Raw genomic sequence first — 72,089 nt, 5'->3', positions numbered from 1 at the left:
AAAGTTTGTGGATTGCACAGTGAGTCTCTGTTGCCTCACTACTCAGCAGGAGGGCTTGGAATCCCCAACAGGGGACCCGCAACAAAATGTTGCAGTGTAGTGTGTTCCTTTTCAGGATTCCTGGCCACCATACCCTTTCCAAGGATGCTCCATTCCATTCTCCCTCTGCCCCATTTTCTGTTACTCTTCCTCTGTAACACTCAATCACCACATGGCTACTATCCCTGCTCATTCCTCATTGGGCTGTTCTGAGATGTCCCCCCTAAGGGTTTTATGCACTTCTAAAAACCTTTCCCCAAGCCTGCTGATACCTTCCACTTGTGCATGGATAGTGCCATTTTGGCTAGATAAGGAACCACACTTGGTCTTGGAGAATGAATTTGTGAGTACTACATAAGATACATTTAATGGAATGTCTAGGCATTCCTTTCATAAGAACGGCTCTTATGACTCCAGTTCCCAACAGCCCCAGCCAATGTGGTCAATGGTGTGGAATGATGGGATTTGGAGTCCAACAAATCTGTAGGACCACTGGTTCCCCACACTTGCTCTAGGCTATGAAAATATCCACAGCACTTAATTTAGAGCCAGTGGGGTGTAATGGTTAGTGTGTCAGACTGGGACTCAGGAGATCTGGATTCTAGTCCCCATTCAGCCATGAAGCTCACTGAGTGACCTTTGGCCAGTCACCAACTCTCAGCCTAAGCTACCTCACAAGGTTGTTGTGAGGTTAAAGTGGAGAGGAGGGAGCCGCCTTGGGTCCCTTGCAAGAGGAAAGAAGCCAGGATAGAAATGTAATAATAAATGAATGATTTGGTACACATTAAATTCACAAGGCATTAATGTGCAACTAAACTGCTGTTGAGACCAAATAATTATTCATTGGCTTTGTAATAATTGTTTCTTTTAGAGCGATGTAAAAAAGACAACATCCTTTTGCAAATCTTGAGAAATGTACCAATAAATGCAGCAATAAGTAGCTTGGACAGTGGAACTGGGATCACTTACAAACACACTGGGAGGATTATACTTTGAGGAAATCTATCTGATACTCACTGACATCTGGTACATCCCCAAAGGCAACAAGAACTATATTAGAGTTCCAGGGATGCTGCAAAGAGGGGGAGTTTATTAAGATGCAAAAATAGGATGTATTCCAACCCAAGGAAGAAAATCAGCCCCACATTCCTGTCAGATAGATTTGTTGTTGTTCAGTCGTTCAGTCGTTCAGTCGTGTCTGATTCTTCGTGACCCCGTGGACCATAGCACACCAGGCCTTCCTGTTTTCTGCTCTCTCCCAGAGTGTGCTCAAGTCCATATTCATTGCATCAGTGATGCTATCTAGCCATCTCATCCTCTGCTGTCCCCTTCTCTGGTTTTTTTAATGTTGAGTTTCAAACCAGCTTTTTCACTCTCCTCTTTCACCCTCCACAAGAGGCTCTTGAGATCCTCTTCACTTTCTGCCATTAGGGTGTATCATCTGCGTATCTGAGGTTGTTGATAATTCTCCTGGCAATCTTAATTCCGACCTGTGATTCATCCAACCCGGCATTTCTCATGATGTATTCTGCATATAAGTTAAATAAGCAGGGCGACAATATGCAGCCTTGTCGTACTCCTTTCCCAATTTTGAACCAATCGGTTGTTCCATGTCTGGTTCTTACTGTTGCTTCTTGACCCTCGTACAGGTTTCTCAGGAGACAGGTAAGGTGGTCTGGTACCCCCATCTTTTTCAGAATTTGCCACAGTTTGTTGTGATCCACACAATCAAATGCCTTAGCGTAGTCAATGAAGCAGAAATAGACATTTTTCTGGAATTCTCTTGCTTTCTCCATTATCCAGCAAAAGTTGGCGATTTGATCTCTAGTTCCTCTGCCTCTTCGAAACCCAGCTTGTACTTCTGGTAGTTCTCGGTTCGCATACTGCTGAAGCCTAGCTTGTAGGATTTTGAGCATAACCTTGCTGGCATGTGAAATGAGCGCAATTTTACGGTAGTTTGAACACTCTTTGGCATTGTCCTTCTTTGGAAATGGAATGTAAAGTGACCTTTTCCAGTCTTGTGGCTGCTGTTGAGTGTTCCAAATTTGTTGGCATATTGAGTGCAGCACTTTAACAGCATCATCTTTTAGGATTTTAAATAGCTCAGCTGGAATACCGTCATCTCCGCTAGCTTTGTTGTTAGTAATGCTTCCTAAGGCCTGCTTGACTTCACTCTCTAGGATCTCCGGCTCAAGTTCAGTGACAGCACTATCATGGCTATCAGGGACATTCAGATCTTTCCTGTATAGTTCTTCTGTGTATTCTTTCCACCTCTTCTTGATCTCATCTGCTTCTGTTAGGTCCCTGCCTTCTTTGTCCTTTATCATGCCCGTCTTGGCACAAAACGTTCCCTTGAGATCTCCAATTTTCTTGAAGAGATCTCTAGTCTTTCCCATTCTGTTGTTTTCTTCGATTTCTTTGCATTGTTCATTTAAAAAGGCCTTCTTGTCTCTCCTTGCTATTCTCTGGAACTCTGCATTCAGTTGGATATATCTTCCCCTTTCTCCCTTGTTTTTCACTTCCCTTCTTTCCTCAGCTACTTGTAAAGCCTCCTCAGACAGCCACTTTGATTTCTTGCATTTCTTTTTCTTTGGGATGGATTGAGTTGCTGCCTCCTGAACAATGTTACGGACCTCCGTCCATAGTTCCTCAGGCACTCTGTCAGGTCTAATCCCTGAAATCTATTCCTCACCTCCACTGTATATTCATAAGGGATATGATTTAGGTCATACCTGAATGGTTTAGTGGTTTTCCCTACGTTCTTCAATTTAAGCCGAAATTTTGCAACAAGAAGCTCATGATGTGAGCCACAGTCAGCTCCAGGTCTTGTTTTTACTGACTGTATAGAGCTTCTCCATCTTTGGCTGCAAAGGACATAATCAATCTGATTTCGATATTGACCATCTGGTGATGTCCATGTGTAGAGTCGTCTCTTGTGGTGTTGGAAAAGAGTGTTTGCTATGATCAGTGTGTTCTCTTGGCAAAACTCTATTAGCCTTTGTCCTGCTTCATTTTGTACACCAAGGCCATACTTGCCTGTTATCCCTGTGATTTCTTGACTTCCTACTTTAGCATTCCAATCCCCTATGATGAAGAGGACATCTTTTTTTGGTGTTAGTTCTAGAAGGTGTTGTAGATCTTCATAGAACCGATCAACCTCAGCTTCTTCGGCCTCAGTGGTTGGGGCACAGTAACATCAATTACTGTGATGTTGAATGGTTTGCCTTGGATTCGTACTGAGATCATTCTATCATTTTTAAGATTGTACCCCAGTACTGCTTTTCCCACCCTTTTGTTGACTATGAGTGCTACTCCATTTCTTCTAAGGGATTCTTGCCCACAGTAGTAGATATGATGGTCACCTGAATTAAATTTGCCCATGCTTGTCCATTTTAGTTCGCTGATTCCCAAGATGTCAATGTTCAATCTTGCCATCTCATGTTTGACCACCTCCAGCTTACCTTGATTCATTGATCTTACATTCCAGGTTCCTAAACAATATTGTTCTTTACAGCATCGGATTTTCTTTTCACCACCAGACACATCCACAGCTGAGTGTCCTTTCGGCTTTGGCCCAGCCGCTTCACTCTTTCTGGCGCTACTTGGAAATTCCCTCTGCTCTTCCCCAGTAGTATATTGGACACCTTCCGACCTGAGGGGCTCATCTTCCGGCGTCATCACTTTTAGCCTTGTGATATGTTCCATGGGGTTTTCTTGGCAAGAATACTGGAGTGGGTTGCCATTTCCTTCTCCAGTGGACCACATTTTGTCAGAACTCTCTGCCATGACCTGTCCATCTTGGGTGGCGCTGCACAGCATAGCTTATGGCTTCACTGAGTTACGCAAGCCCCTTCGCCACAACAAGGCAGTGATCCATGAAGGTGGTCAGATAGATAGTGGAGCGCTAATGATAAGTTGTCTGGAGGCTGTTCCAGTTCAGGTTTGCAGGTCCCAAGGGATGCTGTAAAATATGCACATGATAATGTAAATGTTTGTGTCTGAAAGGTAAAATGTTATCCAGGTAAGTTAGAGTTAACGTAATGTTGGTGTGTGAGGGATAGGTGGGCAGGGATTGTGAATGAGAGAATTCTAAGGCATTTAAATGGAGAGAACAGACAGTTTAAAGGTTCGATGGGGTTTAGGGATTCAGTGTACGTACATCTAGTGAAGGGTTTAGAAGGGGTAGATAGGTAGGTAGGTTAAGACTAAGTATAGCATGATTAAATAATAACCTATATAACTCTTCTTGCATTTAATAAAACATTAGTTGTTTTATTATATATATAATCCCACATGTTGGTTTGATTTATCAGTGCTACCAAATAGAAAAGTCTATTTTCCTGTTACTACTCCTGTATTGGTTAAAGGAAACCAGTTAACCTATTGGATGTCTCCTTGACACAAAGTAAAAGGGCTGAAGGTTTGGGATTCAGTGAAGACAACTGGCCAAAGCTAAAGCTGAAGCAAACGTCCTGGGGTTGTTGATTTTTTCCCCAGTTTCAACAGGTGGAAACTGAAGGGAGAATAACCTGGAGCAGGAACATCATAGATGCCTTGAACTTCTGTCCTGAAATCACCCCACTAGTTCTTTCCAAATCCTCCAGAAAACCAATCATCAGCCCCTCTTTCCTGCTGCCTACTGTCCTAACCTCAAATGTTCAAATGCATTTGCTAAGAGAATTTCTCCCAATCTTACCCACTGCAGATTGTATATGGTACAATCCTTTGGAAGGACGTCTCCTAAGTGGAAGAGCGAGTATGGCCTTTTGGGACAATTCACACATCGCCTGGGTGTAGAAGTTGCATACTTAGCAAATGTCACAGATGCAAATGTCAGGTTCATGCACCCTCCTATGCTGCAGCTTTAACAAGAACTGGGCATCTGCTTGCACCTTTGGCATGCTCAGCTAGCACATAGGCCCATTTCATTGCTTATAATCATAGGTACTGAGTGAGTATTGAGCTTGGTTTAGATATAAGAATCTAGACCCAGATCGAAAAGCTGTCTCCCTGTGATTTTTTGGGTTTTGTCAATTTGAATAAAAATTGCACACTACATAGATGTCTCCCCTGGAAAGAAACATGCAGATTTTCAGAAGAATGGGTGTAGGGGCTAGGGAATTACGATGCTTGAAATCCAGTTTAAGGATTTTTCATACTGTGTCACGGTGGCATTGGAATAATGTTCATCTCAGTCCCATCCTTGCCCTCTGCCAAAGCACAGTGATTGAAGCCCGTGGCAAAACATGCCCTGGGATTAGAGGGTAGATCTGTCAGTCACTCAACTGCACTCCCTCCCTCCCCCTGCAACATTTAGAGAAACGAAACCAAAAGACACTATTTGAGACATAAAGGCCCTATTCACACATGAAAGGGGGAAGGGTGGTTAGGTAACTACAGAGTGGGGAAGGTTAGGCTAACCACAATGCGCTTGCCAGTCACATGACCAGGAACTGCATGGCCACCATGGGTTACTTACCCATCCCTGCTCTGTGATTTCCACATTGTCCTCTTGCTGCCACCAGTTATCCCAGCAGCCATTGTGCTGGGAAATGGTGCACACCAGCTGCACCGTTTGTCACTATGCGATGACGACCACAGGGTCCAGCTGTGCTGCCAAGAGCATCGCTGGAAATGGCAGCTGCTCTAGGCTGCCATCTCTATGCTCGCCACATTTTCACATGGAACAGCCATTCTTAACCATGGAGATTCTGCCCCACAAAATGGTAAGCCACCCTGGGCCCCCTTAAGCCCACTGCAGAGATTAGGCGGGGTGGTTTCCTAGCCATCACGGTCAAGATTTTGACCCCACACATGACACACCAAGCCACCATGGTTCACTCAAAAATGACACGTGTGAACAGGCACAAAGTCTGGGCAGTTATTGTATCTGAAACACAAGTCGGCAACAAAATCTTGTTGTGGAGTGGCAATCCACTCCCCCCACTGCTCACTCCCATACAAACACATAGCCTTCCCTCTGTCTCTCTCTCTGTCTGTCTGTCTCTCTCTCTCTCTCTCTCTCTCACTCACACACACACCATCTGCCCACACACACCCCTTCACCCCATTGTATGTGTTCCCCTTCCTACTGACCAGCTGATTAGTAGTGGGATCGGGGGGAAGTGCATGATGGGACTGCAGCAATCCCACCATGCACTTCCCCAGCTGCTGATAGGTGCGCTCCACAGATGCTTCCGGGACCAATCCATTGTGGGAGGGGGAGACTAACAGCTGTGGAGCAGGGAGGAGGCCTGCAGGCTACACAGAACTCGGTCAAGGACTGAATGCATACTGTGGGTCACAGGGTGCCCACACATGTCATCAAATGAGAGAAAACAGCAAGAAGATATTGGGTATGACAGCAATTGTAAGATGGGTTCCATGAAAAACATGATAGGTCAGAAGCAGTGGAGGCTGGTGGCTCTCTGGGTTTCAGTCAAAACCAGCCAGAAGTCTAAACTCCAAGCTTCTGAACCTATTTAGGGATAGGGTTCAGTACCTTGGATAGCTCCTTTAGCATTCTGACTGGTTCTAACTAAAACCCAGAATGGATTCACAGCCACACTAACGTCAGAGCCACCAGCCAGCACTGATTACAAATAAACACAAGGACGGGGTTCCTAAATCACGATCGTGTAAAAGAGGGAATTCTGCATGTGCTAAACATTCCCTCTTCTATTCATCTATTAATAGGTAGAAGAATTGCTGTCCTCCTTTAGATGGGCACCTTACCTCTGAAGTATTTCTTGTGTGTGTGGTGTACATAGAATCATAGAATCACAGAATCATAGAATAGTAGGGTTGGAAGGGGCCTACAAGACCGAGTCCAACCCCCTGCTCAGTGCAGGAATCCAAGTCAGAGTATCCCTGATAGATGGCTGTCCAGCCTCATCTTGAATGCCTCCAGTGTGGGAGAGCCCACCACCTCCCCAGGTAATTGGTTCCATTGCCGTATTGTTCTGACAGTCAGGAAGTTTCTCCTGATGTTTAGCCAGGATCTGGCTTCCTATAACGTGAGCCCATTATTCCGTGTCCTGCATTCTGGGATGATCGAGAAGAGATCCTGGCATTCCTCTCTGGGACAACCTTTCAAGTACTTGAAGAGTGCTATCATATCTCCCCTGAGTCTTCCCTTCTCAAGGCTAAACATGCCCAGTTCTTTCAGTCTCTCCTCACAGGGCTTTGTTTCCAGTCCCCTGATCATCTTTGTTGCCCTGCTCTGAACCCTCTCCAGCTTGTCTGCATCCTTCTTAAAGTGTGGTGCCCAGAACTGGACACAGTACTCCAGATGAGGCCTAACTAGTGCTGAGTAGAGGGGAACTAGTACTTCCCAGGATTTGGAAGCTATACTTCTATGAATGCAGCCCAAAATAGCATTCGCCTTTTTTGCAGCCATGCTTAAGTTTTGTAATCAAAATCTTGATGACTTTGGATTTTCCAGAGAAACAGCGGTCTGATCCAGACAATTCCAAACTAACTGGCTACAGAATACACAAGCATAAAAAACAGCTGCTGTGTATCCAAGAGGCAGGAGGATTGCAAGAGAGCAAAGCAGACAGGGAAAAAAAGCCAAGTCTGGCTAGCCTGAAAACAACACAAACACAATAATACTCCATAAGGTAAGTGCCGTCAAAATGTGCCATTAGCAGAAGAAGCAAAATATTGACTCAAGATGGAAAACTATCAGCAGATGCAAACAAGCCAAGGGCTATACATGTATAATTCAGTCCTGTTTGTTCATATGCAGCCTTCTCATCTGCACTTCTACATTTCACATTACAGCTGTCAGTGCTCTACGCAGATTGCTTTGCTTTCAATAGATTTCCTACCTGCCTCCACATATTCACCTTCCTTTTCATATACAGTATCTGCTTTTTTAAAATCCTCATCAGAACTGAGAATGGCTGTTGTTGTTTTCTGTCATTTTTGGGGTCATGTTTATGATGTGATCATTTTTATCCGGCCCGGCGGGAGGTGGGGGATGAAATCTCATGTTTAAAAACAAGTAAAGAAACGATGCTGGCAATTGTAAGATGCATTAGAGCAGGGGAGGGCGAACTCCAGGTCCTGCTGTGACCCAATCCAGCCCACAGAGGGTTGAGCTTTGGGGAATATTGCAACCTTGTCTGCAAGTTACAGGCAAGGGGCAGTGTTGCAGTTAGCTAGTTAATGCATGAGAATGTGGAGCATAACTAGCCTTTGGGTCTCTATAGCCTACAGTGTGATTTACTGCTCCTCCCCTTCCTTCCCCTCGCTCTTACCTCCTCCATCGCTGGATGCAGTTGTGTGTATTTGCGCTCTCTCTTTCTCTCTCTCTCCCTCCCTCCTGCCATTGTTATAGATCACAAAGACATGGACTGAACAAACTTTGCTTGAAACAATAAGCTGTACCTGCATTTTTATGCAAGCAACTGTGAGTAACCCATTTTACTTTTCTTCACCAAAGAAGGGCATGGTCTCCTTTTTTTAGCCTTGTGTGCATGTGGGACTGGTAAGTGCTCAATCCGTTCTGCCTTTTGTTTTGTTTTTCTCTGCTAACTGCCTTTTTAACAGGAGGCAGCAATACCAAATAATTCCTATCATGGGCACCCTCAGCAGGCCTCGCCCCCAATCCAAGCTCCGCCCCCTGGGAAAGAGGAATCCCCATGTTATCCTCAATTGGAGATAACAAGAGAGCCAGTGTGGTGTAGTGGCGAGAGTGTTGGACTAGGAGCTGGGAGATCCGGGTTCTAGTCCCCACTCGGCCATGGAAGCTCATTGGGTGACTTTGGGCCAGTCACAGACTCTCAGCCCAACCTACCTCACAGGGTTGTTGTTGTGAGGATAAAATGGAGAGGAGGAGGATAATGTAAGCCGCCTTGGGTTCCTTGCAAGAGGAAAAAAGGCAGGGTATAAATGCAATAAATAAATAAATAAATAAATATTCCTCTTTAGAGGGTGAATGGTGCAAGGGGGAATCCCTTTGTTATCTCCAATCAGAGACTGGAGATAATATGGAGATTTCCCCATACCATTCAACCAGGGCTTCCAGGAGCCAGTTCTTCCATCCCCAGCTGAGTCCCTTCCCATGCCATTTGCACCCCAATCAGGATATGAGTGGTGTGAGAATGAGCAGTCACCCTGGCCAGGGTCTGCAGGAGAGAGCACCCACAAGTCTCAGCTGAACAGTGTGGGGAAATCCCCATATTATCTCCAAGTCCCTTCCCACACTGCTCCCACCCAGTCTCTCTTACCATTTGAAAGAGATCCCACTGCTTTCAAGAAGATGATGGCCAGATGCAAACAATGGCAGGACTTCTATAGCTTTGTATGAAGGTCTGAGGCCTACAGAGGCAAAGGGGGAAAAGGTCAGGCTTAGAGGCCTGGAGTTTTCTGTTGGGAGGGGGTAAACCTGAGAGGAGTAGTTTCCTTTCTCTGGTAAAGTGTCAGTTTCATTTCTCCACTCAAGTTTGATTTCTTCAGGTTTGAAGCAGTACTTCTGATTATGAGGGAGGAGGGTATATAAAGAAAGCAAGAGAGCCAGTGAGAGCAGAGTGACAGCCAGAGCCTGAAATGAGAGCAGAGTCTGAAGAGTGAGCCGGAAGAAGCAGCCTAGAAAAGTCTAAGAACAGCTAGGGTAAAGGAACTTGCCTTTTGCTACTTTTATTTTCTTTTAATGCCTTTTGTATCACTCAGCTCTATTCTTTAAATACCTTTAGTTGTGATTTGTTTGCTTTAAGTCTACTAGTAAACTGTTGTGGTTAAACCCTGTGTCTAGAGTGTCTGTCACCCCACATCTACAGAAGGCAGAAACAAAATGGAGCATGAATTAACACATGCAAAACTGGCATGGGCCAGAAATACGCTGATCTGTCCATTCCTAATCCAGTTTTAGGGTGCCCAGTCCTTGAACCAAATATGGTAAATATGGTGGGCCAGATGAAGAGTAGCAAATTGAGAAGTTGAAACCAGCAAGACAGACATGACTATGAGTTGTGGTGCCAAAGACTTTGGGATTACCTAGAAATTTATAGGCTCTGCACACCCACCCAGCTTACTACCTGAGTGTCCTCTTGGATTTCATCCTGGCTTTACATGAAGCAGAGGTGCCATCTCTCAACTATTCTAAACAAGAAGGTTGAAGTCTTTAGAGAAGATCTACCAACCAGCATCCATGCCTAGATAACCTTGGCTTGCTCACATGCATGCATATCCATTGATCTACCATCACTGATTATGACAAGGGTTGGCAAATTGTGGCCATCCAGATGTTTTGGCCAAACCATTGTCTCTGTTGGCTAGGGCTGACAGGAGTTGTAGGCCAAAACATTTGGAAAGCCACAAGTTGGACATCCCTGAATTATACAGTATGCGATTACTGTTTCAGCCAACAGTCTGAACTCTTGATTAAAAAGCATCCTACTAGAGCTGATTTGGGGTAATACAGAAGCTCAATGTGATGAGAAGAGATGTCAGAGAAATCCATTTGGGGGATGGAATTCAATTAATTTTCCTAGGTTCAGCCCCCCAGACTTCATTTCAGCTCCCTCTGCAGCACCTGACTCGGGCTGCAGCAAGTCAGGTCAGTTCACATACTTTGCAGGCATTTTGCACATTTTTCCCCCACAGGTTCTGCAATTTGCACAAATTTCTGAGCAATGTGCATGAATTTATAAGCAATTTGTGCAAATTGAGGAACCTAAAAAATATGCAAAAGAAGTTCCCAGAGTTCGGGGGAAAGCCCGTAGGTCAGCCTGCAAATGCAAATTGAGTCGTACATGTCGCAGAACTCTGTTGAGTAAAAAAAAGAACCGGATTTCCCAGTGACAAACATCCCTAGTCAATAGTGATAATTAAACTGAGATGACTCCCCTAACAGAAGCAGAATTTATAAAGCAATTATATAACCACACACACATGGACATGCACACATATTTGCTTGGTGAGCAAAATGTATTCCTGTTGCAGAACTGGGATCTTTGGTGCAAAGTACATCTAGCCCAGAACATACACAGAAGCTGGCCCAGAAAATTACTCTTGTGTTGTGTTCAGCAAAATAATTGCAGCTCATTATAAGACACCCAACATCCTTCCTGCTTTCCTCCTCTCTCCTGCTGGAACAGGGGCTGAGCAGTTCCTTATGAGGAAATTTAATTGTAAACAGCTTCTGCCAAGAAGGCTTTGAAAAATGTTCCCTCATTAGCTGCTTAACCTTCCTGAATAATAGATGCATCGAAATTTCTAAAAGCACTATTCGTCTCTGCTGCTGTGTGTCATAAAAATGTGATGTAACGTAAGCAGAGATCAGTCTTGTTGAACACAGGGAAATCGGTCCTCTTACTCATATTAAGTTGCGATGAAGAATAGAGGTGGAAGGCTATTTTTAATTCAGGATCGGTATTAAAGTCTCCAATAAGGGGATGCAGTTCCCTTTCTTGTAACAGAGCTGCGAAACCGTCAAGGTAGCCCCTTGTTCGCATTTATCTGAGGCATCGAATAATTGCTCTTGAATTATTTAAGGAAGATATTCTTTTCTAGAGCCAAACTGGATGTGACAGCGGGAGATTCCTGCTCAGTTTTTAAAGTGTAACAGCAGCTATCATTGGGGAAGGATTCTGACCAGGATTGCAGTGCAAATGAAATGCTGCTTGTGGAGGTGGGTTGGGGCAAACAGGTAACGCATGCACAGCCTTTATTTGCCTCACATGGAAAAATGTACAGGTGCCCGTCTAGGCAAATGCTAATTCAATATTTTTTTCTCCTCAGCTTATTCAGGAAGACTGACCCCTGTTTTTTTAAATAAAAAAATATTTTTTAAAAAATGTAATATTTTAAAGCAAATCCCACCACCACTGGCTTTTCTCGTGGTTCAAACATTCCAAAGACTCTCCAGTACCTATTATTTATACAGCGCTCCATGGAGTGATGCCATTGTATAACCCCATGGGGCCTCTAGCATTTAACCTGGAAGCTGTTGCCACTGTAGATGCAGCAGTGGAAACAGTATTTATTTTATATATTAGTTATGTTTATATGGGGCCGCGGTGGCTTAGTGGTTACGACGCTGAACTGCAGACCGGAAGGTCGGCAGGACAGCAGTTCGAGACCCAAGTGCCGCGTGACGGAGTGAGCTCCCGTCTTCAGTCCCAGCTCCTGCCAACCTAGCAGTTCGAAAGCAAGAAATTGCAAGTAGATAAATAGGTACCGCTTTGGCGGGAAAGGTAACAGCGTTCCGTGCACCTCGGTGTTCAGTCATGCCGGCCACATGACCACGGAAGTGTCTTCGGACAGTGCTGGCTCTTCGGCTTAGAAATGGAGATGAGCACCACACCCTAGAGTCGGACACGACTGGTTGGGGACACGTTTACCTTTACCTTTTATGTTTATATCCTACCCTTCCTCCTCAGGATGGTGTACATGGATCTATCCCCCCTCCATTTTATACTCACAACAACCCCCTGAGATAGGTTAAGCTGAGAGATACTGGGGCTGTCTGCAAGTAATGACAGTCCGTGGGTTAAGGGCTGGGTTGTTTAGCCCCTAAACAGCCCAGCAATCCAGGTTCAGACATCATGCTCAAGAACCTATGAAGGAGCCAATCATGAGTTGCTGAGTGAAAGCAGATCCATGACAACCCATGAGTTGTTTAACCAACGGGTTGTTGTTACATGCAAACCGGGTCAATGACAGACCCAATCAGCATCATCCACTGATCTCCATTGGTGGGTGATGATGTGAGCCTGAATCTTCCCAATCCTGGTCCAAAACAGTAAACATTACACCACAGTGGCTCTCCAGTTGCAAAATTTGGGGAGAGGCTATAACCCAGTGATAGAGCACATGGTTTGCATGCAGAAGTTCCCAGATTCAATCCCCAGCATCTCCAGGTAGAGCTGGAAAAAGTCCTGCCTGAAACCTGGAGAGCCTGTGCTCGGCACAGCACTGTGTGTCGGCAGTACTGGGCTAGATGGACTAGTGAGTTCCTGTGTTCCTAATCCTAGAGTTAAACCAGAGATTTCTCACTGTACAGCCACTACCCCACACCAGCTTTGGGGGAAAGGGCCATAGCTCCTCGGCAGAGCACCTGCTTTGCATGCAAAAGGACCCAAGCCCAACCCCTGGTAGGGCTTTGGAAGGGTCCCATCTGAAAACCTGAAGAACCACCAGCAGTCAGTGTAGACCAGCCTTCCCCAGTGTGGTGACTTCCTGCCGTGTTGGACTATAACTCCCATCAGCCCCAGACAGCATGGTCAATGGCTAGGAGTGCTGGGAGTTGTAGTCCAAAACATCTGGAGGGTACCAGGTTGGAAAAGGCTTGTGTAGACCATGCTAAGCTAGATGGTCTGACTCTGTATAAGGCAGCTCTGACGTTCCACTCAGGTTTCAGACTTTATGCTTCCACAGAGAAGTGCTGATGGGCTATTGTGCTTAAACTGGCCCTTGGGATCAACTTGCCAAGCAGTCTGAGAAAATGCAGGCCTCTCTTTCAGAGTCCTAATAAACAGGGTTGGCCCTACCATTAGGCAGAGGGAGGCAGCTGCCTCAGGTGGCAGATGCTGGGGACAGGGCAGAAGCTCCCCACCAATTCTCATGAGATTAGCCTAAACTAGCCTGCTCTGCTCCCTCGAAGGTAGCCTGTTGCCCCCAGGTATGGTGGAGGAAGCCATCCCTTCACCAGTGTTGAAGTAAAACTCAGCTGCCAATCTGGAGAATTCTATCCATGGAATGGGTGTGGGCATCATTGTTTCCTTTGCCTCAGGCAGTAAAATGGGCCAATCCTGCTAATAAACCCCTAGTGTTATTGCTATTGTGTTATACCAGGCATGGGGAACCTGTAGCTCTCCAGTTTATGTCCAATTCTAAGTCCCAACAGCCCCAGCCAGCATGGCCAATTGTCAGGGAGGATGGTAGTCAGAGTCCAAGAACATCTGGAAGGTTGCACGTTCCCCACCCCTGTGTTTTATAGATGGCAGTGGTCCTGAAGTAACTCTCCCTTCTGTGTTCTGTCCTTTGCTGCCTCTCATTTGTTACTCCCTGTCCAAAGGTAATGAGTCAAATGTTTTATCTGGTTTCCTCCACTCCCTTCTCTCACTGGCATTGTAAGGCTTGGAACAATAACAGGATGCAGGGATGCAGGATGGGAAAAGGGTAGACACGCAGCTGGGAAACCTTGGAGACTGGGAAGCTGAACACTCCCTGTACTGCTTAATGCAGTGAAGTAACAGATTTCGTTTTCCCCTGTATATTTTGCTTTCTCCAGTTGATGCTTGGAAAGTATTCGCTGCTTACGGTCAACAGAATCGCCTTTATTTCAGGTAACGCCCAAGCCAGGTAAGAAATGCAGCAATTTTCTGGGTGTGGGATTGTTCTTGAGAATCTTAACTCTCTAGTTAACAGCTACTTTGCATGTTTGTCAAAGTATAGTGGGCCAAGTCTCCCTTTAAGACATCCTATGGTCAAGGATGTCTGGTTACAAAGTGGCTTTGTTGATACTGCAGCTTGTGCTCAAATTACATGACTGGAGAGCAGTATCCGAAGTTACCATAACCATCTCAGGATGCTCCCAGATTGCGAAATCTATGAAGACACTGAGGATGTGTGTGTTTTTGTGAACTTTGGGTCACATCCTAAGACAAGATCCCCAACCGTTGCCACCAGCACTTGAAAATGGGAATGGAAGAATGTCTACCATTGTCCAGTCTGTCCCCTGAGAGCTTTAATGAAGAGTTCTTGGTTGAGATAGTGAACTTCACTCTTAGGGACAACGTTGGGCATTGTGTAGCTGATTTTTATTAAACAAATAGCCAGCATGGAGAGCAGGTATGAGATGGATCAAGACCACAGCATGGAGGATCTAATCTTTGGCTCCAGTCGGAATCCCCCCTGTGCCTGCTATTCACAATGGGAGGAAAGTTCCCACTGGCATCAATGGGAGTTTTCTTTCCATTGTGAACAGAAAGTGCAGTGGGGGAGGGCAATTCTGATTGGCACCACAATGGGGGCAAAGGCTTAAAGCCTGCCCCCCTGCTATGCCCCGATTCAGCTCAGGGAGCCCAGAGTGGCTGTTTCACAAAACCAGGGGCAAACTATGGGATGGACATCACATTTAGATTGGCCCTTAGCCACTGCAGAAACATAAGTTTTAGATCTTGCTTCTTTCTAAAATATGCTACATAAAGATTACAGACATCCTAGGCTATCATCTTTCAGTTAAGCACCACCAAGGGATTGTAAGGTAGCTTTGCCATTGGGCAGTATAAGCTCTTTAGCCATTAGCAACCTAAACAGTTGCTAACTGGAAAGTAACTTGGACTCACCACTGGCCAACCCTATTCATTGTTCCTGTGAGAATGTTTTCCCAGATTTAAACATTCTGCCATTTATCCATGGCTCCATAAGATCTTGAATGCATATAGGAAGGTCCTGCAAATTCCTATTCATGTCAGTGGAAGGGAAAAAAGCTCCCTGCATTTAATGGGGTAGATACATGGACCTCTCCGGTCCACGCTTTGCACACATGGAGGGGGCGGTGCTCCTTGAGCACATCTGAACTCCATGAGTTCTCCTGTAGTAGAACGCATTGACCTTGTTTAGGAGCAAGCCCCATTATGTGTGAAGATTGAAGCCTAGACCTTTTCAGCTTGTATAGCACCCATGGAGACATTCCCAAATGTTTCCAGTTTGGGTTTGTAACAGTGCGGTCTTATACATGTCTACTCAGAGGAAGTCCCATTGATTTCAGTGGGGCTTACACCCAGGTAAGCACATAAAAGATTGCAGCCTAATTGTACATTCTGTGTGCAGTCAGTTCATCATTTTCAGATCTCTCTCTCTCTGTGTCTCTCTGTCTCCTCTTCTTTCATAGGGAAAAAGTTTTCCTGGGCTTTTCTATCAACAGAGCTATGTTTGATGTCACAAAAGCTCTCATCTGACTGGTTTATAGAGTTTCCAAAAGATGCAAATGTTTCTAAACCAGAAATGAACCAATGCTTCTAGTTTCCCTTGGAATTATATGCGCCAGTTTGGGGAAGGGACATTATCAATGTTCACAGTACTGCACTGTATTTTGCATTATGATGCACTACTTCTGAATAATTGAAAGAATGCTAGGGGTGGGGGGAGGACTGGAAGAGGCCAAACTCTGGTGAGCAAGCTGAAATTATAGGCATAAATGGGAGCCTTTCTACCTCTCTTTGTAATTGCCAGTTGCAAACGGTAATTGCAAACTGTCCTGATTGGTAAAAGTGTGGCCTATAGCTTTTGGTTGACCATATGAAGTTGCGCAGATCAGAAAAAAAGACATCTAGATTGATAAATGCCAATAGTCCATTGAGAATTAATAAGGAACACAGTTTAGAACAGATATATATCTTTGCCAAAATCCAAATAGCTTCTTTGAAAGCTGGTTTTGGAATCTTTTGGTGGTGTTCTAGGACAAGACGGGGAGCATCCTCTGATTCCTCTCTCAGCCTAACCTATCTCACAGGGTTGTTTTGAGCATACAATTGTGGGGAGAGACTTTGTACATTGTCTTGAGCACCTTCAAGGAAAGGTTAGATACAACTGTAATTACAGCATGGCCACTTACTCATCACCCCAAAAAAGGAAATACATCACCAAAAAGAGGGCACAGAGTTGCATAAAATTTGCATATTCTACTTGATATGTGTAGATGCAAAGTTAGACGACAGGTGTGCCTGGGCTAACCAGTGATGGGCAACTTCAAGGCCACTGTTCTCCCTTCTTAGGGTTCTTTATCTTTAAACCAGGCATGGGCTGAACAACACTTCAACTGGAGGAAGCCTTTAAATACAGAACTGTCCCCTGTAAAGTAGGACACATGACCACCCTATGGATGGTCAGATGCAAAAGAGGGCAGGGGTCCCATACCTTTCAGAGTTGTGTAGAAGAGGATGTTTCTGCAGGTATAGCTGAAGTTCCCTCTTCTACACAACTGTTAAAGGGGCAAGAGTCCTGCCCCCTTCAGCATCAGGCCACAGATAAAATAAAAGCCAAGATCAAGGGAAAAACTTTCACTTAAATAGTTAACGGTGTTGAAGAGATTTGCCAAACTGAATGGCCTTGCCTCATATCCTGCTTTTGTTGAAGCAAAATGGTATAATTGAAAACAGGATATATGTAAAGGGATTTGTATAGTCTTTTAACCTTTACAGGCATTTTTTGATTGGTTTGCCTTTGCTGAGCTAAACTGTAGGAACATGAGATATTATTCAAAGGTGTGGGGGGGGATCTCTTTCTTCTCCCCTCAACAAAAGAGAAGCCCAATTATTTCCAAGCATAGTTGCAACAGTATTGTCCTTCCCTTTCTCAAGGGAAGGGGATATTATTATTTGGGGGGGTTGTTTGCATTTCTAAATTCTTGTTAATGCTTTCTCAAATGTGAAGCACCTGACCTGTGGAGGTTGGAAGGGGAAGCCATGTGGGAAAAATGATTGCCACTTGACTTTTTGCAGCATAGCTGCCTTGGCTAGGAAGTGCATGAATGGCAGCTCAATCTACAGACACAACCCTTTCCTTTTTAACCCAGGCCTTGTCTGAAAGCACATGAAACAGCAACCTTGATGAAGCTAAGCATGTCTGAATCTGGTCAGAGTGAAGGTGGCATTATCTATGCTTTAGGTTAAACACTCAATTCTTTTGTTCCACTATTATATCTGGTAAAACACATTGTACAGGTTTCTGAAGAGTACAAAAACTTGCAGAACCTGTTCAGTGTGCACACTCACCTGACTATTGTCCTAGCCACAGGCAATTATGGCTTCCTCGTATCTCACCTTCAGCTATTCTGAATAAACTATAAGCAATTCTCAGCTGTAGAAAATCAGTTGTCTCTCAGCTAGAGTGCTGCAGCTGGCATATGTGGGTATGGAGGTCAGGTAAAGGCTCCTACATTTCAAGAAAGAGGACTTGAAGGGAGATACCACTTGGGTACTCATAATTGCTCACCTCAATTATGAGCTGAGCAGGGCTAGCATCAGGAGTAGGCATGGTTGGGGCCCCGGACTTGTGCGCGCGCTCTCTCTCTCCTCGTCATTACAACCTGCTTGTTCACCTGCCTCTTGTTCTTGCCCAGACAACAGTGGTTGTGAGAAAGAGATGCCACTGCCTACTTGCTCATTGGCTCTCTACCTGTCAAGCAAGCAATGAGGAGAAAGAGGATGAGGAGGAATAGCAGCTGGTGACAATGGTAGTGAGAAGGCAAACTCACCGAGGGAGGGGGACCATTGAGGGCGTCTTTCCCAAGGGCCCACAAAAACCTGGAGCCAGCTCTGGAGCTGTGCGTTCTTCTCCAGCTCAGATTTTAATCAATCCAAGGGGGCTGGAGGATTGGATGACATTTGTGAATTGGACCATATGACTGCGCCATGATATTGATTGACTTGAATTAAACCAAGGTATTTCCCAATTTGGGGGCAAATTAGTGTGGCTAACTCCAAGCCATTCCAATTTGCACCTGGGGACCTTACACATTATTTTTCTTGGCAAACATCCATTCTAGGACAGCTGTCTCTGGCTGTTTCATTTTTTGGTTCATCTCTTTGGTTTCTTCTTTAAGTGCCTACATTATCGATTGGGGGGGGGGGGTAATTTAGGCAGAATCAAGCCCTAAAGACAAACAAAAGCAAAGAGTAAAGCAAATCAGTTCTTCTACATTGTCGAAAAGATACTGGATGTATTAATGTTACTTGCTGGAAGAGCATGTCCTTGGGGTATTTAAAATGCTTTCGATCCTATAGATGTGTACATTCTTTAAAAAAGAATTTGCTTAGTCCATGCTGTTCAGCCAGCTGTTTAACAAGATTCATTTCACTTCCCCATCAGTAACCGTCACCTGGTAGTTTTAGAAATGTGCCCAGCAAGGAAAGAATGAAATTGAAAAAGAGCAACACTTAATTGGATGCCCGATTTTCAAGTTAATAAGAGTTCATTCCTTCATTCCTTTAGCAACTTGGTAAATCACTTGTGAGGTCAAAAACCTTTCCTTAGTTTAAGCCAAATTGGAAAATTTGTCCTGGTAATGATTCCTCCCCATCAATGAACCCCACAAATGGGGGGGGTACATGGGGAAGTCATTGGGGGTGCAGCTCATTGTGACCCACCCCTCAGCCCCATGTGCAAGTTTGGAGCCTTTGCCAGGTTGTGTGCAGGCCCTATAGCATCTCTGCAATACGCATTTTGTACTGGGCCCAGGCAATGCTGTTTGCAGCCCTGACTATACATTTCAAATTGTTTTAGCATCTGACAGTTTCTTCGGGCAGACAGGGGCTCTTCATGAAGGACTGCCGAGGCCATCTCATGACTGTTTTAGTGCACCCTTCAGATGAGTCACAGAAGTAAAGTGAACATGATTTTATTTGATTTTTTTATCCCACCCTACCTCCAAAGAAGTCAAGGAAGCATATGTAGTTATCCCCTTTTATCTTCTCAACAACCCTATGAGGTAGCTCAGGCTAAAAGATGATGATTTGAACCCCGATGTCCCAAATTCAGGTCCCACGTGCTACCCACCACACCTGGCCTAGCTGAGAGCCAGTTTTGCCTCATCTGTGATAAAGACAGACTAACATCAAAGGGTTGAGCATTTCCATGTGTCTCACCCCACTTCCCACCACCACCATCTTAAAGCCTGATAAAGCCTGCTGCCTGAAGATAAGTGCTGGAACAGGTGTTTGGTGGTGAGAGACAAGGGGCTGGGAATTTCCCCTTGCCTCACCCATCCACCAACCTTAGAGTCGAATAGAGCTTGCTGCCTGCAGATAAGTGCTGGCAGAGGTCCTTGGTGGAGAGAAACGGAGTAATGTCAAAAATGTGGAGTGTATGTGGGGCTTGAAGGAGGACTCTCACTACCACCCCTAGTGAGAGATGTGGACAGGACTGTGAAAGAAAACCCAGGTGAGCACTGGGAGGAAGGTGAGAGGTGTGGTGGCCAACCAGTATTTGTAGGCCAATGTTGCCCCTGTGGAACGGTGGTTTCTTTATCCTTGGGAGTGGTTTTTAAAAAACATTTCTGTGTTACACTTTATTTTCTGTCTAGTGCTACGTTTCTGGATTAGGGTTAGTTTGTTGGTAAGGTTCTATTCTATATTGTATGTATTGATGTTTTTATTATGTATTATCTACCAATACTGGGAGTATTTGTAATTGTTCTCATTGGTTTGGTTTTGAATGCTGTTATATTTACTGCTGTTCATTTGTTATGTTGCAAACCACTTTGGGGACAGGTTTGTGGGAAAGCACCATACAAATAAATGGAGGATGATGATGGAGGATATTACACAATTATTGCAAGAAGTGATAAAACATAGTGTGGTATAAATATGATTAGTGAGTAAAACGTCTTTCCAGCATTCAGCCTTTTGATTATTTTCTAACGCCTTTGTAGCTCTTGAAAACACTTGTACCAGAAAGGAACAAAAAAATATAAAGATCAGAGAGATAATTTCCCTCAAGTCTTTCAACCCCCAAAGGGAAAAACAACTTATTTTTCTGCCCTCATTTTTTTTCCCACAGCACCATTAAATTGGTTAAGAGGGTTGACCCCGAAGAAATCAACCTCTGTAGTTATCACCTTCCAATTCTCTCAGGTTAAATGCACACTGCTTTTTAAGATGGGAATTGTCTTTAATAAATAAATCAGAACTGCAGGGCAGCCTAGATAGTGGTCCCAGAAAACAGACTATATTTGTATGCTTCATCACATGGTAAAACTCTTCCTCGACTGTAGAACTTCCAATTGGAGTCGGACACGACTTAACAACTGAACAACAACAACAACAGGATAGCATATTTGAATGCTCCTTAAGTACAAAAAAAATAGGTTCATAGAATTGGAGGAGGGGTTGTAGAACATCTACTTTAACTTCCTGCTTGATGCAGGAAATCCAAGGCTAAAGCATCCCCATTGATGGCTGTCCAGTTTCTGCTTGAAGACCTGTGGCAAGGCAAGAGCTCACCACCACCCTCAGGTAATTGGTTCCTTTGTCAAACAGCTCCTGCCATCAAGGCATTCCTCCTAATGTTCAACCACAGTCTACCCTCCTCTAACTTAAACCCACTGGATCTAGCCCTGACCTCTGGGACAGCAGAGAAGAAGTCTTTGCCCTCTTCTGTGTGACAGCCTTTCAGTAGCTGACAAGTTCTCTCACGGCCCTCCCCACCTCAGTCTTCCACTCATAGAAAAATTAATATCTCAAAGGAGTAGGCAAGTAGTTTTCTGTGTGCTGGGAGGGGTTTGGGGGGCGGTTATAGGGTGGTCATCTGTTCTACTTTACAGAGGACAGTTCTGTATTTGAAGGCATCCTGTATTTGAAGGGTTTTCCAGTTGAAGTCAAGTTTAAAGGTAAAGAACTGTAAGAAGGGAGAGCAGCAGAAAAGGGCCTTGAAGTTGCCCATCAACTGTTAGCACCTGGTCAGCAGACTGAGTAGGTGCACGGGTCAGCTGCCCAGTAATCATCACTATATGGTGAAATGTATTGCGTCAACTGAAATTATAGTAATGATTTCCAAATTTGCATCTACATATTATAAATTAGTATGTGAGAATTTAATGCAAATCTCCGCCCTTTTTTGTCCTCTTTCGGGGGGGGGGGGGAGATGCATAAGTAGCCAACCTAGCTTTTAATGATGTTTGAAATGGTATCATCCAGAGGCAAATTTTTACTACAGACTCTGTGGCTTATGTAGACTGGGACTAAGAAAATCTTAAAAATAAAGGTCCATTCATGAAAAAGCTGGTAGACACATTAGCATCACCACTAGGGAAGAAGTATATATAAAATTAAGGGCACAATCCTATGCATGTTTAGACCGAAAAAAGTCCTACAACTTTTAGCTGGCTGGGGAACTCTGGGAGTTGCAGGTCTTTTTTCTGTCAAAGCATGCAAAAGACTGTGCCCTAAATGTGCCTTTGCATCAAACCTACAAGTGTTTAAAAAGGCAAATGAAATCAGCTGAAGGGGGGCTGATTATTATTGGGAGCATATCAGGCATGGGGTGGGAATTTAACCCTTTTCCTGCTACAGCCCTGAGGAAAATCCCTCCTCTGAAGCTGTTATTTGTTTGGAGTGGAAGATGCCACATTGGAAGCATATAATCCTGCAACGTGTACAGGATTTTGCTGAGTCTTCCCTCCATAAGTGTTTGTTGTTGTTCAGTCGTTAAGTCCTGTCCAACTCTTCATGACCCCATGGACCATAGCACGCCAGGCCTTCCTGTCCTCCGCTCTCTCTTGGAGTGTGCTCAAATTCATATTCATTGCATCGGTGATGCTATCTAGGCATCTCATCCTCTGCCGTCCCCTTCTCCTTTTGCCTTCAATCTTTCCCAGCATCAGGGCCTTTTCCAGGGAGTTTTCTCTTCGCATTAGGTGGCCAAAATATTTGAGCTTCAGCTTCAGTATCTGTCCTTCCAATGAGCAGTCAGGGTTGATTTCCTTTAGGACTGACTGATTTGACCGCTTTGCAGTCCAGGGGACTTGTAAGAGTCTTCTCCAGCACCATAGTTCGAAGGCATCAATTCTTCGACGCTCAGCCTTCCTTATAGTCCAGCTCTCACAGCCATACATTGCTACTGGGAAAACCATAGCTTTGATTATATGAATCTTTGTCAGCAAGGTGATGTCCCTGCTTCTTACTATGCTGTCTAGGTTTGCCATAGCTTTCCTCCCAAGGAGCAAGCGTCTTTTAATTTCATGGCTGCAGTCACCGTCTGCAGTGATCTTGGAGCCCAAGAAAGTAAAATCTGTCACTGCTTCCATTTCTTCCCCTTCTATATGCCAGGAAGTGATGGGGCCAGATGCCATGATCTTCGGTTTTTTAATGTTGAGTTTCAAACCAGCTTTTGCACTCTCCACTTTCACCCTCAACAAGAGGCTCTTTAGATCCTCTTCGCTTTCTGCCATTAGGGTGGTATCGTCTGCATATCGGAGGTTGCTGATAATTCTCCCGGCAATCTTAATTCCGACCTGTGATTCATCCAACCCGGCGTTCCTCATGATGTACTCTGCATATAAATTAAATAAGCAGGGCGACAATATACAGCCTTGTCATACTCCTTTCCCAATTTTGAACCAATCGGTAGTTCCATGTCTGGTTCTTACTGTTGCTTCTATTCCCTCGTAAAGGTTTCTCAGGAGACAGGTAAAGTAGTCTGGTACTCCCATCTCTTTCAGAATTTGCCACAGTTTGTTGTGATCCACATAATCAAAGGGTTTAGCATAGTCAATGAAGCAGAAATAGACGTTTTTCTGGAATTCTCTTGCTTTCTCCATGATCCAGCGAATGTTGGCGATTTGATCTCTAGTTCCTCTGCCTCTTCGAAACCCAGCTTGTACTTCCGGTAGTTCTCGGTTCACATGCTGCTAAAGCCTAGCTTGTAGGATTTTGAGCATAACCTTGCTGGCATGTGAAATGAGTGCAATTGTATGGTAGTTTGAACACTCTTTGGCATTGCCCTTCTTTGGAATTGGAATGTAAAGTGACCTTTTCCAGTCTTGTGGCCACTGTTGAGTGTTCCAAATTTGTTGGCATATTGAGTGCAGCACTTTAACAGCATCATCTTTTAGGATTTTAAATAGCTCAGCTGGAAGACTGTCATCTCCGCTAGCTTTGTTGTTGGTAATGGTTCCTAAGGCCCACTTGATTTTGCTCTCTAGGATCTCCGGCTCAAGTTCAGTGACAGCACTATCATGGCTATCAGGGACATTCAGATCTTTCCTGTATAGTTCTTCTGTGTATTCTTTCCACCTCTTCTTAATCTCATCTGCTTCTGTTAGGTCCCTGCCTTCTTTGTCCTTTATCATGCCCGTCTTGGCACAAAACATTCCCTTGAGATCCTCTTTGAGATCCTCTTAAAGCCTCATCAGACAGCCACTTGGCTTTCTTGCATTTCTTTTTCTTTGGGATGGATTGAGTTGCTGCCTCCTGAACAGTGTTACGGACCTCTGTCCATAGTTCCTCAGGCACTCTTTCTATCAGGTCTAATCCCTGAAATCTATTCCTCACCTCCACTGTATATTCATAAGGGATATGATTTAGGTCATACCTGAATGGTTTAGTGGTTTTCCCTACGTTCTTCAATTTAAGCTGAAATTTTGCAAGAAGCAGCTCATGATGTGAGCCACAGTCAGCTTCAGGTTTTGTTTTTACTGACTGTATAGAGCTTCTCCATCTTTGGCTGCAAAGGACATAATCAATCTGATTTTAATATTGACCATCTCGTGATGTCCATGCATGGAGTCGCCTTTTGTGCTGTTGGAAAAGAGTGTTTGCTATGATCAGCGTGTTCTCTTGGCAAAACTCTATTAGCCTTTGTCCTGCTTCATTTTGTACACCAAGGCCATGCTTGCCTGTTATCCCGGTGATTTCTTAACTTGCTACTTTAGCATTCCAATCCCCTATGATAAAGAGGACATCTTTTTTTGGTGTTAGTTCTAGAAGGTGTTGTAGGTCTTCATAGAACCAATCAACCTCAGCTTCTTCGGCCTCAGTGGTTGGGGCATAGACTTGAATTACTGTGATGTTGAATGGTTTGCCTTGGATTCGTACTGAGATCATTCTGTCATTTTTGAGATTGTACCCCAGTACTGCTTTTCCCACCCTTTTGTTGACTATGAGTGCTACTCCATTTCTTCTAAGGGATTCTTGCCCACAATAGTAGATGTAATGGTCACCTGAATTAAATTTGCCCATGCTTGTCCATTTTAGTTCGCTGATTCCCAAGATGTTGATGTTCAATCTTGCCATCTCATGTTTGACCACCTCCAGCTTACCTTGATTCATTGATCTGACATTCCAGGTTCCTAAACAATATTGTTCTTTACAGCATCGGACTTTCTTTTCACCACCAGACACATCCACAGCTGAGTGTCCTTTCGGCTTTGGCCCAGTCGCTTCACTCTTTCTGGAGCTACTTGGAAATTCCCTCTGCTCTTCCTCAGTAGTATATTGGACACCTTCCGACCTGAGGGGCTCATCTTCTGGCGTCATATCTTTTAGCCTTGTGATACGTTCCATGGGGTTTTCTTGGCAAGAATACTGGAGTGGGTTGCCATTTCCTTCTCCAGTGGACCACATTTTGTCAGAACTCTCTGCCATGACCTGTCCATCTTGGGTGGCCCTGCACGGCATAGCTTATGGCTTCACTGAGTTACGCAAGCCCCTTCGCCACAACAAGGCAATGATCCATGAAGGGCCCGTAAGTGTTACATAAACATTAAGGTGGGTCAGGGGGAGAAGACAAGTTATTCCCCAAAAGAAGATCTACCAACTATTAGTACTAGTACTTAAATTATATTACAGTATTATTATAGTATTTTGTACTTCCCCCAAGAAAATCATAAACAAAGCAATCTATAACATGAGCTATAAAACATGCACAAAGCAATCTATTTCTTCAGGCCTTCTCTCTTTATTTTCTTATAACAAAACCAAGAAACAGCTGGACAAGTCTTCTCTTTCACATCTTCCCAGTTCAGTTTCTTGAAATGGTAGGAAACACAAAAGATTGTGATGGAAATCAGCCTAGTTTTTGCCTGTTACATTTATCCATTGTCTCTTTTCTTGCACTAGGAAGAAAAGGGCGACCTTTAGATCTCTCACGATATACGTAGGAGTCACTGAGTTTTCTCATTTTTCTGCCATCTGGTCATCTGGTTCTTCTGCCAGCTGCAGGAAGCCAGCCATCTGGTCATCTTCCTATGCTTCCTCACTTCCCAGACAGCTCATGCCATGGAAGCCTTCAAACAGCACGGAGTTTTAATTGAACTCAAGTGCACGTACACATACTTAGGGTCATGGCCTACAATTTCCACACTGTTTCCTCCTGACGAGTCTTTGCAAATCCAAATGGTGCTTCAAACACTACACGATAAGCAACTCTTCATTTCCCTCAATATATCATAGGTTCATAGAGTTGGAAGGTACCTTGGAGATCATCTAGTCCAACCCTCTACTCAATGCAGGCTCTGCACTGCAGTGTGCAACTAGAGCATCACTGAGAGATGACCATCCAGCCTCTGTTTAAATACCTCCCACAAAGGAGAGCCCACCACCTGAGGTAGTCTGTTCCACTGTTGCATGGCTCATACCTACAAGAGGATTCCCCAATGTTTAGATGAAATCTACTTCCTGGTACTCTCCACCCACTGGTTCTAGTCATGCTTTTTATTTTTAAAAAATCTATAAAACAATTATAAAAACTACTCCTACCGTGAACTCTACATTCTGGCCTCAGCACACACAGTACAGGACACAGATCTTTTCGGTGCCAAAGTGAACTCAAAGAGGGTGGAGATGGAAAATAATTTAATCTCAAAAGCAGCCCAAGACTTACAAACCTTTGGCTATAACCCTCAACCGCCTCTGTTCCAAACTGTAAATGTTGTATCTTTTGTGAGATCACAACCAACAGGGCAAGAAATCCTATTAGGCGTCGGTTCTGTTAATTAGCTGAATTTTAAAAACACCTTATTGTTTCCTCTGAAACAAAAAAACTATAAGCAACTGTATATCATAGAAATACTGAAAGCCATGATGATACTTGTTCAGTATACTAGTCTACGGTAACTTTTATGAATATTTCCTTTACTGGGTCTTGCTATTAGTAGTAGTAGTAGTAGTAGTATACCAATTACCATATTTACAGAGTGGTTTACAGAGAGATTAAAATACATTAATATACATCTTAATGTACATTAAAATGCAGCATGCATTATGTATTTTTGCAAGTATATAGGATGTGTATGCCTGGGTTGTTTGCTAGTAGTAAAAGTATAAGCCTTCCACAAAATTCTTGGTTGTTTGTTCAGATCTTCTTTTTCCCTTGAGACCCCTTGATGCAAGAGGCTCAGTTAAGTCAACTTCTTTCCCTAATGCACAGTTCTGAAAACATGAGCATGACAACATTTTCCACCACAAGAAAGATACAGATACATGTTCCAGGAAGGCAAGATTAGCCACAGGTTCCCATGGCATTCAGCACATCTGGCACCATGTAAAAAGCCTTGAAAGCAGGTTTATGGTAGAGATTTAAATGAGGTTACCTTCATTCTCTCCCTGGGAACTGTAGTCCTGCAAGGGCGGTGGTAATCCCTAATGGGATTTTCAGCAACATTCATCAAACTGTAATTCACAGGAATCTTTGGAGGGGATAAATACTTCTAGATCACATTTGGACAAATACTTCTATATAATATTTGGAACTAATACTTTCAATCAATGCCAAAATCATCATCATCATCAGTGGCTGCCCCAAGGCTCTGGAACTCCTTTCCTAGGGAGGGGAGAGTGGCACCCTCCTTTGTATGCTTTGTATGCTTTCGCAGGCATGTAAAAACTTCTTTGTTCTGACAAGCCTTTGGGGATAGCTAGTGTGGACCTGTGAGAATATGACGGAAGGATACTATGGTTATATTTCTTGTTGTCTTTGAACATTTTGATATTTTATACAATTTTAATATTATTATTTAATTATATTTTTAACTTTTATATACTTCTGTTTATAGGTTTTAACTGTACAGGTTTTAATGTTGTAAAGCCACCTTGAGTCCCAGTATTGGAGAAAAGGCGGGATATAAATAAATATATAACTATTATTATTATTATTATTATTATTATTATTATTATTATTTGGTGTTCCACGTACTATACCTGTTGCTTCTCGTCCTGGTTTGTATCATTCCCAAAGTGTCTCTGCAGCCCGTATCATGATAAATAACTTTAGCCTGGAGAAAGGGCAATGGTGCTATTGATTTTGCACCTGCTAGGATACTTGATCTGCATACCGAAAGTGCAAAATGTACGAGGTTCTTCAAACTGTGTCCTCATTATGCAGAGAAATACTAACAGCCCTTTGTGTGCAGTTGTCTCCTGAGACAGAAGGACAGCCAGAAGCTTCATATAATCTGGCAGGCCGGCAGAGATTCTTATTAAGCATAGGCAAAAACCAATTGGAGGAGTTCCGTTTCCTGGTCTTGAGTGGTAAGGCTTCCACAGAAAAGTTGGCAGCTGTATTGCCCCGGCCATGGGCATTGAACTCTTAGGTTAGAGGTGCCAAGACAGTGATAAATCAGATGCAAAGGTTTACTTACAAGGAGACTTTATTGGGTTACTTACAGCACACAGGCGTACCCAATGGTTGGATCAGACCATGTGGATATGAGAGCCAGTGTGGTGTAGTGGCTAGAGTGTTGGACTGGGAGTTGGGAGATCCGGGTTCTAGTCCCCACATGGCCATGGAAGCTCATTGGGTGACTTTGGGCCAGTCACAGACTCTCAGCCCAACCTACCTCACAGGGTTGTTGTTGTGAGGATAAAATGGAGAGAGGGAGGAGGATTATGTATGCCGTCTTGGGCTCCTTAAAGAGTGGGGGGAAGGACATATATTTAAATGTAATAAATAAATAAATAACTATGCTTGGAAGTACAGCTGCCGAAGAGGCTGTTGTGTGTCACTGTTTCTCTCTGCTTTGCCAAGTGACTAGTTATTTAGGGTGCAATCCTATGCATGCTTAGACAGAAAAAAGTCCTACAACTCCCAGCATGCCCCAGCCAGCTAAGCGAAGCTGGCTGGGGCATGCTGGGAGTTGTAGGACTTTTTTCTGTCTAATCATGCATAGGATTGTGCCCTTAGTATATTTATGTCTCTCCATTCTCCCGTCATGGAACTCAGGGCAACATACATGGTGTTCCTATGTGATCTCCCATCTGACAAAATGCACAGCTGCTTTGCTTAGCTGATTGGCAGCATCAAAAATGCTTGGACCATGCCCTGGCTGGGACCTGTAATTATTTGGCCAGCCCATTGCCTTTATCCTCCTACCAGATCCAAGGCACCTGGAGGGCCTCCTTCTCCCATATGAAAATATCTCGATCTGCTTCACAGCCCTTGCTTTGGTCCCTTTACCATTCAGATAGCATGGGACTACCTGGGACAGTGTATTATCCATGGAGCACCCTCCTACAGGAGATGGCTTCTTCTCCCTTGCAGCTAGTTTTACAAGGAGGGGCCATAGTTCAGTGGCAGAGCACGTACCTTGCATGCCGAAGGCTCTCAGTTGAGCTCCCAGCCAGGACAGCTAGCTAAGAAGGATCAGGTGACAAAAGAAAACACTGGAAACACTGGAGAGCTGATGTCAGTCTGAGTAGGCAGAACTAGGCTAGGCCGATGGGCTGACAATGTGAGGCAGCTGCAAAAGACCTCTATTGCAGACAGGACTGGGCCTTCTGAGCTGCTGCATTAGAGGTTGTGTTCTGCTGCCTGTATTTGTTGAAGTGGAGGCTGGTGGCCCTATTTCAGTGGGGCAATAAATCCACTCTGGGTTTCAGTCAGAACTCCAACAGAGCTATCCAAGGTGCTGAAGCTGTTTTGAGGATAGGGTTCAGCACTTCGGATAGCTCTGACTGAAACCCATTCACCACCCCACTGACATAGCAGCCACAAGCCTCCACCGACCACCTGTTATGGCTCCTTTGTTATGCTTTGCCTTTGCACTTTGCAGCGCTCTTTGTCATCAGCTGCCTTGAAGCACATTGGCACAAGAGGCAGAATATAAGGGCAATGCCAAAGAGTGTTCAAACTACCGCACAACTGTGCTCATTTCACATGCCAGCAAGGTGATGCTCAAAATCCTACAAGCTAGGCTTCAGCAGTATGCGAACCGAGAACTACCGGAAGTACAAGCTGGGTTTTGAAGAGGCAGAGGAACTAGAGATCAAATTGCCAACTTTCGCTGGATCATGGAGAAAGCAAGAGAATTCCAGAAAAACGTCTATTTCTGCTTTATTGACTACGCTAAAGCCTTTGATTATGTGGATCACAACAAACTGTGGCAAATTCTGAAAGTGATGGGAGTACCAGACCACCTTACCTGTCTCCTGAGAAACCTGTACGAGGGTCAAGAAGCAACAGTAAGAACCAGACATGAAACAACCGATTGGTTCAAAATTGGGAAAGGAGTACAACAAGGCTGCATATTGTCACCCTGCTTATTTAACTTATATGCAGAGTACATCATGAGAAATGCTGGGTTGGATGAATCACAGGTTGGAATTAAGATTGCCGGGAGAATTATCAACAACCTCCGATATGCAGACGATACCACCCTAATGGCAGAAAGCGAAGAGGATCTAAGGAGCCTCTTGTTGAGGGTGAAAGAGGAGAGTGCAAAAGCTGTTTTGAAACTCAATATTAAAAAAACGAAGATCATGGCATCTGGCCCCATCACTTCCTGGCATATAGAGGGGGAAGAAATGGAAGCTGTGACAGATTTTACTTTCTTGGGCTCCAAGATCACCGCAGACAGTGACTGTAGCCATGAAATTAAAAGACGCTTGCTCCTTGGGAGGAAAGCTATGGCAAACCTAGACAGCATAGTAAGAAGCAGAGACATCACCTTGCCGACAAAGGTCCGTCTAATCAAAGCTATGATTTTCCCAGTAGTAATGCATGGCTGTGAGAGCTGGACTATAAGGAAGGCTGAGCGCTGAAGAATTGATGCTTTCGAACTGTGGTGCTGGAGAAGACTCTTACGAGTCCCCTGGACTGCAAGGAGGTCAAATCAGTCAATCCTAAAGGAAATCAACCCTGACTGCTCATTGGAAGGACAGATACTGAAGCTGAAGCTGAAATATTTTGGCCACCTAATGCGAAGAGAAAACTCTCTGGAAAAGACCCTGATGCTGGGAAAGACTGAAGGCAAAAGGAGAAGGGGACGGCAGAGGATGAGATGGCTAGATAGCATCACTGATGCAATGAATATGGACTTGAGCATGCTCTGGGAGAGAGCGCAGGACAGGAAGGCCTGGTGTGTTATGGTCCATGGGGTCACGAAGAGTTGGACACGACTGAACGACTGAACAACAACAACAACTAAACAAGTAAGTGCTGAGAATGCTTTGCATCATCTTTGTTGCTTTCTTCCTCGCTACCTCACGTTGCCCAACCAGTGGTCTAGCGGAGACAGGGCTCACAGGGATGCAGCTTCAGCATTTCTTTATTAGCAGGGATGTTAACATCATCTGCCACTCGCCTCAGACTTCCCTGTTCCCTCTGAGCTTACTGCAATCCTCACAGTAGCCGGGGGGGGGGATGAATTTTCCCAGCAACAGTATCTTGTTCCTTGATGTAATGTGAAGTATGTTGGGGTGGCCTGGTCTTGAACGGGCAGCTAAGACCCATTAGATTTACAAAAGATCTGCTCCTAGCAATTGAAAACTGCTAGAACCAGTTTGCTGACATGGATCAACACTGCTGCCTGCAATTTTGGACTCTCCTTGGGGGCGTGGCGATGGGACTGTCATGAGGAGCGCCTGCCCTTCCAAATGGATGACTATATCACTGTGCACAGCCAACAGGTGGTGCCCCCAACATGGCAATAGAGTTCGATCCAGCTTTTCCCGACCTGCCGCCCTCCAAGCTATGCTGGCTGGGGCTGATGGAAGTTGTAGTCCAACCCATCTGGAGTGCCCCAGCTTAGGGCTGGCTGGTCTAATCACGCCTAATTGGATGATCTTATAACTAACAGCGCGACAGTGTTCAACTTGAAATCTCAGACTCTGCTTTATTGGAGATGGAGAAAGAATTCACTAGCTTAAGTTTCTCACACAAGGAAAAGAAACAAAGATGTTTGGAACTTTTCTGCATGCTATGAGAATTTCAAAAATGCAGAGTCCAGCATTTTATAGGCTGAACTAAGATGACCACTTCAGCTGTTGATTCAAAGACCAAAAAACACCAAGATCAGATCTGGATATCATTCTCTAGCGAAAGCAGCAGCACAGGTATCACTGTTTCTCAGTTTTATGTATCAATGATATTACCTATTTTAAAATGGCTTACATGGACCACACTGCCTAATGCATGTAATCCTAAGGTAGCTGTTAAGAGGAATGCCATCCTTTGGGATCAAGTGTAGGCATAACCATTTCCAGGATTGGTACAGCTGGAGAAGTTCCTTTAATGGACACTGAGGGATAGGTGATGTCTCATGGATGGTTTTTGATGGCAGGTGGCAACTAGCTAATCAGATATACCTGGCACTGCAAAGTTAAAGTGTTGAGAACCACAAGGAATGCAAACATGAGAGCTAAGCCTGCTGCTACTCAAGATTTCATCAAATTAAGTCTTTCCAAAAAGAATTTTTTCACTGCAAGGAATTTATGTCTCTGTGTGTGCGCGCATGCAGGCGTGCGTATAATCTCTCCTGTAAATACAAGTTAAAAGATCAGTTTCTTCCACTAATAATTATTGTTTTGTACCATTATTGTAATTGGAATTGTTTTTAACAGTGTATTTTAAATATTTTAAAAAATATTTATCTGTGAACCACTTAGGGATTTTATTAAGCAGTATCTAAGTATTATGAATAAATGAAATATCTGTTTATCTTCTGAGTTGCAATAAAAGGCTTTGGCTGTATAAACATAAATATATTGTGTATTCAGCCATAGGTGCCTTGGGAAAAAGAAAGTAACAGATGTAGCTTGTGGTGTTTTTCTGTATATCTTTATTACCATTTTTGGCTTAATATCGTGAGGCTTCCGTTCCTGAAGCTTAGGGTTTTAAGCTATATCAGGGAAAGGCAGACTTCAGGCTTGCAGAATCTAATTTGTGTTTCAGTATAACCCCAAGATCCACCAGCTAGAGCCAGATGCAAAAGAGATACACTTAGGGTGCAATGGCTGGCTGGGGAATGCTGGGAGTTGTAGGCCTTTTCTGTGTCTAAACATGCATAGGATTGCGCCCTTAGAATCAAAGAACATGGGGCCTCTGCGCAGCTGCTGAGACAGGGATTTGCAGTGGAGGCTGCCGGCTCTGATGTCAGTGGGGCAGTGAATCCGCTCTGGGTTTCAGTCAGAACCAGTCAGAACTCTAAAGGAGCTACCCAATGTGCAAAGGGAGAATGTCAGTGGGGTGGTGAATCCGCTCCGGGTTTCAGTTAGAACCGGTCGGAACTCTAAAGGAGCTACCCAATGTGCAAAGGGAGAATGTCAGTGGGGTGGTGAATCCGCTCCGGGTTTCAGTCAGAACCGGTCGGAACTCTAAAGGAGCTACCCAATGTGCAAAGGGAGAATGTCAGTGGGGTGGTGAATCCGCTCCGGGTTTCAGTCAGAACCGGTCGGAACTCTAAAGGAGCTACCCAATGTGCAAAGGGAGAATGTCAGTGGGGTGGTGAATCCGCTCCGGGTTTCAGTCAGAACCAGTCAGAACTCTAAAGGAGCTACCCAATGTGCAAAGGGAGAATGTCAGTGGGGTGGTGAATCCGCTCCGGTTTCAGTTAGAACCGGTCGGAACTCTAAAGGAGCTATCTAAGGTGCGGTGCATCCTGACCATTGAGAAGCACTTGGAGAGCTCCTTTAGTGTTCTGACTGAAACCCGGAGCAGATTCACCACCCCACTGACATCGGACCCACCAGCCTCCACTGGGGATTTGTTTCCAGTTGGGCCATCAGAGTAGGACTTGGGGCAGAAGTCAGCAGAGTGATCAGGAGGGCCCCTAAATATACCGCAGAGCTGGCTTGCCACATTTTGAAGTAAGCAAAGTGACACACATTACCATCTAAAGAGGGGACCATCAAATCCAGATTTTTAAATTAACCATCTGCATTACTGTTTGGTTTGAGTAGCAGAGCTGAGCTGAGCTCACAGTCCTTCCACACAAAAATCCATGCCTGGTTACCCCGAGCTTTCTTCATTTCAGCAGTATAATTGCGGGGGAGGGGGTCATTTTGTTATTGGGAGTTGTAGGCTAAAACATCTGGAGGGCACCAGGTTGGGGAGAGCTGTCTTAACCACTGTGTCACCTCCATGCAAGCATTTTTACCATTGTTGTATGCTGAGTCTCTGACATGTATCTGCCTGCCGCACTTTGATTCACATTAACATGAAGGGCGGCATTAAAAAAAAAAAAGGCAGGCTAGATATGGAGATGTTCAAGCAAACGGTGTCAGGAAAAGCACCTGACAGAAAAGTGTCAAAAGCAGGCAAAGTGTAGTGGTTAGAGCTGGTTAGCCACTGTGTGAACAGAATGCTGTACAAGATGGACCCTTGATCTGATCCAGCAGGGCTCTTCTTATGTCCTTATGTTCTTATTTGTCTGACTAGTATTAGAAAGACAACGCTGACCAAGTAGATCAACAAGAGTGGTTGCATCATGGTAGAGCAGCTGCTTTGCATGCAAAAGGTCCCAAGTTCATTCCCCGGCATCTCCAGGTAGGACTGGGAAAGTCTTCCATGTGAAACCCTCTGGAGAACCACTGCCCATCAGTATAGATCAGCCTCCTCCATCCTGGAGCCCTCCAGTTGCTGTGGACTTCACCTCCCATCAACCCCAGCCAGCTTGGACAAGGGTTAGGAATCCTGGGAGTTGTGGTCCAAAACATCTGGAGGGCAGCTGTTTGGGGAAGTCTGGGGAAGATGGACTAATGGCCTGACACAGTGTAAGGCCATTTCTTGAATTTCTGAGTAGCTGGTAAGAAGGGGCACAGATACTGAGATCAGAGTGAAAATGTGGAAGTCTCAAAACATTTGCTCATCATGCAAAAATATAGTTAAAGAACCTTGTTAGTCTGAAAAAAGGCCGAGGGGCGGGCATGTTAGTTTCAGTGAACAAACTGGCTTGAGCAAAGAGACGATACTTCAGTTCCAGTGTGAGTCAAGAGACAAACGTATTTTATCTGGTGACACAAAGTCTGCTCCAAAAGCTGTCAGAGGAAGTGAAACCACTCATGAGTTTTGGGAACTCGAAAAGAGGGATCTGTAAATCAACCTGAAACACATGAGTGGAACAGATGCACTGCAGCCAGTGTGTGTGATCTTTCTGGCACATGGCTGATAAGTTTTGCTTTGATGCTGTGGGGAGGGATCTATCATCTCAGACAGCCTCAGCATAAACAAGCATGCAGCACATGCAGCACTTTAAGAGGGGTGGCGGAGAGGGTGAAAAACTCTTCCATATACTCTCAGGACTTGGCCCTGTGTCACATGGTCCTCCTTTAGTTATGTCAGTTTAGCACAGCTAAATCCTTTTCTTCAAAGATAGCTCATGAGTACCTCTGAGCATGTTCAGAGCATCTTGCTGGCCCCACCAAGCAACAGCAGCCTGCCGCTCACATTAAGGGCAAAACAGATGTGAAGGTAAATGCATAAATGCATTTGAAGCACAATCCAATGCACAACTATTTAGAAGTTCGTCACATTGAGTTCAGTGGTACTTGCCCCTACGTAAGCATTACACCCCTAATGTGTGTGTTTTGCCATGATGATAGCCAGCACCAGGAGATAAGCAGGATCAGTACCATCAGCATGCAAAGGGGGGGAAGTTCATTCTTCCCCTGCCCTCAAAGATGCCATTAGCAAGCAGGAGGGAAGTTCCCACTGGCATCTCCACTCCACTTTTTAATCATATATTTATATTTGATATATTTAATAATATGTGGTTTAAAATATAATTAATCAAGGGAGTTAATTAATCTGCATTTAATTGCAGTTAATTAATTTAGAGTTAATTGATCTGCAATTATTTAATTAATGAAAAGGTCTTCATTAATTAAAAGTTTTTAAACTTTGAAAAGTTTTGAAAAGATTCTTTTAAAAGTTTAAAGTTTTTTTAAAGTTTTCATTAATAGTTTTTTTAAGTTTTCATTAATTAATAGTTTTTTAAAGATTTTAAGGTTCTTTTAAAAGTTTAAATGATTTTAAAACTTTCTTTAAAACTTTAAAAGATTATAAAAGTTTTCATTAATTAAGGAAAAGTTTCAAGGAATCAATCTGCAGTTAATTCATCTGTAGTTAATCAATCTGCAGTTAACTGCAGCTAAATGCAGTTAATTAATCAAACTTTAATGGTTTAATATATAACAAGTGGTGCCTGCAACAAAATGTTGCAGTATGGGGTGACCACCCGCCCAGCTTTCCATTTCCCCATTCCCAGCAGTCAGTCAGTCAGTCAGTCAACAGCCTATGGCTATTGAACATTTTCAGTCCTCACATGGTTGTTTTTGGGGTTCCCTACTCCTTGGGGGGTTTTGCAAGTATTGGGATTCCCCCCCCCCAAGCATGCTGATACCTCCCTCTTGTGTGTGGAATGGAGCGATTTTGGCTACATAACGATCCATACTCACCTCTGTACTTTGGAAATAGAGGGAATGGCGTTGCGCTAATTATGTCACGTCTTATCTTCTGTCACTAATGATTGCTTCTCTTTCGATGTGCATACGAACAGTAGGCAAAAGCCGATGGCAAGCAAACAATTTAGTTGCTTGCTTGCAATTTGTCATGTCAACCTTTGTTTGAATACTCCCCAGTGTTCCTTTTATGTCCCAAGCAAGAGGGATTTAGCTCGGGTGAAAATTTGGCAGGGTTTCTTCATTGCATAAACCCTTCAATCCGCAAAGGAAGCCAGGTCTAAAAATGTGAGCAAAGAACAAGTATGATTTTGAAACTGGTCTGAGGCACCTACATCTGCAATTCACACATGTGCAACTTCAAAATAAAATGCTTCTGGGGGTCAAGGGATGTAGCAAAGTTTGGCTTTTATACGTTTCCAATTGCCAGGAGCTGAAGCAATATCTCACAATGTCTCTAGCAGTAATAATTCTTACCATTAATTTAGTACATGTTGAGTGTTCAAACAGATTTGTGTATGTTATTTCAGTTATCCTTACAACAGCCCTCTAAGGTAGGGTAGTTTATCTTCATATTACTAAAGGGAAGGGACTTGAGGATGACAGAACAGCAATTTTCCTGAAGCTACCTAATGTATTTATGGCTGAAATTATATTTGAACCGGGGACGTCCTGTGCACAAACATACATACACATTTAGAAAACAAACAAACCTCTTGGGGCCGATCTACATTGCGCCCGCCATCGCAATGAATTTGGTGTCCCATCGGGTTAAACGCTCTCGCATTAAAACATGATTATTCACACTCACCCATTTTCCCCATTGCAGTGCTTCATCGAATGCGTGAGCTTGGTTCACACTCGAGTGCTGTGCTGTTTTCCTACATGCGCTTGTCTTATCTCGGATGCTAAGCAGGGTCAGCCCTGGTCAGTAGTTAGATGGGTGACCGCCTGGGAATCAGGCTTCCTGCAATCTATCCCTTCAAATGAGACTAAGTTTTACCCTCTCCTATCCCCCGCTCCGGATGTTTTTTTAAAAATTAAGGCATTATCCTGGCAGAATCGGGGCTTCTCCGCCATGTTTTTTTTCCTAATTCAGGCATGATCTTCAAAGATTCGAAGTTGTGAAGCTTCAAAAAAAAAACATACAGAGCAGGGGATAGGAGGGGGTAAAACTTAATCTCATTTGAAGAGATAGAACAACCCCCTGCTCAGTGCAGGAAGCCTGATTCCCAGGCGGTCACCCATCCAACTACTGACCGGGGCCGACCCCACTTAGCTTCCGAGATCAGACAAGCACATGCACATCCAGCCCTTTGCTTGTTGCTGAGAAAACGGAGGCTGCTGAGGAAGCTATGCAATCAGTAGCCGGAAGAAGACATGGGGCCATCGAGAGCTGTGATTGGACAGGAGGGAAATACAAACACCACCGTATATGGACAGGCAGGGGAAGGGACTACGATCGGTTATGGTAGCAAAGGCGGAAAACCAGAGCACATTAAGGGGAAATACCAGTATATTAGGGTATTGAAAGCGGGAGCACGGAAGTGGGAAATTCCGGTTGCAATTCGAGGCAGGTACTGCATAGTGTGAAAGGCAGGTGGTGAAACCTCATTGGAAGCAAAAAAGGCACTAAGTGTAGATCCAGCCTTAGATAACTTTACAGAATGCCTTTTTAGAATGTTTTGATTACAATCAATGATTATAAACACTTGCCAGAAATGAAATTGGGGTTCGATCAGTCTGCTGTATATTGCCTTCCCTCATATAATCCTGCCCAAAAACAAAGTTCTTCCACAGGGACCTTTCTTGCTATCCCTTCAGGTATTCAGAAAGTGGCAATGCACAAGAGGGCCTTTTCTGTGGCAACCCCTCACCTTGGTGAGGGAAGCTTGGAAGGTGGCAACAAGGGAGAGGACCTTCTCCGCGATGGCCCCCCAATTCTGGAATTAATTCCCCAGTGGGGCCTTCTTGATGCCAACATCATTATCTTTTTGGCGACAGGTTAAATCTTTCTCCTCTCAGGCATTTGGCAGCACATGATAAAGTTTTTAATCAGGTCATGGAATTTCTTATTGTTGACTGTTAAAAGTGTGTGTGTGCGAGTGTGTGTGTGTGTGTGTGTGTGGTGTGTATTTATATGCTTCTATGTAAACTGCTTTTATATTATGTACAATATTGTATTTTCCATTCATTCATTTATTACATTCCTACACCACCCAATAGCCGAAGCTCTCTGGGCAGTTTACAAAATGCATTATAAAATGTATTTTTAGGTTTTATCCCTGTAAACCACAGAGCTTGGCTGTTGGGCAGTATAGAAATGTAATAAAGGAAATGAAAGGAAAATTTTAAATAGCTCAATACTGGGAGTAAATATTTCTTCAAAACATTTGTGAGTGGATTCCAGTGATTCCAGTGACTTTTCATCAATTGAATGTTCAGCCGCAACACTTGGAAAGCCTGATTTATTTTCGGGGTGAGCCTGTGGAGGCAGATGGTAGAGGGTCTCACACACAGGGATGTACGAATCCCTTACCTTGTTCCATTGTGGGGCTTCCGCGGTGGGGGGGAGGCGCTCCATCCTTCCCCCCGGAATCCTCCCCGGCGCGGAGCCACTGGCCAGGGCTGGCCACAGCCGGACCTCCGGCCACTGCCAGGCTGCTGCGGCCACAAATGGCAGCCACTACGCCGGCTGCCATTTGCATCCCTACCAAGCCGTGATAGGCTACATAAGTATTTACATAGCCTATAATGGCAAAAGGCAGGGACGCAAATGGCAGCCGCTATGCCATTTGCGTCCCTGCCTTTTGCCGTGATAGGCTACGTAAATACTTACGTAGCCTATTATGGCAAAGAGCCATGGCGTAGCGGCTGCCATTTCCACCCATGCTCTTTGCCATGATAGACTACGTAAGTATTTACGTAGTCTATCATGGCCAAATGCAGCCACGCAAATGGCGGCCGCTATGACAGCCGCCATTTGCGGCCGCACCAGCTCAGCAGCGGCCGGAAGAGGAGCTGAAGCCGCCACCGCTGCCGCATCCGCCGCATCTGCCACCAGGTAGGCTTCGTCCCAGGGGGGTTCCGTGGGGAGGCCATTCTGCCACGGACTCCGTGGGGCCAGATTCCAAAGAATCTGGCCTCACTGGAGTCCATGGCGTAATTCTCCTCCATCCCTACTCACACAGCAGAAGTGAGCAATTCACTTCAAAGATCATGCCAAAAAGGTGGGCTTAATCTGCCAGTGGAAGGCAGCAAATGAACCAGGTGGCCAATTGCAGTGCACCGTAAGACTCTCATTTGGAGGCACCCAGCACATCTCTAGTAATAGTTTGTATTACTCTACAGGGCTTCCTAAGGTCACCAGACCCACAGAGATGGCGAGCCACCATTTCTTTCCTCTATTTATCATGACACTGACCCTGGCTTGGGTTCATGGAGAAGATTTCTCAATGTCCGCCGCCAGCAGCAACATCCATAAGCGCATGAAGAGAGAGTGGATCTGGAATAACATGCACATCGAGGAAGAGCTTAACAAGACGTTGCCTCACATTTTTGGGAAGGTAAGGATGGATTTGCATGTTGGAGCAAAATATACCAACTTCAAGTATGAGCTGATGGGATCTGAGCTAGCAGTGACTGACCAAGAAAGAGACCTTGGGGTTGTGGTGGACAGCTTGATGAAAATGTTGACCCCTGTGTGTCTGCTGTGAAAAAGGCAAATTCCATGTTAGGCATTATTAGGAAAGGAATTGGGGGAAAAAACTGCCAAGATCATACTTCTCGTATACAAATCTATGGTGTGACCACACTTAGAATACTGTGTACAGTTCTGGTCAAGGCACCTAAAAAAGAACATTGTACAGTTGGAAAAAGTGAAGAAAGGGGCAACTAAAATGATCAAGTGATTGGAGCAACTCCTCTGTGAGGAAAGGTTACAACAGCTGGGATTGTTTAGCTTGGAAAAAGGGTGAGTAAGGAGAGAGATGATAGAGGTGTGCAAAATTATGCATGGTGTGAAGAAAGTGGATAGGGAGACAATTTTCTTCCTCTCTCCTAATACTAGAGCCCTGGGTCATTCCATGAAGCTGATTGGTGGGAGATTCAGGACAGATAAAAGGAAGTGCTTCTTCACACAGCGCATAGTTAAACTATAGAATTCACCACCACAGGATGTAGTGATCGACACCAATTTGGATGGCTTTAAAAGGGGGTTGGACAAATTCCTGGAGGAAAAGGCTATCAATGGCTACTAGTCCTGATGGCTATATGCTACCTCTGTTATCAGAGGCAGTATGCCTATGTACACCAGTTGCTGGGGAACATGGGCAGGAGGGTGCTGTTGCACTCATGTCCTGCTTGCAAGTTTCCTGTGAGCAGCTGGTTGGCCACTGTGTGAACAGAACACTGAACTAGATGGCCCCTTGGCCTGATCCAGCAGGGCTCTTCTTATGTTCTTATGATTCAGTAACAGTTTGTTACCCATCATTGACCTCGGGGACCAGGGCAGAGCACATGCAGAGTGCATGCAGAAGGGCCCCCCACTCACATAGCAAAGCCTGCCAGGGTGAGGGGATTATTATGGGCCTGGGAGGAGGCATGGCACCCGACTTCCTCATGTGGACGCAGGGGATGACTTCCAAAAGGTGCCTGAGAAGCTTCAGAGTCATCACGAGACATCAAAGGGAAGGTCATGCAATGCCAGGGAAGATTTCTGTGCATCACAAGATTGGAAGGTAATCTTGTGACACCCAGAATTTCCCAGCTATTGTGAGATTTGAGGGTCAACAGGACTTGAAGAAGGTCCTCACCAGTCAACCTCATTATTGGATAGGGAGCAAAATTTTAACCCCAAAGATCAATGTCAGTTTCTTCCCTGCTTATTGGAAAGGCCCAGCTGCAATCTATGATGTCTTCAGTTAAAAGGATGAGGTAGCAGGGGTTGTGAAAGGCCTCTGGCTAAGACTGTGGAAAGTTGCTGCCAGTCAGAGCAGGCAATACTGGGCTCGATAGACAAACAGGGCCAAAACAGTATGAGTTTAAATGTGTGTCTAGCAAGTGCACCTTTTTTTCCCCTTCTTTTTTACTCTTATCAAAATTCTTATCAGAATTTGAAAATGCAAAAAGAATGTTGATAGGAGGCACAGAGGCTCTGATCCAGATTGGAACCCTAGCATCAGGGTGTAGGGGGAGCTTTTTAGATCTGGACTGGGCCTTCTGCTCTTATTCTGGAGTAAAAGTAGAAAGACATTGCTCCTAGACACATATTTTTGGCCCATAGACTGAACTAGTACGAGACAGCTTCCTATGTTTTTAACTACTCCTTTTTGTTTTTTGAGCAAACACAAAGCAGGCAGAGCCTGATGTAGCTGTTCTGAGATAGTATTCGGGCCATGAACCTACAAGAAAAAGTCTCCAAGGCCATGAAAGATACACAGCTACAATTTTTAACATCTCATACTTCTGCCAACACAAAGCACTAGCATTCTAGCCCTGTGGCCTTTCTGTGAAGCATTTGCAGGTCTGAGCTAACGCAAACATTTCAAAAACGAATCCGATATGTGATCCTTTCTTGGAAGACTAAGTGGAAAAACTACAAGTAAAGCACTCTCTTTGGGGACAATTCCTCAGAGAGAGGAAAAGAGCTGGAACTGTGGAACTGGCTCGTGTTAACCAATAGGATTTGTTCTGGCTGCCTGTCAGTCAACAGCACTGATCCAGAAAGGTCTCTTCCTTCACTTTGCGGTAGCAGCCTGACAGATCCCAACTGATGTACAGGAGGAGGAAAATGTACAGCTGCATCTGTCAAGACAAGCATCAAACTCAGTCAAATGATAAACATCAACTGAAAAGCTTTGCCTGGCTGCCATGCAGTTAATGGAGCCATTTCATAATGTCTTTTCCGGTTGTAGATAAGCTTGCAAGTGTTACCATGTGTTAAATGTGTACTCCAACATGCACACCATGTAACTGAGTGACACATGTTAAGTATTTCACATATGCATGAAACCACTGGGTGAGGGTGTCCAGAGTTTGGGGGTTTGGTGGCACCAGTATGCTGACAACACCCAACTCTGTCTCTCCTTTCCATCAAGATCCAATGAGCTGTTCTTGTTCTAAATCAGTGTCTGATGTCAGTCATGGACTGCAAGGGGGCAAAGAAATGGAAGCTTTAATCCAAACATACAAGAGGTACCCCAGGTTAATCGAAAGGCAAATCAAGGAATAGGGAGTCAGCCTGTGCTGGATGGGGTTGCACTCCCCCTGAAGACACAGGCACATGGTTTGGGTGTATTCCTAGATTCAGCCCTGAACCTGGATGCCCAGGGTTCAGCAGTGGCTGGCCGTGCATTTGCACAGCTGAGCCTAGTGCACCAACTGCATCTGTTCCTGGAGATGTTCATGGTGACACATGCTTTAGTGGCATCCCATTTTGACTACTGTAGTGGGCTCTACATGAGGATACCTGGCTGTGGTGACACATGGGTTATTGTAATGGGCTCCACAGGGAGCTGCTTTCAAGAACTGTTCTGAAACATCAGCTGATCCAGAATGCTGTGGATAAACTGCTGACATGGCCAGCATGTACAGAGAGCATGTAACTGCCTTGGATATAGACATAGACCTAGAATCATAGAGTTGGAAGGGGCCTACAAGACCATTGAGTCCAACCTCCTGCTCAGTGCAGGAAGCCTGATTCCCAGGCAGTCTCCCATCCAAGTACTAACCAGGGCTGACCCTGCTTAGCTTCTGAGATCAGACGAGATCAGGCGCATCCAGCCCTTTGCTACAACAGTTTTCACTGGCCACTGGTCTGTTTCTTGGGGAAGTCTCTTCCCTCCCTGAGTTCTCCTCTGAGCCAGAGGGGGGATCAAGGGTGGAGACAGTCAGACTAGGTACTACCACTGCATTCCTAGGACTACATTTTGGTTTTCACCGTGTTGTTCTGTTTTTAGATTTTAATTCTCACTTACAGACCAAATTCTACTTTGTAGATCAAATCAACCATAAAGAATCCCAATGCTATGTACGTTATTGAAGGGGAAGGGGCCGGGACTTTATTCAGAGTTGATGACCGTACTGGAGACGTGGCTGCAAATGAGAGGCTTGACCGAGAAAAGAAATCTCACTATGAGCTGACAGCTCTCATTCTTGATCGTTTCAACAAGAAGCCTTTGGAGGAACCGTCCAAATTTCGTATCGTAGTCCAAGATATTAATGACAATGCCCCAGTATTTGAACAAAAAGTGTTTAACGGGTCTGTTAAAGAAATGTCACCAATAGGTAAGCTCCTGACCTCATTTTTTAATAAAACACAAACAAAGATGCTAGCATGTTTGCATGCAAAAAGGGGGGGGGGAGTCCAAACAAAATGTAAATAACAGGACCATATATCTGTCAGATACAGGGCCAGTGCCAAGAGTAGGCATGGTCAGGTACCTGCCAAGCAACCACACCCTAGCAGGGCCCCACTGACAAGACCCCCTCCCCTGGACTTGCTACTCCTCTTCATCACTGCAACCTCCTTGTTCACTTGCCTCACACAATGGCCCAGATGATGGTGATGGTGAGAAGAAGGAGCAGTACTTGCTGCCTACTCGCTCCCTGTCAAACAAACAAGTGGTAGCAATGACCAGAGAGAGGATGGGGATCAATACTGGCTGGTGATGATAGTGTGAGAGAATAAACTCACTGGAACAGGGGGCCCATTGAGGGGGCCTTGCTGAAGAACCCTCAAAAACCTGGAGCCAACACTGGTCAGATACAATAAGAAAACAACCTGTGCGACATACACTATGGTGGGAGGTGGGAGAGGGCCTTCTCTGGTGTGGCACCCTGGTTGTGGAATGCCCTCCCCTTGGAGGCCCAACTGGCGCAGACGTTGGTTTCATTTCTGTGCCAGATTAAAACATGGCTTTTTACCAAAGCCTTCGGAGGCTACATGCATTCCCTAAAGTAGCACACTGTTTTAACTTTTTATTGTTTCAGATTTGAAGTGGTATTAGCTTGTTTAATGGTTTAATATGTTTTTAGCTGTTTAAATTATTGATTGTTTTATACTGTTCAAATGGATTTTATCTGTACGCCACCCTGAGTTCTCAATGATACAGGGCGGGATACAAATGTTTTAAATAAAATAAATAAATAAATAAATAAATAAATAAATAAATAATCCTCTCTTGCCTTCTTATACCCAACCCTTGCAGAAACAAACTAAAACTCTGATCCACTCTAGTCACATGGAACTAGCTGTGTGCCGTAATGTGCGGCTCTGGATACAGTGGTTCAGTCCAGTCTGCATCAAGAGACATCTAGCCAGCGTAGTGGGGCCCTGGTGAGCACATTGATGGAGCCAAAGATATGCAGCCAGCTGCACTTTCCTATCAGCAGTGTGTCCAGGCCGGGCCAGAGGAAGCACCCAAATCCCTCAGGCGCATGCCAAGAGTCCAGTGCCCCAGTGATTCCACCAGCGCTACTGCTCTTGGCCTGAATTTACTGCGCAGCAGAGGACGGGCATTGGCGTTGACGTTGGCACAAGGCCCCAGAGCAAAGTTATGTCAGTGTATTGTGCAAATGACCAAAAGGAAGGTGGCTCTCAGGTCCCTGGCCACAAAACACTCTGCAGCAGCTACACACTGCAGCTGATCCACCACTAAGGCTACTGGGTAGTGGGAGCATCCTGCTTGGGCGGGTGGGGGTCTCTAACCTAGAACCGGTCCTGTGCAGAGGAGCCGACTTCCACACAGTGGAGGCTGGTGACTCCTATGTCAGAGGGGCGGTCAATCTGCTCTGGGTTTCAATCAGAACCAATCAGAACTCTACAGGAGCTATCCAAGGTGCTAAACCCATTTTGGGGATAGGGTTCAGTACTTCAGATAGATCCTTTGGAGTTCTGACTTGTTCTGGCTGAAACCCAGAGCAGATTCACTCCCACACTGACATAGGAGCCACCAGCCTCCACCGCTTCCAAATGCAAGTGTCACTTGCTGGTTGAGGACCCAAGTCTGTGAAAGCATCACGACATCTAATGAAAGGAGGATGACCTGACACACGGGGGCAGGGAGGCACATAAGAATATCCAGTTTGGTTCCAGAAAGTCAGTTTCTCATATTAGTTTCAACATCGCGATCCCTGTTCTCATTTGCTTTCTGTTACTGGAAGAGAGTCTAAACCAGGGGTGGACAACTTGTGACCCTCCAGATCTTTTAGCCTACAACTCCCATCAGCACTAGGCAGTATAGTCAGTCTGGAGAGCTACAAGTTACCCAGCCCTGGCTAAGCAATAATAATAATAAGTGTATCATTTGGTAACTTTCTCTCTCTCCCCCTCTAGGGACTTCAGTCACCGCAGTGACAGCTGTAGATGCTGATGACCCAACACTTACTGGCCATGCTGACATTTTCTACAAAGTTATTCAGGGAGACAAATACTTCAGCATAAATAATTATGGTAGGTACGGTGTCAAAACTTGATTTATTTATTTTTTTAAGGAGTCCTGTCGGATTCATTTCCTGCTAGTCCAGGGAAATTCATCCTCCATTTTCCTTTCCCTTTAGAAAATATTATGCCAACACCCTCAATATTTTCCATAGATCCTGGAAGCTTCCTTGTTCTCTCAGGACACTGGGTGTACAGATGAATCTAAAGGGAAAAGGAAGTGGACATGACATGCTTCTCTTTTTATTTTTAAGGAAAAATCTACACAGCTGCAGCCAATCTGGACAGAGAACAAAACGCTACGTATACAATTGTGGTCGAAGCGATGGATGGCAAGGGCCTACGCGCACAAGAATCGGGGACAGCTACAGTCCGCATTAGATTGATTGATATCAATGACAACTTCCCAACATTTAGACGACGTGAGTTTTACAAAGTCAAGGGATTAAATTAGAAAGCCATCTATCCCTAACCCTCAGCCAGTTTATGGGAACTAAGTTCAAGCGGAAGCCATGCAAACTTCTCCCTAGTAGATGTTCCTGACATCACAAGCTCCTCCCACCCTGCAGGTGCGCTTGAGCTGCCCACCAAATGGCTGAGGTGACCTTCTGCACCTGAGTTACATGCAGTAGCCCTGTTCAGGCGTTACTTGCATGAAAGAGCCATGTGAACACAAGGGGCTACAGGGCTGGCCTTGCATTTAGAAACCTGGAGACCGTTGCTCTTTCACATGAGTAATGCCTGAACGGGGCTACTATTAGTCACCAAACTATGCTACCGAGATGCCATGGTTGAGAATAATCCCTTTATATTGTGATACTGGGGAAGAAATTAATTTCATTTCTGTCTCACATTCCCGCTAATGAACCCAGAGTGGCGTACATAGTTCTCTTCCGTTCTTCTGTGTTATTCTCACAAGAAGCCTGTGAGGTAGGTTAGGCGAAGAGAGAGAGAGAGATCGCTCAGTGAACTTCACACCTGTGTGGGGATTTGATCCAGTACCACCCCAGTCTAAGACTAACATCTAGTCACTACACAAGTCTGATATGTTTGGGGGAATGTTGGTTTACTATACAGAAGACTTGATTCTTTTTTTCTTTCTTTTAAAATGCTTCTGATAATTTGAAGGCACCATTCAACAAATACAGCACTGGACCTAGAACAGGTTGACTAGAATCCTTGCACAGCAAGCTTATTGTTCCAGTAGGCAACTTCAGTCAGATATCTAATGCTTCAACTTACCTTCTCATGTGTAAAATCAGAATGAGTGACCCCAGGAGCTACAGGTGTGTGTTGTAAAGTCTGGTGTGACTTACAGCAGAGTTGTCTTATATAAAGAAAGTGTGGCAACACAGCATTTGCTACTGGAGGGAATAAATACAGGCTAGAGTCAGTTTGGAAGTTCAAATCAACTTACTTTATTAGTGCTTCTATACACATTGTCAGAGAAGGCTATCTTAATGCCGCTTAACTACAAGCACCCCCTTAAGCTGGGTGCTTGAGTGTAAGTGAGCAAAGGCATGAGATATGGTTACTTGCTTCCTTTCTGGCAGGTGGTGCTTGTTGCAGAGGCAGGAGAAGAAAAAGGAAGAGGAAGGGGGGAGCAAAGGAAAGGAACTGATCAAGTTACAGGACAACAAGAGGGATGAACAAGACAAGCGGCTGTTGATGCAACACATTCTCTGTCACCCCCTAGTGTCTGGAAGCATGCGGAGTTGTTCCTATTATCCAACAATGCTGGCTGGGAATTATGATAGTTGCAGTCCATGGCATCTGGAGGGCATCACCTGGGGAAGGCTGCTCTATATTTGGACCCTGTGTATGAGATTTTTCTTCCATAATATTCTGTTACAGTATTCACCTGTTCATTCGTTTCTCCACATGTTCACTCCATGTGGGCCCCAATGTTGGCAGATCTTTTTGTCCATGTCCCTGATGCATAGCGGGGTCAGGCGTGTTGGATGACAGGAACAACTCCGCATACTTCCAGACACCAGGGGGTGACAGAGAATGTGTTGCATCAACAGCCGCTTGTCTTGTTCATCCCCCTTTGTTGTCTTAGCAGTTCATTTTTTCCTGCTCCCTCCCCTTCCTCTTCCTTCTTTGACCTTCTCCGCTGCAACAAGCAACATCTGGCTCTTTCCCTGAAGGAAGGCTGTAACCACAGTTTATGCCTTCGCTTACTTACACTCAAGCACCCAGCTTTAGGGGATGATTGTAGTTAAACAATGTTAGGTAGCCTTCTCTGACAATGTGTCTAAAAGCACCAATAAAGTTGATTTGGAATTCTTTTAAACTAGCTCTAGCCTGCGTTTTTTTCTCTAATAAATTCTGTGTTGCCACGCTTTCTCCATATAAGGCAATTCTGCTGTAAGTCACACCAGACTTCCCGACATGGTGTGTGCATAATCACTGGGGGCAGGGACAGCATGCTCAGTCCCACTCCTCCCACTCCCCCTACACACAGAGAATGGGGCTATTAAGTAGACTTGCGGCCCCATTTTCCCTTTCCCTGTTCATCCTCTTTCCCATGATGCTCACTTCCCTCAGTGAGACCAGTGAACCATTCCCACTCCTTCCGACTAGCTTTTTTCTCTTACCTGAACAGGTGTGTCCATGATGCACCAAGCAGCTGTATGGACAGACCACACTCAGCAATAGATTTATAAATCCCAGCTGAGTGTTCTGGGCTTCAAGAATTAAGTTACGGGTTGTGGTCCCTGAAGCACTCCTTGAGCTAGATAACACAAAGTGGTACTATATGTGTGTGTATTCTCAAACCATATTAGAGAATAACAAACTTTGCAATGAAGAAACAAGCAAAACACATTATTACATGCAAAGCAATTAGGACTATTAGAAGCATAATAGAAACAGTGGTTAGCATATTTCTTAGTAAAATTCAAGTTCTATTCCTCTCAACCAATAGTCATCATTAAGATCTTATAGATCAGTATCCAGTGTTATCCAGTGAGCAGCATCTAGCCCTATGTAGAGTAGACCCATTGAAATGCATGAGACTTAAGTTAGTCACAATTTACTTAATTCCCATTCATTTCATTGAGACTGCTCTATGTAGAACTAACAGTAGATACTACCCAAAGTTACCTATTTAGCAGGCATGGTTGGCAGAACTTAGGTAATCATGATTGGTAGGCTTCTCATTCTCCCAGGATCTCTCTGGTCAACCATGTCAAAATTGTACCACTAATAACATTCTACCTAGCAATAGCGGTAGTTCCTTTATCTTAAACACACACATTTATGCACCTTGACTTTTTGGACTCTGTCAGAGCTCTTACTCATGGTCTCAGGAGGGCCTCTCCTTAATACAGCCAGGCTTATAGCTAACTTCAGAAGCACCCTTACAAAAGTCCATCTCCTCATGAGGTAATGATCTTTTTTCTTCCAAGAATTAACCACCCCACCTTTGGCAAGCTTCTTTGCCCCAGTTTGAAGAACATATTTTTACACTTAAAGTTAGCTCATAGCTAGGTTGTTTTTAGTTATGTGTTGTTTGTGTATATTGACTATGTGCTTTTATATTTTGTTTAAATGGCTTTTAAACTTTGTGTATTGTATTTTAATGTTTTAACTTCTGTAAACTGCCCAGAGGGCTTTGGCTATGGAGCGGTATAGAAATTTAAATAATAACAACAAATATATATATATATATATATATATATAGCTAATCACTCTATGTTTACAGCTAGCATACGTGCACAGATTATTATGAATCACACTCCTATGAAATGCAATGAATTCTTATCAGCAATACACATTGTATCAGAACCCATCCTTCCCTTGGGCCTCCTGCTTCCTCCTTTTGTTTGGAAGAATGTCTATTCTTCCAGTTCTCCAGATCTTTCTTTTCCAGATAAATTTGACCAATTTGCACAATGGAAAGACAGGAGAATATACAGGTTAACAGATCTATTTGTCAATGGGAAGCCCTTAACCATTGACCAACTTGATAATAAACGAGGGAATTTAGAGGCCTCATGGTACCAAAAATACCAAATTAATTCATTTAATAAAAAAGTTATCAAACTAATTGATCATTAAGGCCCTTGACTATTTGTGAAAACTTTTGTGTCACCACTATTAATGTTACTAGAGGCCAAGTCTTGGGCATATATAATCCATTAATTGAAGCTATTTGGGATACCATGCAGTTCTAAACTTGCATGGGGGGAATCAGATTTAGATATAGACATCCTGGAGGAGAGATGGCACAAGATCTGGACCTCTGTTCTATATAGATCCATATCAGCTTCAACCAAGGAAAATGTAATGAAGGTGACACATGGATGGCATGTATGCCCTGTTCAATTCTCATGCTTCTGTAAAAATATATCCACGATTTGCTGGAGGGGGTGCAGTGAAAGAGGGTCACTTAAACATATTTATTTATTTATTTATTTATTTACAATATTTATATACCGCTCCTCATCAGAAGATTTTGGAGCGGTGAACAACATGATAAAGAATAAAACAATGGTTATAGGAGTTAAAACATTTTTTTAAAAAGACAAATCCCAAGGAAGTGGAGTTCAACAAACCATGGCTGGTCATGCAAGGAAGGCCTCTTGAAAGAACAACATCTTCAGGAGGCGCTGGAAGGAACACGATGTTGGTGCCTGCCTGACCTCTAAAGGCAGGGAATTCCACAGGAAGGGGGCCACCACACTGAAGGCTCTTCCCCTGGTGGACTCCAACCAGAGTGGAACCACCAGGAACATGCCCTCTGATGACCTCAGTGACCAGGCAGGTTGGTAGGGAAGGAGGCGCTCTCTCAGGTATCCTGGTCCCAAGTTGTTTAGGGCTTTGTACACTAGTACTAATACCTTAAACATATGTGGCTAGAATGCCCAATAGTGAAATCCTTTCAGGAACAAGTCATCTTTTTCCTGTCACGAATGACGAATCAGATAATACATTTCCAGGATGAGCTATTATTATTGACCATATTTTCTGGACAAAATGAACAATTAAGACAAGAAGATTTGATTGGATACCTCCTTGCTGTGGCTTGATCTGAAATTGCTCAAAGATGGAAAAATTTAAATGGTTGTACAGAGCATCATTGGTTAAATAGTCTGGACAACAGCTCTGTTAGAAAAACTGACAAGTAAATTCAAATATGTAAGAGGAGAAAGATATATGTATAATTTTGAAGAAACTTGGTTCCCTTTCATTTCATTTATAAATACAGAAAACTTCTTATATAATCCTCCAGAGCATCAACTGAAGTATTGGAAAGACGTATCGACAGATTTGTCATCAAGGAAGTAGCAAATGCAAAATTAATAGATTTTAAGATTTCATATTTTTATTATATAGCCTAACTGGCAATGATTCCTGATGTAACCCATTATTTAATGTTGTAACAGATAGTAAGAAGCATCCTGTTTATATGCTGGGGGGGGGGTTGTTCTCTTCTTTTTTCTTTTCTTTTTTTCCTTTTGTTTCTGTTGTTGTTGTTGTTGTTGTTGTGGGTGTTTGTTGTATGTAATTTGTATCACTGAAATAAAATTTAAAATTTAAAAAAGAATGTGTTCTAATTTTTCTGTTTCAGCTTACTTTGTTGGATTGTTTTTCAGAAACCTTCAGTTTTGAAGTTCCTGAAAACATCGGGGTTGAGGGTGAAGTTGGTAGACTGGAAGTTGAAGATATTGATGAGCCAGAGAACAGAGATACAAAGTACAGTTTGGTCGGTGGAACTTACCTCGATACCTTTAAAATAGAACCAAATCGCTACACAAATGAAGGAATAATTCGACTGAACAAGGTACGAGATCTGAAGATGAATTGGTGCTTCAGTGTTTACATGGAGAGCAAATGATATATGTTTACTTATGTATTTATTTAAATATTTATAAGCCACCTTTCTGGACCAACTCCAAGTGGTAGCAAAGAAAATACAAGCATAAGAATACAATAATAAATCTTTAAAAAAAAATTAAAAAACAGAATATCCCTCCAAACCCCAACAATACATTAAAATGTAATTCAGCCTGTATAAAAACCATTTTCTCACAATGAACAGCCAAGAGCTTTACAAAATTTTGGGCCAGCACTGATCTTTCAGAAGGCTATGAGGGAAGGTGATAAATAAGTGGCCTGAGGGAGAAAGCTCCAGAGCCACCACTAAGAAGGCCATGGCCTGAATTCTCACCTGCACACATTCTCACCACATATATTCTCAGATTGTAGCAGGACACAGAAATTAACAAGTAGGGAGAAACATGTGGGACCAGGTGGTCCTTCAGATATGCCAGACCCAATAACATCAAACTGCTGAAAGGTGCTATCCAAGGTGCTGTACCCAGTTGGGGGAGAGGGTTCAGCACCTTGGCTAGCACCATTAAAGTTTTGGCTGGTGGCAACTAAAACTCTGAATGGAATCCCAGCCCCTCTGGAACTGGAGTCACGAGCCACCACTGTTCCATGCTTTGAATAGCGGGTTACTGTCAACAGCAGCAGTGTCCTCAACTATTCTGAATCATTACTAATCCTGCCAAGCAGGGGTGGGGAACCATTTTCAGTACAAGGGCCACGTTCCGTGTTCGAGAAGCTCTCAGGGGCCCCATTCCATTTGTGGGTGGAGCCAAAGGCAAAAGGGGAAGGGCTAAAAGTACCAGCACATTTTAGCTTAAGGATGCAATCCTATAGGTGTTTAGAAAGGAAAAAGTCCTACAATTCCCAGCATTCCCCAGCCAGCTATGCTTTTTCTGTCTAAACATACAATGGATTTCACCCTAAAGTTCTTAGCGCCATCCGGTAACTAAGCCTTTCAGACATTTTAACCTTTTAGATTGGGGAAAAAATACTGTGTAAAAGCTAGGAAGGCACCAAACAAATAGGGGTGTGTTTGGGGAAAGGGGGTATGGCTGCGGAAATGGGGTGGAGCCCGGGGAGGGGCATGGCCATCTGAGGTTCCCATGAAGGGACAGATTGGGACTGCAGGAGGGCCGGATTTGGTTCCCACCCCTGACTGCTCTAAAGGCACAAAGGAGAGTTCACAAAATTCCAGTTGCATCTACGTTTGTCCCAGTAAGGGCTCTGCAGATCAGAAATGTAAACGTAGCTCTCCCAATATAATTTTTAAATGTTCGTTGCACACAGTGTCCATTGCATACTGAAAATGTCTGTATTTTCATTTAGCCATTGGATTTTGAAAAGACGCCCACCTACCAGTTGACTGTTGAAGCAACTGATGCTACCATTCAGTACGCACATTCTAAACTGAAAGGGTCCAAGAGCATTGCAAGTGTAAACATCAAAGTTCTCGACATCGACGAACCTCCTGTCTTTACACAGCCTTCGTATACATTCAGAGTACAAGAAGAAAGTGATCCCCAAAAGCCCATCGGCTGTGTTTCAGCCATCGATCCTGATAAAGCAAGACGAGAAATCAAGTAATTGCAAAGCTGAACACGTGGGGGGGAGCACTTATGCATCGTTGAAAAAGAGGAAATGCATCACTGAAAAAGAAGATATTGATTTCAATTATATGAGATCATTTTTATGTATACATACATATTTAGAAATAATTTCTAGGATTTAAATAGCAACACAGTCCATCTCATCATAGGGACCTGGTTCTCACATAATGCCAGTTCCTGGGTCAAACAATCTAGGAACTCGTGTGGCTTTGTGGGAGCGATTAAGTGTACTGCTGCTGCCTCCCACCCACTCGCCACTTCCGATTTCAACCAGCTTTCGGAAACAACCCAGGAATGCCCTGTTCTTGGGCTGTTGTTGTGAAATGTGAACCCAGCACTCTGTGTTGTTTAACAAAGCATGGGTTCAAATTCTGGGTTGCTTAACCCTCAACAACGCAGAGTGCTGGGTTCACACATCACAACAACAACCCAGGAACTGGGTTGTTCTGAAAGCAGGAGTGGATGGAAGAACAGCACGCTTGCTCATGTGCTTACTAACAACCCATGGTTTGTTAACCAAGGGTTGTTTGATCGTCCAAACTGGGCCAGTGTGGAAGACTGTGACCTGCGTGCCTTGCTCAGCCTGCTGTCCAGATGCTAACTATGGATGGGCAACTTCAAGGCCCTTGCTTGCCCTTCTTATGGTTCTGTATCCTTAAACCAACCTTGTACCAGACAGTCCCTTAAACAGAGGATGTCTTCAAACAGAGGACTGTCCTTGGTAAAGTAGGACACATGGCCACCCTAAAGCATGGTGACCAAGGGCCAAGCAAGATATAATGTTAAAATGCATATTCGCATTTAACGTGCCAGGTTTTTTTTAATGCAAATAGCAGTTTAGGGATGGAGGAGGTGGCTGATAAATATCTAGATCACAGCAGGCCTGAAGGATGAACTTAACCCTTTCCTCCTTCACTTGGTTCCTGGAAGAAATCCTTGCTGGGCTCTGAAGCTGGAATTTTCATTGGGAGGAAATCCCCCATTGGTGGCAGTAGGAAGGGTGGAGGATAAAAGTGGGGGAGGATAAAACCCAAGTGGGGGATAAGAGGTTAAATGTCCCCTTCACACCTGCTGTGATCCAGATAATTATTTGCGCTCTCTCTCTCTCTCTCTCTCTCACACACACACACACACAGACACACATCAGCTGACGCTATTTGGATTTTTAAAGAAACTGTGCAAGCTCTTTGACACTGGAACGGATGGCCTCGGAAGGTGGTGATGCTCCTTTATTAGGGGGTTTTAAGAACAGGTTGGATGGCCACTTCTTATCAGGGATGCAGATTCGCTGTATCAACAGGGGGCTGACCTTTGAGATCCCTTCCAAATCTGATTCTGTTCTAATTGATCTAACATACATATGGGTAACCTGTAGCCTGCAGGCCACATGTGGCAAACACACAAGCATCAGTCATCCATCTTGCCACGGCCCCCACCACTGAATTCCCCATCACTTAAGGGGCACAGGGAGTGTCCCCCACATATGCCTTCCCAGCCCTCCAAGGATTGCATTGGCTGTCACAATCTCCCACCCCACCCCCACTTTGAAGGAGGAGGTTTAAACCTTCCCATCCCTGCACACTGAGAATGAGGAGGGGGGGAGTGAGTGTGAGTCTGTTTAAATATGTGTGTGGGGAAAGGGTATAAATGTAGGGGTCTGCATGTCTGGATATGTGTGCGTGTGCATGCATGTGGATGTACGCATGCATGCACATGTCTGTACATGTGTCTGTGCCTGTGTGTGTGTGTATGCATGCAGCCCTCAACACACTGCCTGTCACTGCATGTTACCCTCAGGCAAAATGATGGTCCATGCCCAATTTAGCAGATCCACTAACATTTGCAGCCCCAGCAACAATATTATAGCCACCATACAACTCATGAGAATTTGGTGATGAGCTGAATTCTAACACTGTTTTAATGTGATAATGTGCTTGTCACCCTTTTAAAAAACAGATTGATAAACAATTCTGAACAGAAATGTATAGTGAACACACAAGATAATTCATACAGGGGTTGGATTATTTTACCCAAAAACCATTACTTTAACACTTCTTTTTTGTTGTTGTTTTAAAACACCCAATACAGATATAGGATCCTGAGATACAGTTATTTCAAAATATCCGCCACGGGGTGCATTTTTGCAACGAAGCGTCTGGACAGAGAAGAAATTTCCCAGCATAACATCACGGTGGCAGCCAATGAAATTGGCCCAAACAGTAAGTCACCTAGAAATATGTTAAGTGGACCACCCGCAAGACATGCTAGACAATTCCCTGTCATTCACAGTAAACAGGCAAAATACATAAACTCCCTTTTTGAGCCAGGTCTCAAGTACCTTTTCAATGTTACAGTAGTGCTATGAGATCCACTCTTTTGTGGGGTCGTCTCATGACTGCAAACTGTAACAGCCTGCTACCAAGGGGATGGGACCAATCATGTGGGCCATGATCACATGATCCCCCACCACCACCCCAATCCCAGCAAGGCGATGCTTTCATGCTCAGGGCCTGCACTATTGGCTCCACCTGTGGGGTTGCAGTCCTTTCAAATGATACACTGGTGCCATGGAATGAGCCCACACACAAAAAGCATTTCCCATAGCATGACCGTGATGTTTAAAGGGTCTCATTTCTCCTGCATCTCCTACATTTGACAGCTCATTCTTGGTTGCTAGTGAGTGTCTTCTTGCAGGGCTACACCAAAGGGTGCAAACCAAAGCCAGGCAACCATTCACCAGAGCAAATATTCGAACTTCACAGAGTGGCTGGGTGCACCAATGGCTGGACAAACGTGGCCACTGCTTGCATCTCTATCAGGAAACAGAGCTAACCTACACGGCCCCATAGCCCCCTCATGTGTTCTTCCAATGTGTGTGGGGGGGGGGCGGTGTCACCTGAACGCCCTCATGTTATTGGATGATCTCTAGCATAGAGAGCACAACTCTGTGGCCTGCAAAGTATACAGTCTGAGGCACCACTGCAGATTTCCATGGAGGCCATGTATGTTGGCATGGAAGAGACAGGATGGATTCACAGCAAAGTTTTAAGGCTTGCTATTGGGTATATTTAAGATTAAATTGCCTGACAGCAGTAGAACATTTCTTGTGGTTATTTTCTTTAACATATACCTCACAATATTAAAAAAAAAACCCAACTAGTAATAGTTCTCAGTTACTTTCCTATAAAGTTATATTTTTAATTATTTATTATATTTATACACAAAACACGTTTTGAAACAAAGCAAAATCCCAATACAATAACAGATACATGAAATATCCTGTTCAGTGTTGCTAACACTGTTTTAAACAGGGGGGCGTGTGCCTTTTGGTTGTGTTGTAAGAATCCCAAGACACCATAGACAGATACTTAAAAGTTTCTTTCTTCTAGGCCTTCACAAAAACTGAAACTAAAACCAATATAGTCACTCTGCAGTCCCCTTGACTCATTGCTCCACTTCCTCTTCCTCCCCACTCCTTTTCATGCCTCTACTACAACTCCCAGTATGCAACTCACCTACCACAATACCACATGCTTATTCAGTAGTACAGAGGCCTATTTCATTACAATTGACTTGGTCTATAGAGAGCACCAATGACTTGTCCAGAGCTATAGAAGTTCCTGAGACAGCGCCTGAGTTTGTACAACATGCTAACCCTCAGTGTAGGTTGTTTTTGAATCATGGGTTGTTCGTTGAACAGTGGGTTAACGTGTTGTCTGAACCCAGGAAATTTTCCATAGGATGGCTTGTTAACCATGCAGTGTGGCTTATTGTTCTCAAGCAAGCCACCTTGAGAACCTATGGTTTGTTGTTGGGTTGTTCAGGGTGGTTAACAAGCCACCCTGCAGAAAATGTCCTGGGTTCGGATAACACGCTAACCCATGGTTCAACAAACAACCCATGGTTCAACAACAACCACACTCAACCACTGACTGTGAGTTAGTGTGTTGTATGAACCCAGCCCAGTATCAGTGGAACATAAGAAACTGCCATCATTGGAATACAGGAAGTCAGACGATTAGTCCATAGAGCTCAGAACTGGCTGCAACAACTGGCAGTGGCTCTCCAGGGCTCTCCAGTGGCTCTCCAGTGGCTTTCCCAGCTCTACCTGGAGATAGCAGGGATTGAACCTAAGACCCTTTGTATGCTGAAGGAAAATAGAGGTCCATAAAACCTCATATACATGCATACATGGTTTACTAACTGTGTATTAATCAGCCTACTAATCATATTGCTAGCATATGACCATAGTATAGTTCAGAAGGCATGTCATAAAGCCTCATAGCACAACTACAGAATAAGCTTGGCCAAGAAGACAAACTAGGATAAGAAAGGAAAGCCACAGAAGGTCGTCAAATGAGGAACCTAGGAAGGTCCAAGAACTAGACATTTGCTGACTCAGCAGTGACGGTTACCGAAACTTCAGGACAAACCAACGACCTAGGCAGGAGGCATTAGTGGATGGGAACAGGCCAGAATATCATAGGTGCTGAAGCCAGACTTATTTTATTTATTAAATTTATTAATCGCCCACCTGGCTGGTCACCCAGCCACTCTGGGTGATGTACAAGTATATAATAGAACAATTTAAAATAATAAAATTCTACAGTAAAAACATTATTTTTTAGAAATACCCTAACCCACCCCAAATGCCTGCCTGAACAACCATGTTTTTAATGCGCAGTGGAAACTTATTAAAGAGGGGGCATGGCAGAGTTCCCTAGGGAGGGAGTTCCTCAGAGTGGGGGCCCCCACAGAGAAGGCCCTCTCACTCATCCCCACCAGTCTAGCTGTTTTGTCTGATGGGCACACCATTACCAGGTTTGATACACTGAATAGGGTATTTAAGGGAATGCAGAATATTAAGTGAGGTTGCTCCCAGCAGAAGGTTACCTCTGCTAGCAGAAAGTTGTATGTATGTATGTATGTATGTATTTATTTATTTATTTATTTACTATATTGATATACAGCTCCACATCAAAAGATTTTGGAGTGGTGAACAGCAAGGATAAAAGAATAAAACACCATGTTAAAACAATTAAAATATTTTAAAAGAAACAAGTTCCAATAAGACCGGATTTAATATACTGCAGCTGGTCGCTCAAGGAAGGTTTCCCAAAATAACAACATCTTCAGGAGGTGCTGGAAGGAACACAACATTGGCACCTGCCTGACCTCCAAATGCAGGGAGTTCCACAGGAAGGGGGCCACCACACTGAAGGCCCTTTTCCTGGTGGGTTCCAACCGGGCCATGGGTCCATGTGGAACCACCAGGAACATGCAACATGCATTTCTTGTTTTTTCCTCCTATTCTGAACTTTGTCATATTCCGACCTACTTTCATGGAGCATTGAGTGATCAGGTCACTCACTGCAGCACAATCAGTCAACCTAAACATGACAAGTAAACATGCCCGTGCATGTTCAGTTGAGTGTCCACAGGGAGATTATGTGTGCAGAACTGTATGCGTGCAGGGCTCTTCATGCAATCCAGAACCCTGCTTTTCTAGGATTCCAGATCATGAGCAGAGAGCCCTACACACCCCCGCAGACCTTTAATTAAACATACATAGGTCATGGGCTCCCACATTTAACACCATGCTGATATGATCTTGCCTCTATTTGCTTTCAGCATGGCACCCTCTTGATGAATATGTGATTTTGTTCTTCTTGTTTCAGAAGTGATAGTGCCTAATTTGGAAGCCCATAAACCAGTTTACATTGTAGTTGATGATATAAATGACAACGCACCAGAATTTGCTTTTCCTTATGATCCTACAGTGTGTGAAAATGCTGCAATAGGAAAGGTAAAGTATCAGAAACAAATTGCCATTTCTGCTTATCTTCAGGTAGCCATAGAAACAATACATACCTGCCCAGGTATTGAGATTTCAGCATTTCTCCTACCAATAAATATACCTCACAGTGAACACAGATCTCCATCAAGAATAAGTGGCAAAGCACAAAGCTGCAAAAATACTGAATGCCCAAATAAAAGATAGTTAATCCCAAAACATTTTGAGATAAAAGTGTTCCTCTCCAGAAATGACAGTTTTAAAAGCATCTAAGACTAGAACATAAACAGGATATAAATAATGGGTTGGATCCAGTCTTATTCATACTTTGAGTTGACCTAGTAGAACCCTGACCAACATAAGTCCCATAGATTTCAATCAATTGATTGTGTGGGTACAGGACTACAGCCTAAGTCTGGCTCCAACCCACTATTAGGTGGAACAGAATCCTTGGGAAACTCACCCATGATGATGATTAAAAATCAAAAAGTCTACATAAATAAATACTTTTACTGACCATTATTAAAATTATATTTAATTGATATAAGAAATAGCATAATATAACAAACAAAATTTGTTACTACAGTGAAAACCATCAACAATAATTGACCAACAGAAAAAACATCATATTATGTAGCAATAGCATACTTCCTACTTTTAGACATAAAATTGTCTTTGACACTCTACACAGGTTCAGATAAATCAGAAAATGTGATTTAATCGTGGCTCAAAGCCAGACTCAAAGTGTACTGTATGTGTCTTACTCTTTTACTAAGGTGTAGAAGGAAAGACTCACACCTCAGCAGTCATCTCAAGAACGCCTCCCACTAGCTCTCTTTATAATATCCTGAGTTCAAACCCAACCAATCCGAGTAAAAGAGGCAGTTCCAGGATTCATTTAACCCTCTGAGAACCAGATACTGCAATTGTAGAATCCATGTTGCCTCTGATTTTTGTGATTTGCAAGTTACTTTGGGAGAACTTTTTCATTACAAAATGTGCCATTTGTTGTTGTTCAGTCGTTCAGTCGTGTCCGACTCTTCGTGACCCCATGGACCATAGCACGCCAGGCCTTCCTGTCCTGCGCTCTCTCCCGGAGCGTGCTCAAGTTCATATTCATTGCATCCGTGATGCTATCTAGCCATCTCATCCTCTGTCGTCCCCTTCTCCTTTTGCCTTCAGTCTTTCCCAGCATCAGGGTCTTTTCCAGGGAGTTTTCTCTTCGCATTAGGTGGCCAAAATATTGGAGCTTCAGCTTCATTATCTGTCCTTCCAAAGAGCAGTCAGGGTTGATTTCCTTTAGGATGGACTGATTTGACCTCCTTGCAGTCCAGGGGACTCGTAAGAGTCTTCTCCAGCACCACAGTTCGAAAGCATCAATTCTTCGGCGCTCAGCCTTCCTTATAGTCCAGCTCTCACAGCCATACATTACTACTGGGAAAACCATAGCTTTGATTAGACGGACCTTTGTCGGCAAGGTGATGTCTCTGCTTCTTACTATGCTGTCTAGGTTTGCCATAGCTTTCCTCCCAAGGAGCAAGCGTCTTTTAATTTCATGGCTACAGTCACCGTCTGCGGTGATCTTGGAGCCCAAGAAAGTAAAATCTGTCACTGCTTCCATTTCTTCCCCTTCTATATGCCAGGAAGTGATAGGGCCAGATGCCATGATCTTAGTTTTTTTAATGTTGAGTTTCAAACCAGCTTTTGCACTCTCCTCTTTCACCCTCAACAAGAGGCTCTTGAGATCCTCTTCGCTTTCTGCCATTAGGGTGGTATCGTCTGCATATCGGAGGTTGTTGATAATTCTCCCGGCAATCTTAATTCCGATCTCTGATTCATCCAACCCGGCATTTCTCATGATGTACTCTGCATATAAGTTAAATAAGCAGGGTGACAATATGCAGCCTTGTCGTACTCCTTTCCCAATTTTGAACCACTCGGTTGTTCCATGTCTGGTTCTTACTGTTGCTTCTTGACCCTCGTACAGGTTTCTCAGGAAACAGGTAAGGTGGTCTGGTACTCCCATCACTTTAAGAATTTGCCACAGTTTGTTGTGATCCACACAATCAAAGGCTTTAGCGTAGTCAATGAAGCAGAAATAGACGTTTTTCTGGAATTCTCTTGCTTTCTCCATGATGCAGCGAATGTTGGCGATTTGATCTCTAGTTCCTCTGCCTCTTCGAAACCCAGCTTGTACTTCCGGTAGTTCTCGGTTCGCATACTGCTGAAGCCTAGCTTGTAGGATTTTGAGCATCACCTTGCTGGCATGTGAAATGAGCGCAATGGTGCGGTAGTTTGAACACTCTTTGGCGTTGCCCTTCTTTGGAATTGGAATGTAAACTGACCTTTTCCAGTCTTGTGGCCACTGTTGAGTGTTCCAGATTTGTTGGCATATTGAATGCAGCACTTTAACAGCATCATCTTTTAGGATTTTAAATAGCTCGGCTGGAATACTGTCATCTCCGCTAGCTTTGTTGTTACTAATGCTTCCTAAGGCCCACTTGACTTCACTCTCGAGGATGTCCGGCTCAAGTTCAGTGACCGCACTATCATGGCTATCAGGGACATTCAAATCTTTCCTGTATAGTTCTTCTGTGTATTCTTGCCACCTCTTCTTAATCTCATCTGCTTCTGTTAGGTCCCTGCCTTCTTTGTCCTTTATCATGCCCGTCTTTGCACAAAACGTTCCCTTGAGATCTCCAATTTTCTTGAAGAGATCTCTAGTCTTTCCCATTCTGTTGTTTTCCTCGATTTCTTTGCATTGTTCATTTAAGAAGGCCTTCTTGTCTCTCCTTGCTATTCTCTGGAACTCTGCATTCAGTTGGGTATATCTTCCCCTTTCTCCCTTGCTTTTCGCTTCCCTTCTTTCGTGAACTACTTGTAAAGCCTCATCAGACAGCCACTTGGCTTTCTTGCATTTCTTTTTCTTTGGGACGGATTTCGTTGCTGCCTCCTGAACAATGTTACGGACCTCCGTCCATAGTTCCTCAGGCACTCTGTCTATCAGGTCTAATCCCTGAAATCTATTCCTCACCTCCACTGTATATTCATCAGGGATATGATTTAGATCATACCTGAAAGGTTTAGTGGCTTTCCCTACGTTCTTCAATTTAAGCCGAAATTTTGCAAGAAGCAGCTCATGATCTGAGCCACAGTCAGCTCCAGGTCTTGTTTTTACTGACTGTATGGAGCTTCTCCATCTTTGGCTGCAAAGGACATAATCAATCTGATTTCGATATTGACCATCTGGTGATGTCCATGTGTAGAGTCGCCTCTTGTGCTGTTGGAAAAGAGTGTTTGCTATGATCAGCATGTTCTCTTGGCAAAACTCTATTAGCTTTTGTCCTGCTTCATTTTGTACACCAAGGCCATGCCTGCCTGTTATCCCGGTGATTTCTTGACTTCCTACTTTAGCATTCCAATCCCCTATGATAAAGAGGACATCTTTTTTTGGTGTTAGTTCTAGAAGGTGTTGTAGGTCTTCATAGAACCGATCAACCTCAGCTTCTTCGGCCTCAGTGGTTGGGGCATAGACTTGAATTACTGTGATGTTGAATGGTTTGCCTTGGATTCGTACTGAGATCATTCTATCATTTTTAAGATTGTACCCCAGTACTGCTTTTCCCACCCTTTTGTTGACTATGAGTGCTACTCCATTTCTTCTAAGGGATTCTTGCCCACAATAGTAGATATGATGGTCACCTGAATTAAATTCGCCCATGCCTGTCCATTTGAGTTCGCTGACTCCCAAGATGTCGATGTTCAATCTTGCCATCTCATGTTTGACCACCTCCAGCTTACCTTGATTCATTGATCTGACATTCCAGGTTCCTAAACAATATTGTTCTTTACAGCATCGGATTTTCTTTTCACCGCCAGACACATCCTCAGCTGAGTGTCCTTTTGGGTTTGGCCCAGCCGCTTCACTCTTTCTGGCGCTACTTGGAAATACCCTCTGCTCTTCCCCAGTAGCATATTGGACACCTTCCGACCTGAGGGGCTCATCTTCCGGTGTCATCTCTTTTAGCCTTGTGATACGTTCCATGGGGTTTTCTTGGCAAGAATACTGGAGTGGGTTGCCATTTCCTTCTCCAGTGGACCACATTTTGTCAGAACTCTCTGCCATGACCTGTCCGTCTTGGGTGGCCCTGCACGGCATAGCTTATGGCTTCACTGAGTTACGCAAGCCCCTTCGCCACAACAAGGCAGTGATCCATGAAGGGGAAAATGTGCCATAGAAACCCTTAAATGAAAATAAATAAATAAATAAAAATAGAAAAGAGTTCTTATCCCCAGCAGAGTTGTTGAAGGAGTCTATCGACCCTGTTTGTTTGCAGGATTTACAAAGAGAATTGATGCTTCAATAAGGACAGTGCACTCATTCAATAATTCTAATGGTATTCTGCTTATATACTAGCCTAACAGTAGAACGCCAAGCATATTTTCTCAGAAGAAAGTCCCACTGAACTCAATAGAGCTTTCTCTCCCCTGCTGAGCCTTGCAGCCTTACAGCACAACTCTATGCATGGTTATTCAGAAGTAAGCCACGCTGTGTTTGGTGGGGCTTCTTCACATTACCGAAGAACCTAACTTATACCTAGGGGTGTATGAGAATTTCATTTTTGCTCACAGAACAGGCGAGCATTCCCCATTCAAAACCCCAAACATGAGTGCAAACACGTATCTGCTGAAAATATTCGCAAATTGTCGAACATCTGCTCGCGTTCATCTCATTCCTGATTCCCAGTTTGATTTGCTCAAATTTCCTAATCAGCTTCACTTTAGTCCATGGAGGAAATTTGCACAAATTAGGAGAATTGAGCAAATTCTGGGAGATTTGCGCAAGTCTCCTGTTTGATCGCTGTTCATTTTGCGCAAGTTTTCCATTTGCGCAGAGCGAGAGGTGATTGCAAAAGTGAACGAGAATCAGGCGCAAGACAAGCAGTAAGATAATGCTCAGAGAATCCTGGCATTCCCAAACTTCGCTCATTACCCATCCCCATTTATACCTGCTCAGGCTATTTGTCTGTCTGGACCAGCATTGCTTACCCTGAATGGCAGTTCTTTGGGGTCTCAGGCAGAGGACTTTCCCATCACTTGCCACCTGATGCCAGGCATTGAATCTGGGGCCTTCTGCATGGAAAGCGGTCTCTCGCAGAACTCATTGTGGAGTTCTTGGGATCCTGCCCTGTGCATTCACTGAATGTCACTGAAGACCCCGACCTTTTCCGTTCATGTAGGTGATCATCAGAATTTCTGCTGTGGACAAGGATGAAATGTCACCAGGAGTGAAATTCAAATATTCCTCGGTGTCTGAAGACAGCAACTTCACTCTGATTGACAATCATGGTATGTTCCCATGGATTTTCCTAATATGGCAAAAAGGGAGCACAGTGGGAATGCCAATGAATCATGTTCCAAACATGGCTTTCTGACCAATCTGAAGGAGGGTAGAGGGTTCTGTTCCTATTTATAAATGTATTAAGGCTGCCTATATCAAAAGGGTGCTGAGACCTGGCCACCCAGACGTTTCTGGGTTCTTTAAAATGTTACTCAGCCTCAGGAGCTGAACCTGTAGCAACTGGCTGGTAATTCTTCAAGACAATCACCCTTTGAGATTATCACTTAATAAGATGTCACTGCCTTCCCCAGATAACACTGCGAATGTCACCGTCAGATACGGACAGTTTAATCGAGAGCTAGTCAAAACCCATTACTTGCCGATTATCATCTCCGACAACGGCTCACCCCAGCAAAGCAGCACAAGCACCCTTTCCATCCGTGTCTGCAAGTGCGATGAGGACGGCAATTTCACATTTTGTGAAGCAGCAGCTAAACAAATTGGAGTCACCATCCATGCACTGGTGGCCATTTTCATCTGCATCCTCAGCCTCATTGGTAAATAAATGCTCACATTTCTTCACTTCCCAAATTCGTCTTGGGAGGACAGGAGAGAACGGGAACGATTTCTTGTTGTTTGTTTTAGAAAATGTCTAAGCTAAATAGACAGTGTGCAATACATAAAAAGTTCAGAATTACAAATAAAAACCATAAAAATAGCCACCATACAAACACTACAGGCAACAAACAATAAAATGATATCACAAGCAGAAGCAATACCACCAATTTCAAATGACTGGCCATATAAAAATATCTTAACCTGGCACAAATATGTTTGTGATGTTGGTACCATTTGATTGTCCTTAAAGAGGGCATTCCAGATTTGGAATGGCACAACAGAAAAGGCCCTCTCCATAGAATGTACATAATGTACTCCTGCTGGAGGTACTTGGAAGGGGGCCTCACCTGAGCACATTGAGGGGGCCCTCGGGATTATGCTTTCTGGTGGGCCTCCTCCTACATCAGTGGGTCCACCTATGAGCTCTGGGGACAGGCAGTGTGAACTGCTGCAGGCAGCAGTGGCTTGAGGCAGCCCTTTTAATTTCCCACAATACCCTGGAGAGATTGCATATCAAGTGTGATCCAGAGCACTGTAGGAAATTTAAATGGCAGGTCCAAACTGACTGGCGCCCAGAGAGCAGGAAAAGGAGAACTCAGGGCAGGTGTCAGTTTTGGACCCTCTGGGGGCACTTGCAGAGAATGCTAAGTGCTGATACCCGTTACCAAAACGTACACATTTGTGACATGCAAATACAAGAGTGTGCTTTAGGGGTTGTAGAGAAATGCACATTTAAAATACAGAAGTTCAACAATTCCTTTCTGGAAAAGCCACCAGCTTGGTGGTGTTAAATAAGCTTGGCTTCTGTTAAATGAGAGTAAAGGTGAGTAAAAGGAAACATGACAGAGGTGTACAAAATTATGCATGGTGTGGAGAATGTGGATAGGGAGACATTTTTCTCCCTCTTTCACAATACTAAAACCAAATGGAGTCACTCCATGAAACTGATTGGTGGGAGATTCAGGGTGGATAAAAGGAAGGACTTCTTCACACAGCGCATACTCAAACTATGGAACTCGCTACCACAAGACGTAGTGATGGCCACCAATTTGGAGGACTTTAAAAGGAGGTGAGACAAATGCCTGGAGAAGGCTGTCAATGGCTACTAGTCCTGATAGCTATATGCTACCTCCAATATCAGTATGCCTATGTACACCAGTTGCTGGGGAACATGGGTGGGAGGGTGCTGTTGCACTCATGCCCTGCTTGTGGGCCCAGCTGGTTGGCCACTGTGTGAACAGAATGCTGGACTAGATGGGACCTTGGTCTGATCCAGCGGGGCTCTTCTTATGTTCTTAAATGTTGCCGGGTCTGCATTAACATAGTACATAACTGTTGATGTAAGCAGTTTAGAAATAATTGGAAGATAAATAAAAATAAACAAATAATACACTTTTAAATGAACATATTCATCAGATGCTTAGCAAGGTATTTACTTAAGATAAGCCAAGTGGGTGGATTTCTGATTCCCATCGCAGTCAAAACTTCCAGAAAGGAAAGAATTCACAACTCTCTCTACTCTTTCTCTTGGTTTTTGTTTTGTTCTGAAAAGCTCTTCCTCAGATTGTGACATTTTTTGCTTTCTACTCAGCTACTACAAGTTTTTTTGTTTGTTCTCCATTTTGTAACTGATTTATGGCTGTGTTTATTCTCAACTGTTTTGTCTGCAGCAATTATCTTGTTAATAATAGCCTGGAGGAGGAGACATAAGAAAGATCTGAACGTTCTCAGGAAGAACGTGGAAGAGATCCACGAGCAGCTGGTGGCCTACGATGAAGAAGGCGGTGGTGAAATGGACACCACCAGTTATGATGTGTCAGTCCTCAACTCAGTCCGCCAGAGAGGCATAACTACACCAAGGATGACCATGGATACCATGCCTTGTGTGTACTCTCAGGTACAAAAGCCCCCTGGAAATGGACTTTCAGGCACTGGAGAAATGGGCATTATGATTGAGGTGAAAAAAGATGAAGCTGACAATGATGGAGATTTGCTACCCTATGATACCCTCCATATATATGGTTATGAAGGTGCCGAGTCCATTGCAGAATCTCTAAGCTCTTTGGGTTCAGGATCCTCAGACTCAGATATCGATTATGATTTTCTGAATGACTGGGGCCCCAGGTTTAAAATGCTAGCAGAGCTTTATGGATTGGAACCCAATGAAGATCTTTTGTATTGAATGCGGTCAACAGCACATTTTTCCAACTTTAGCCAGAGTCAGTAAGGCTGAGAGACTGTCAGTTCAGAAGGCAGAATGAACCAGCTCTTCATACATTCTCCAAACATAAATCAGCTCTCCATACATTTCCAGAGCAGGTTTAGACGAGCAGGATGATAGAAACCAAAACCAAAGTCAGGTTTGTAGAAACCAAAAACAACTGTGTTGTTGAGACAATTAATTTGATAAGGAATTTTCACTTAACAATAAAGCTTATTGGATTAGTTACCTTATCGTAGCTGCTCTAGTGATGGTTTGTGTATCCAGTGGAAGGCACAATAGTTTAGAACTGTGCCCCTTGCCCAACCAAAGATGAATTCTCTTTTTTGTTATTGTTGTTCTAGTTACTAGAATCCCTGCTCTTTCAGTCAAAACCCAACCATTGTGCTGTAATGAAACTCTTCAGGAAGGGCCTCAAGCTGTAGCTTTCACTTGTTTGCACCATTCATGATGCCTTTTTTACAGGTGAATTTTTTATACGTAGAAAACCTATTTTTTCAAACACAGTTGAAGAAATTCAGCTGCTTCAGGGAACTTTTCAAAGTTAAGAATCTCATTAACTGTGAAACCATCTTAAATCTGTTCTTCATGTTGTTGTCGTTTCTTCCAGGTACTGTAAAACTGGGTATTTTGTCATGAAGTATTTGGCACTTCCAAATGCAAATAGCACATTCATCACAGATTGGGCAGTTCCAAGTAGCATAGCCCCGTCCCGGATAACTGTGATCATTTTCTTAATTTCATGCATTGTGAGGTAGGCCTTATGGCTCCTTGATTTACCCAGGGGCACTGTAAGTCGTTTCCTCTACTTAGAGAATCTTGGGAACTTGTAGTTCCATCAGGAAAATGATAGGGAAATCAAGGGCCGGTGTGTTAGGGACTGGCATTGTTTGGCATCTGCTGAGGCTCATGTTCCGACATGAGGTCTACTGCCAGCCCCCAGAGCCCTTTGATCCTGCTACTCCTCTTCCTCATTGTCACTGCCTGTTCAGTTGCTCTCTCCAAGCAAATGAGTAGTACGAGCAAGGAGAAGGAGTCTCCATGCACCTTGCCCTCTTTCCTCTGGGTAGTGTGTGAATTGGGACATGAAATACAAACAAATGGGCAGCAAAAGCAACAAAGGGGGGGAGGAGGAGGAGGACAAGGAGAAACCCCAGTTGAAATAGAATTCCTAGGATTTTGGTGGGGAAACCATGATAGTCAAACAGCTATATTATCAATACAAGTAGCATGAATATGCCCCGAGTCAGTATAAAGTTGAAGATAGCTTATGCAGCAGCTATCTTACAATATCTGTAAACACCTAGAAATGTAGGTAGCACAAGACATTGTGTGGTTCAAGTTACAGTGCTCTGAAGGAAAGCAGGTATCACCACTATTTCTTAAGGTGCTAACAAAAGACATATTTTGATGGAACTCCCATGGTAATCATGGTATCAGCTAGCATTGTTATCATATGTGGGCCAAACTTCTCAGCCTTTGTGCCCTTCCTTGCACTTATTTCATCTAGGAAGGATGGGCCTATGTTTATATTTGGCACATAAAATAACGAATTTTCTATCCCTGTTGACAATAAAAGCCACGAAGAGCTCATTGGCCCATGCCACCAACCACATACCCTGTTTCACAGAATCTGTCGTGCAACATTAAGAAATAGTTTAGTGGATTTTATGTTGTTTATTTAACATTAGGATTTTGTATTATAGTAGCTAATGCAGATAAGAGAGTCATCCTAGAAATATAGCAGAACGACAGTGGTTTGCATTTCATAAATGCAACCATCATAGAGCTTGTACAGCATAAAAAGTGTCTTTCAAAGTTCTTCTTTGCCCAGGGCTTCATCAGGGCACCACTTCTCTAGCTCCAAGCTATGAAATATAATGCAGAGTATGTATCAAGATTAGGGATTAACGAATCTGTCAGTTTTGGTTTCTTTCTGTTTCTCATTTTCCAATCTTAAATTCAGTTTATTCTGAACTTTGAGATCTTTCCAGTCTTAAGTTCAGTTTATCCCAAACTTTGAGATTTCTTTTTAAAGTTTGCATGAAATTTTGTATGCATTTTTATGTACATTTCTCCTAATACATGTAGTTTTGTATGCAAGTTTCCCTATTATACACACTTTTACAAGTAGTCCCTAATTTAATGTTATTTTCACAAATATATGCATTTCTACTTTTCTGTAATATAGGGATTTTAATGCATTTTTAAAAAAAAAATTGGAGAACTCTATTGCAAAATCTAGAGACATGTGTATTTCTAAAGAAAACTGAGTTTTGATTCATGTGTCATTCTGAAAGTGTGAAATTAAGTAACTTTGCATGAAAATGTAAACTGAATGAATTTATCCTTCATCCCTAATGAGGAAGCTATCACCTAACTGTATATATTTGGTGGAACAGGAGGAAGGGAGGGAAGGAGGGAGGATCTCCTTTTGAGTATCTCCTTTGGTGGCATTTTGACAGCACAAAACTTGGGAACTGTTTCTTGACTATAAAATACATGGCTTATGCATGTATAAATCATAGCTTTTACCTACAACAAACACATGTGGAGGGATGTGGGCCCCCCTTGGTCACCACACTTACTAAGCATGTGGTGCTTAAACCTGTGATTTTCACACATAGACGCCATTCATCAATGAAATTTAGCCCTCATCCAGATCAGTGGAGGCTGGTGGCTTCCATGTCAGATGGGTTCAGCACCTTAGATAGCTCCTTTAGAGTTCTGACTGGTTCTGACAGAAACCCAGAGCAGATTCACAGCGCCACTGAAATCGAAGCCACCAGCCGCCACTGATCCAGATGTCATTGCACATGCCTAGCGTGCAATGGGATATGGAAATGCACACGTGGGATATGCAAATACATAAAAAGAACATATCTAGCCAATTCCATAGGCTTAGATGAACACCCCCGATGTGTATATGGATGCACATCTGTAGCCTTACCAAGGTGTTCCTTACCTGTGTAGGGTAAATTTGTGGGAAGCACGCTAGCACTGCCTATCCCATCCTTGTACATTTCCATCACCCTCTACATATGGAGGCCAAATGTTCTAAAGAGAGGAGTCTCCTCTGTCAGCGGGGCTCATCCACAATCTGGAACACTGGAAAATCAATGTGTCAAAATCACGTGGAGAGCCTCTATGGATAGAGGACGCTCCCCTTTTCAGAACGTCACCTTCCACGTGTAGAGGAAGATGGAAATGCGCAAAGAGGGGGGCAGGGCTAGTGCGCTGCCCCTCCTCACATGTTTACCCTATACAGTTAAGAAACACCTGAATAGGGCTTCTGTGTGGACTTCTATCTGCCATACACATGGGTGGATCTCTCTTCTTGGACTGGAAGCATGTGGGTGTCTATTTTGTATTTGGAAATCAGTTCCTGACTATATGAACCATATGAAGCTCCCCTGGATGTATCTGCCTGGTGTTTTCTGATTCTGTGCCTTAGCACCGAACGTCAAGTATGCAAAGAAGGTTCCTAAAAAGCAGGGGGGATGCGACATGGCGGAACCTACAGTGACATCATTTAGGATAGACATGTAAAAAATGCTCACTGTCTGGGAGCCACCATAAATGTCTACCTGTAGTGGCCTGTGGTGCTGTCAGAGCAGAAGGGCCCCCAAATACAACAGGACTGGCTTACCACATTTTGAAGTAAGTGAAGTAATGTATATACTACCATCTTAAGAAACAGGGCCCCCATAAGACCATAAAATCCAGAGACCTAACTAGACCAGTGGTAGTGGCTGGCCTGAACACAGTTTGATGATACACGAGCTGTATTATTCTTTCCATATCGCCATTTACTCTTTAAATACGTAAATTAAAAGTCTGCACTAGCATGCAGAAAAACACCCAGTCGGCACGGTGCGACTGACACTATGTTGGCTTTTATTTTTAAGGGCTGCAATCTTATACACACTTACCTGGGAGGAAGTCCCCATGGAACACAGTAGGACATACTTCCAAGTGAAGATGCATAGGGTTGTACTCTAAATCCTGGTCATGCATCCTCAAATTCCCAAATAGCTTTATTTGCTCCAGTGTATGTTGCATCAGTGTACATGTAAACGTATTCACGAACCTTCAAAATCCAGTCTACACATCATAGATCAGTATGATTCCACTAAAGAAAGTGTTGTGTTTGTGTGACACACACACACACACACACACACTCCTGCTACCAAAGATATTCATTTGTAATTAACGCATTTGCTACTGAACTAGTGGGATTGCCTATAGCATTATTTAGAGCAATTGTAATGCTTTTGTAAACAATATCCAGTTTTTAAAGTGTCCTATGATCCCTGTACTTTGTATTCTATTTGTGTTGAAACTATTCTAAGAAGTACTGGCCTTAATTTCTGCTGTACGTCAATGGTCTTGCACTGGATAGCGTCATTTTCTATTTAAGTTCTGTGTATGTGTTCTTTTAGATACATAAAAGGTGAGGTCTTGTAGGACTCACTTGCCTCCTCCGAGGGAGGTTTGGAGGATGGCAGTAAGGGAGAGAGCCTTCTCAGTGGTCTCCCCCCCCCCCCGGTTATGGAATGCTCTCCCCAGTGAGGTCTGCCTGGAGTCAACATTGCCATCTTTTTGGTGCCAGGTTAACACTTTCCTCTACTCCCAGGTATTTGATGGCATATGATGAGATTTTTTAATGTTAGATTTTTATCAGGTCCTGGTAGTTTGATTTTTAATTCTTTTTTAACTGTTTCAAACTATTTTACATTTTTGTATGTTAAAGGTTTTATATTATGTTTTATCATGTTGTGAACCAGCCAGAGAGCTTTGGCTATCAGGTGGTATAGAAATGTAATAAATGAATGAAGTATAATTGCATTTGTCTGCTCATCAATAGGATCCTCATTCAAGAAAACAGGGATTTTCATGCACTTCCATCAGCAAGGGTCTCTGCCGACAGGACCCTAAAATCCACTTATGAAATAGATGAGGAACCACACTCAGGATGGCTTTATTACAGGGCTCAGTAGCTTTGGCCCATCTCTTTGGAAGATAGGTTTGTGTTTGCCTGAAATCCTTTATAAAATAGCA

The 72,089-nt window shown here is 43.8% G+C and overlaps 1 protein-coding gene across 2 annotated transcripts; it reads left to right on the top strand.

Moving 5' to 3' along the window:
* Positions 1-14,193: 14,193 nt before the first annotated feature.
* CDH5 (cadherin 5) lies at positions 14,194-71,869 on the top strand. 2 transcript variants are annotated; one of them, XM_084812437.1, is made up of 12 exons: positions 14,194-14,352; positions 39,516-39,730; positions 43,163-43,451; positions 45,502-45,618; positions 45,861-46,028; positions 51,210-51,397; positions 52,774-53,027; positions 55,143-55,273; positions 58,733-58,860; positions 64,089-64,197; positions 64,501-64,746; positions 66,478-71,869. In XM_084812437.1, the coding sequence occupies exons 2-12, from the start codon at positions 39,545-39,547 to the stop codon at positions 66,987-66,989; spliced, it is 2,328 nt and encodes a 775-aa protein (XP_084668563.1). In that variant the 5' UTR covers positions 14,194-14,352; positions 39,516-39,544; the 3' UTR covers positions 66,990-71,869. The 2 variants fall into 2 exon arrangements, with proteins under 2 accessions (XP_084668563.1, XP_084668564.1); XM_084812438.1 differs by lacking the exon at positions 14,194-14,352 and adding an exon at positions 19,759-19,935.
* The last annotated feature ends 220 nt before the right edge of the window (positions 71,870-72,089 follow it).

This window comes from Heloderma suspectum, chromosome 8 (assembly GCF_057233095.1).
Source record: "Heloderma suspectum isolate Gila_16-S chromosome 8, 16-S_ref, whole genome shotgun sequence".
NCBI lineage: Eukaryota > Metazoa > Chordata > Lepidosauria > Squamata > Helodermatidae > Heloderma > Heloderma suspectum.
Note: the sequence above shows the minus strand (reverse complement) of the source record. Positions and strands in the feature narration are given on the sequence as shown.

What these genes read in the sequence shown, in the direction of transcription:
- CDH5 (XM_084812437.1), top strand. Translation starts at nt 39,545, where the DNA reads ATGGCGAGCCACCATTTCTTTCCTCTATTTATCATGACACTGACCCTG. An exon ending in CTTCCCAACATTTAGACGAC is followed by an intron (nt 46,029 to 51,209) that starts GTGAGTTTTACA and finishes ATTGTTTTTCAG; the next exon opens with AAACCTTCAGTTTTGAAGTT. An exon ending in CACTCTGATTGACAATCATG is followed by an intron (nt 64,198 to 64,500) that starts GTATGTTCCCAT and finishes TGCCTTCCCCAG; the next exon opens with ATAACACTGCGAATGTCACC.